The sequence below is a fragment of the Megalobrama amblycephala genome, linkage group LG2 (genome assembly GCF_018812025.1).
Source record: "Megalobrama amblycephala isolate DHTTF-2021 linkage group LG2, ASM1881202v1, whole genome shotgun sequence".
In the NCBI taxonomy this organism is placed as follows: domain Eukaryota; kingdom Metazoa; phylum Chordata; class Actinopteri; order Cypriniformes; family Xenocyprididae; genus Megalobrama; species Megalobrama amblycephala.
In genome coordinates this window covers 21,823,827-21,884,774 of record NC_063045.1, presented here as the reverse complement: position 1 = coordinate 21,884,774, position 60,948 = coordinate 21,823,827, and the positions used below count along the sequence as shown (strand labels likewise).

The 60,948-nt window shown below is 37.4% G+C and overlaps 1 protein-coding gene and 1 long non-coding RNA gene across 5 annotated transcripts in view; one reads left to right on the top strand and one right to left on the bottom strand.

Moving 5' to 3' along the window:
• Positions 1–20,774: 20,774 nt before the first annotated feature.
• On the bottom strand, positions 20,775–33,898 carry LOC125253089 (CD209 antigen-like protein C). The gene is made up of 5 exons (XM_048166869.1): positions 33,583–33,898; positions 26,026–26,373; positions 21,410–21,537; positions 21,236–21,336; positions 20,775–21,120 (listed from the first exon to the last, which is right to left on the bottom strand). Exons 1-5 carry the CDS (start codon positions 33,740–33,742, stop codon positions 20,988–20,990), a joined length of 870 nt encoding a protein of 289 aa, XP_048022826.1. The 5' UTR covers positions 33,743–33,898; the 3' UTR covers positions 20,775–20,987.
• Positions 33,899–58,586: 24,688 nt separating this feature from the next.
• Positions 58,587–60,948, top strand: part of LOC125253082 — a 7,754-nt gene continuing 5,392 nt past the window's right edge. Inside the window, exon 1 of one of the 4 annotated variants that reach the window (XR_007181358.1) lies at positions 58,587–60,350. This is a non-coding gene — a long non-coding RNA (uncharacterized LOC125253082). The remainder of the gene's footprint in view (positions 60,351–60,948) is intronic. The other 3 variants (XR_007181360.1, XR_007181359.1, XR_007181357.1) reach the window with 3 other exon arrangements.

Below are 60,948 nucleotides of genomic sequence, written 5' to 3'. Positions count from 1 at the left end.
GGCTGATCCTTCAGATTCTTACAATCGTCTAAAACATTTTATATAAAGGCCATAAAGTAGACATTGTAATAATTCATCAACTTGAGTTCATTAGCAATCGCTTGGCATAAATCTGCGCTTTTCATTGATTGAGAATCACTTTGAAGCAGTCTCTGTTGCGCGAGCTTGTAGAACGTGCAACAGCGCCCCCTTGTGACTTTGCAAAATGCAGCACCCGTTTGAATGTTAGCGGGAGTAAACAGTTCTGCCGCACACATAACGAGAAGGTACGAAACGACTAGTTAAAGCTGCAGTAGGGAGTTTTTAGAAAACGTTGACTTAGCCTGAGAATTTGAACAAGCACAACTCACAGGTCACTCCCCCTTGCTCTCTGCTGCGCTACAGCCCTCCCTCCACAGCTCCTCCCCCATCACAACGGAGCCTGCCGTGAACGCGCAGGCTAGTAAGCAAGCAGGACCGATGACGGCGGATAAACAGTTATAGCACATTCACTGTTAATTATCTGCAATGTCTGCTTATATTTATAACAAAACGAAATATTAAACAACCCTGCCTCTTTTCGTTTACATTTCAAACATATTAAATGTAATACTATTTGTGCATACTCTGATTATCTTCACTGTAATGAAATGAAATAGGCTTTAACATAAAACACAACCTTCTCTTTTTGTTAAATGTCAGTTTTAATGTTCAGTAATAGCCATTATAAAAGGTATAAAAATATACAATAAGAAATAAAGCAAACAATTCAGTCAAACGTACAAAATCAGCGCTTTAGTATGATACAAAAGTTAAATAGCCATATATAAATTTATGAAACGTCACGTTGCCCTCAGCCAAAACGGAGCCAGCGGGAAACGTCAGAAGGATTAGTCGAGGTAAGGCTGCTCTCGGCTGGGCACATGAGCGCTGAGAGTCCGGTGATCGTCTGGATCTCAAAACTCCGACAACGTCAGATCAAATTTTCAGAAAGGCGCTATCTTTCTCAATTAACCACAAATTTGAGCTTTAAACCAGCACATTCGCGCCTGAAGAAATCTTAAAACTGCATATCATGACATAATAGAGCCCGATCACACGAAAATGCGTATCAATAGTACGAGTTTGTAATCTCGTAGAATATATACGCCAAAATGAGTTTTTCGCGTGCATATGATACGCACTTTATGGGGTATTATACGTACGAAACTGGATTGTTTGTCCGTCATAAGCAAAGCTGCTGCACACTGGTAATTAGGGCCCAAGCGAATTAGCGCGCAGGGCCCTCTTGTTCTTCTAAGGATTATTAGGGCCCAAGCGAAAATTCGCGCAGGGACCTCTTGTTCTTCTAAGGATTATTANGGGGCCTGTACCATGAAGCTGGATTAGCTGGCTAGCCAGGTAAGTTTCAGATTAGTTTGTGCCAATCCTGGGTTTTAGGTACCATGAAAGTGACTTGGCTTTTAGCGGTGTTCATCGCCATAGTAACTTACGCTCCATGGCTAACCTGCTCCGGGGCAGGTTATGTTCTAGGTTAGAGATCTCAAACTGAAATTGGACCAATCAGACGTAAGCTAAGTGACACTGACACACCCAACACAATAAAGTCCATCCCTCAGTTTCTCTTCCTCCAAATTAAATGTCACAATATAGTAAAAACAAATATTTAATGATAAAATTGTCTGGTTTTAATGATAATTACTTAGAATTATTTTATGATTTATATATGATTTGTATAATTATCTATATTTTTATTAATCCATTACATGCACACAAGTTTAGTTTAACAGTTGTTAGTAAGCATTTAGTTTCAATGAATATTAATATATATATAGATCTTATGTAATATAAATAAGTAAATATACTCTTTAAATATGACTACATGTGAACTTGTATATTTGAGTCTCTATTGCTATATATGATCAACTATATAAACTAACTTCACAACTTTCACTTGCACTGATAGAGAAAGATCATTTCTTTTATTTGTCCTCTTTCACAGACAAGTATTTTCCATTAGTGTAAATGCGTTTAAATTCTTCATTTTCAGCAAAAGAGTTTTGAATCACGCTGGCTCTCTCGCGAGAAGTGAATCACAGTTTATCTCTGTTGCAAGGCATGTGATTGGCTGTTTGGCACTGATGTCACAGATTCATGTGCACGCGCTCCACAAACTCAGGATCAAAGCCTGAGTTGACAGAGAAAGTTGATGATCAGCATCATGGTACCAACAAAGCCAGATAGGAGTGGTTTGGTTTTGTCAACTCGAAACTAATCCTATAACCCTGAGTTTGTTCAACTACCATCATGGTACAGGCCCCTGGTCATGGAAATGATAGCTTTGTGTGTTTCTACTCTGTAGTCCTCTGCTATTTGAGACTCTACTTTTAGTAGTTGAGGCCAATAAGTGGAAAAGTGTGTCACAGTACAAGATCATGTGACATCCTGTCTGTTTAATTTGTATGACTTTTAATTTGTATGACAAAAGCTCTTCCTAAAGGACACTTTTGTGGTAGTGTGGTTAGATGTAGCAGCCGGGTTCAAATTAGCACTGTACAGTTATACATGATAGAAAAGTCACTTTACTTCAGTGAAATCAAAATTGATGAGAAAATGTATCTTAATTGTGCTTGAACATGAATGAACCCCAGATCATATGGTCATATTTTATGATACTTTCAATAGTGCTTTTGTGTTCTTTTAAGCTTTTTCCTCAAGTTCCTATGTGAAATCTTCAAAACATCTTCATTTGTTTGCCACAAAACGATTGAAGCTAACAGCACTAAGCCTGTAAAATCAAGCCTGTGGTTTCTCTGTTTCTACACCAACACAAAGATAGAGCAGCATTCTCATCAACATTATTATGAAGGACTCAGGTACGGTGTACAAACTTGATTGCAATAAAGTTGGGACACTGTACAAAATTGTGAACAAAAACAGAATGCAATGATGTGGAAGTTTCAAATTTCAATATTTTATTCAGAATACAACATAGATGACATATCAAATGTTTAAACTGAGAAAATGTATAATTTTTAGGGAAAAATAAGTTGATTTTAAGTTTCATGGGATCAACACATCTCAAAAAAGTTGGGACAAGGCCATGTTTACCACTGTGTGGCATCCCCTCTTCTTTTTTATAACAGTCTGCAAACGTCTGGGGACTGAGGAGACAAGTTGCTCAAGTTTAGAAATAGGAATGTTGTCCCATTCTTGTCTAATACAGGCTTTTAGTTGTTCAACTATCTTAGGTCTTGTTTGTCGCATCTTCCTTTTTATGATGCACCAAATGTTTTCAATGGGTGAAAGATCTGGACTGCAGGCTGGCCATTTCAGTACCCGGATCCTTTTTCTACGCAGCCATGATGTTGTAATTGATGCAGTATGTGGTCTGGCATTGTCATGTTGGAAAATGCAAGGTCTTCCCTGAAAGAGACGACGTCTGGATGGGAGCGTATGTTGTTCTAGAACTTGGATATACCTTTCAGCATTGATGGTGCCTTTCCAGATGTGTAAGCTGCCCATGCCACATGCACTCATGCAACCTCATACCATCAGAGATGCAGGCTTCTGAACTGTGCGCTGATAACAACTTGGGTTGTCCTTGTCCTCTTTAGTCTGGATGACATAGCGTCCCAGTTTTCCAAAAAGAACTTCAAATTTTGACTCATCTGACCACAGGACAGTTTTCCACTTTGCCACAGTCCATTTTAAATGAGCCTTGGCCCAGAGAAAATGTCTGCGCTTATGGATCATGTTTAGATATGGCTTCTTTTTTGACCTATAGAGTTTTAGCTGGCAACGGCGAATGCATGGTGGATTGTGTTCACCAACAATGTTTTCTGGAAGTATTCCTGAGCCCATGTTGTGATTTCCATTACAGTAGCATTCCTGTATGTGATGCAGTGCCGTCTTAGGGCCCGAAGATCAGGCATCCAGTATGGTATTCCGGCCTTGACCCTTACGCACAGAGATTGTTGCAGATTCTCTGAATATTTGGATGATATTATGCACTGTAGATGATGATAACTTCAAACTCTTTGCAATTTTTCTCTGAGAAACTCCTTTATGATATTGCTCCACTATTTTTTGCCGCAGCATTGGGGGAATTGGTGATCCTCTGCCCATCTTGACTTCTGAGAGACACTGCCACTCTGAGAGGCTCTTTTTATACCCAATCATGTTGCCAATTGACCTAATAAGTTGCAAATTGGTCCTCCAGCTGTTCCTTATATGTAAATTTAACTTTTCCGGCCTCTTATTGCTACCTGTCCCAACTTTTTTGGAATGTGTAGCTCTCATGAAATCCAAAATGAGCCAATATTTGGCATGACATTTGGCAAATGTCTCACTTTCAACATTAGATATGTTATCTATATTCTATTGTGAATAAAATATAAGTTTATGAGATTTGTAAATTATTGCATTCCTTTTTTATTCACAATTTATACAGTGTCCCAACTTTTTTGGAATCACAGGAAAAACAACATCAGTGTCAGATCTCGTACAATTAGGCATCAGACAAAAAAGGCAACAGACGAAACTAACTGAAACACTCAGGTTCAGTAAACATTTTAGTCAGTTTTTTCTCTCTCTCCAAAATCATATACAAATGGTTAGTTATTAAATCCTACAACAGCATCAGAAGAACACAAAGCTGAACCAAACACACTGTAGCTTCTTCTGATCTTCACACAATCACTTCTGAACACCACAGGTCTGACATTAGATGACTGAACATGTGCAGACTCTGATGATTTGATCAAAGTAATGAATGTGATTACCTGTACGCTGAAGTGGTTGGTGTGTGTTTGTCTCTGTCCTGAAGTCATGATCTCTCACACATTCTGCACTCTCATAGATTTCTACTATCATCTCCATTCTGTCTGTGTTCATTCCCTCAGACTCAGTCCTGATCATATCTTCATAAATACCATCAGACATTTCTGCTCTTTAACTGTCAAACATTAAATGATCTTGTTCCTTGTTGTAGATGTAGTCAGCACTCATCTTCTTTTAAAGCTAGTGGCAAACAGACTTCAATGTGTGAAAACAAAAACATGACATCAGTCCCTTAAAGTTGACATGAAACAGAAGTTGTGAAAGTCTTTATTCCCTTTTGTGATGTATATCCAAAAAAAAACTCTGCCATTGTTGTAATATCATGTGATTGACAGGTTGTGCTGCTCTTGCTCCAGTAAACACATCAGAGAAGAGAAGAGAAGAGAAGAGAAGAGAAGAGAAGAGAAGAGAAGAGAAGAGAAGAGAAGAGAAGAGAAGAGAAGTCATTGCAAGAGGGAGGGGAAGTTATTTTAATTAAAGATTATGGGGGCACATGAATTTAAAATGTGATGTGCATTGATAAATCATTAATAAATACTGCAATATTCCATAAAAAAAATAAAAATTGTTGATTTTGATTTCATAGTGACTTGTTGGTTGTTGTGGAAAAATTATTTATTCCTTCAGTGGTGAGAATGTAATGAAACAAACACTCAGGAAATGTCTTTGTTGATTTTATTCTTGCAAGAAGGTTGTTTAAAGAAGATTTCTACACAGTTCTACAGAGAAGAACACCCTCACCCAGAGCGACTGTCTTACATATCATAACACGTTACCATATTAGGTTCATAAAAACTGAAAAAAAGAGAGGGGTCTAAAACTGAGCAGATGCCCTATTGAAGTCCAAGCTGTCTAGACAAACACATTTGCACCTTTGCCTCACTTCCTTTGTTAGTTTCAGAAGTGTTTCTTAAAAGAGAACAGCATTAGCAGTAATTTTCCACTGAACAAGCTGTTTTAAATGATACACAAGACAGAGAGAAAACAAGTATCAATGCATCCATTCATAAATCAGGAGAATAAATGATAAGCAATAAAAAATCCTCTACAACATTTGGAACAAGCACTGGACTGTGGCAGGTTACTGGGGAAATGCACATTCGGAAAGGAAATATATTTACACGAACATTTCAGCAGGTTCAAGATGAGATGAGATGTTTACATCCTCAGTTTGTTAATGCTGTGCCGCGTCACCCCCTGGGTGGTTTCTGCCGCGACCACGTAACACTATCTTGGTCACGAGCCACTTCCTCTATTCATATTACTCAACTCCTGTAAAAGGTTTACCTTTATAGATTCAGGAGGAGTCAGGTAGGCATATAATATTTTCTTCTTAGATTATATTATCTCAGGGTCTACTTCTGATCACTACCGTACCTCCTAGGCCTACGGTTCAGATATCAACCAAGCCTACCTGGGTGGGGTGGGTTAGCCTTCCGTTCAGTGCACCACAGCTGGCTCTTCGCCCTCAGAGGACAGCTATGCCTATCTTTTTCAAACAATCAACTTCTGATACCCCAAATGGATTTTCACTCTACAACAATAAACAGACTGAGACAATACTATCAGAGTTTGAGGGCAGTCCCCATTCTCATTTTATTATTTCTTGCAAAGGCAAAAGCTAAATACACAACTCTATGCCAGCTAAGCGGGAAGTTCCATGGGCCAGATAAATAATTACATTTTTAAAGCTTACCCTTTTTTTTTTTTTCAGAGTTTGAGGGCAGTCCCCATTCTCATTTTATTATTTCTTGCAAAGGCAAAAGCTAAATACACCACTCTATGCCAGCTAAACTGGAAGTTCCATGGGCCAGATAAATAATTACATTTTTAAAGCTTACCCTCTTCTCTATTCAGTATATGTTCTTCTCTAAGAAAATCAGGTGTCTTCTTTGATCTTCTGAGGGTTGTAGTCTGGCGATGGCTTCCGCTTGCTGCTTGCTTGTATGCTCTTTGTTTCTTCAGCAAAAACTACACAATATTCTACTACTACTCCAATTACACAGAGAGCTATAAAGGCCCCTGTATTTATATTCTCTTTTTACGCACTTTATCTTTTCATTTTCATTCATTTTCATTTTCTACTTACGTCAATTGCTAGGTTACTTGTCTGTCACCTTTTTTACTTGCGTCAATGCATTTCCTATTTGCGTCAATGGCTTAAGCAATACACACATTTTTTTATTATACATTTTTATCAGATTTCTACCTTGCTAGACATTTATTTCCTAACTGTCTTCATTCCTATCAGTTACACACAACAATGCTTCTATCCCCCAGAACCCATGTTCACCTGCACACATAATGCAACAGTTTTCACCTTTACAGGATGTGGTATACATTTCACTCGAGCTCACAGCATGTGCTTTTGTCTCATTTATGAAAACTTCACAGACCCCAGAGATTCTTCAAGTTTAGCAATTTTCTGCTTTTTATTATATCTTTTATCAAATTGTTTGGAAGAGAACACTCCATTTCTCTTGACAATGCATACTGCACACAAACGTATCAGTCTCACCCATGCTTTCATGATTTATTTTTGTTTTTTTTGTGTGTGTTGGGAAATCGTGAAATCTGAGCTAAGGCAACAAAGAGGCAAAACAAATCAATTTTGTAACACAGGATGGGGTTGAAAACTTTTGAACTTTTTCTTTTGTTTTTTAGTACTGCCTTTTGGAAGCAACAAAAGATACTTACATGTTTCCATGAAGTCAAATTAAGTACAATATTTCTTGATCTTCAAATTCAAAAAGTTTTCACCCCCAGCTCTTAATGCATGGTGTTTCCTTCTGGAGCATCAGTGAATGTTTGAATGCTCACATTCAATGGTGTCTGGCACTTTGGAGAAGTGTTCTCTTTCAAATGACAGTGGAAACAAAGGTGTAGAATAAAAGTAAAGTAACATCATGGTTTCTTTTTCAGATTTCAGAGAATCAAAAGAAAAGAGGCAGTAGTCTGATGAAAACCATATCTTGAATCATTGGACCACTTGTAATTATGACATTAGACTTCTGAAATTAATGTTTTTTTATTTCATTCCCGGACTACATTTCCCATCATCCTCCCTGGCTATCACCTGCACTCACTCCACCAATCACTGATCACCACACCCAGCTGCAGCACATTATCTGGACTATTTAAACCATTCACACCCTCACATACTTTGCAAAGTCTTGTTTACCACGGTACCAATTCTGAGTGTTATTTATCTTGTCTGTCTGTCTGTCTGTCTGTCTGTCTGTCTGTCTGTCTGTCTGCCTGCCTGCCTGCCTGCCTGCCTGCCTGCCTGCCTGTTACTGACCCTGTCTGTTCCCCGTGTATGATTCTCTGCTGCCTGCCCTTTGAACTATTAGCTCTGTTTTGGATTTACGATTGTTATCTGCCAGCACTGACCCTTTGCCTGTTCCTCGACTACGATTCTGCCTGCTCACTGCCATACCTGTCTGCTGTTGTTCCACCATTGGGTGGTCCACCCCCCCTCCCCGGTTGTTTCATCCACAGCGCAAGGACGCGCTCGTGGTGGCAGTGGGGTTATGGTATGGGCAGGCGTATGTTATGGACAACGAACACAGGTGCATTTTATTGATGTCATTTTGAATGCACAGAGATACCGTGACGAGATCCTGAGGTCCATTGTTGTGCCATTCATCCACGACCATCACCTCATGTTGCAGCATGATAATGCACGGCCCCATGTTGCAAGGATCTGTACACAATTCCTGGAAGCTGAAAACATCCCAGTTCTTGCATGGCCAGCATACTCACCAGACATGTCACCCATTGAGCATGTTTGGGATGCTCTGGATTGGCGTATACGACCGTGTGTTCCAGTTCCTGCCAATATCCAGCAACTTCGCACAGCCATTGAAGAGCAGTGGACCAACATTCCACAGGCCACGATCAACAGACTGATCAACTTAGGGTTGCCACCTATGTCTGATAAAAAGCCTGGACATATCGATGACCTGACCAACCACTCACAAGTGAAAATGTCCATTAGACATTAGACCCCTAAGACAAAATTGGCCTTTGTGCAGTACGACTGTGCATAGTCGTGACTCGTAAATATTTTAAACATCTCAAGTATTCTCACTTATTTTACTTAACTTATAGCTTACCTGATTGCTTAGATACTGGTGCTTGTGTGGTGCTTCCTCTTTGCTAAAGAAATAAGTAGAGGGATGACCTGATTAGATTTGCATTTACCATACCTTAGCCACATCTATAGCCACTTTTATTTAGTATGTCTCAATCAGACATTGGAATAACAAAATCATACATAAATAGGCCTTAGCTTACCTAGTCTTCCATCTATACTTGGTGTTTCCCTTTGCTGCAGCTATCAGTGGTTTCTGTTCTTCAATGAATGTCTTGAATTCAGTGCATGACAATTTGAAATTCAATCTGACCTGAAGCTCAGACTTCACCATTTCAACTGACAGTCTGTTTCTTTTATCTTTCTTTTTAGTAAATTCACAGAAGTCCTTAAGCAATTCCACTTTTTTAGCAGAACAACTGAATTCACTATACACCTTCAGCACAAAGGCCTCCACGTCACACCCTCCAGCACTAAAGACACGATTAGCTGCTTTGACAGAGTTGTTTATGATGTGACACTTGCAATTGCCCTTCGCAATTTGTGGGTTAGCTTCTCTGAGTTTCTGAAAAACTGAGTTGTACCGACCATAAATAACTGATGCGTTATCTGCACCATAGGCACTGATCTGGCTGACTGAAAGTCCATTGTTCTCAGTAATAGACACTATTTTTTTGAATATGGCTTCACTAGATTCATTGGAGTTGTCGTAAAAGTCTAACAATCCATACTTTACACCCTCGGATGCACAGAAATACTGGACTGTGTAGGGAAACAATTTTGTGTGCGCAGAATTGGATGCATCAGAACATACTGCAAAATAGTGCGCTTTCTGCAACTCTGCTGCTAATCTTTGCTGACTAAATGGTGCCAACACATTTTCCACTAAGGCCTCACTTTTAGTTCTGCCACAAGACATTTTAGTTGCAATATCAGAGTCACTGAATATTTTTGCACTGACCTTGTTCCCACAGTCAGTTGACAGGTACCTATGGCCATGTCGCACACCGTGATAGGTAGCTGTTAATTCGGTGACAGTAATTTTGTCCTCTGAGTTTTTTGTAATCATGAATGATGAAATTGCCTTTGTCTAGTTATTTGAACGCGACTCTGATGTTTCTTCGTTTTAGCATGGTCATCCAAAGCAGTTTTGCCTTCATGTTTAACCAGAATTTTAACTGAGCATACGGAGCAAGTAGCATATAGTTGATCGCCTGGTGTTTGCTTTAGCCATGTGGAGTAATTGTCATTTTTCATCCAGTCATTATTAAAGTAGGTCAAACGTTTCATTTTCTTTTTTACTGGCCTTTGTTGACACAGTCAACTTCGTCCTCCATCTCGCCACCCATGTTAACACTAACAACAAACAATGTTGACGACGTACAATCTTCTTCACTGCTTCAATTTGCCGCCTGTAGTAACTGGCTAGCTGCCAAGACAGATGCGCTAGATGACGTAGCCTACGTCACGTCACACGACACACCCGTCCCTGAGCCAATGATAGCGCATTCTACACACAAGAGACACCCTGTGAGAGACACCGACCACTCTGTGCACAATGCATAGGCTATTTCAAGTGAGAAAATAGTAAATTGAACATACATATTCACACAGCCTTCCGAAAACCGGGACATTCAGTGTCCCGATTTTCGAAAGGATAAATTTCCCGGGACAGGTTATTAAAAAGAAGGACAATCCCGGTAAAACTGGGTGAGGTGGCAACCCTAAACTCTATGAGAGGGAGATGTGTTGCACTGTGTGAGACAAATGGTGGTCACACCAGAGACTGACTGGTTTTCGGACCCCTGAAAAAAATACTGGCAAGAGAATATCACTGTTTTTATGTTTTAAGTTATTAGTAATGTCATACTCATAACATTATGTGCAGTTATTACATTTTGCTTTATTACATTATTATGAGTTTCTTGTGTGTTCATAATGCATTATGCTCACATATTTATTGAAATGTGTCATTTAAAAATAGTCTTTTCACAGATCCATCTAAATGTTCTATTACATGGATAATCATTCCATCATGGTGAAGACTTCAAAGTCTTCATCACCTCTGTAATTATTAGGCTGTCCAGTCTCCCAAAACCTGCATTAACACATCAGAACAGAACAGAAGCTCGAGTCTTAGATCTTTTTAATGATGTATAGTTTGTCAGGGTAATTACATTACATCTAACAGTAAATTTGAGGTCATTTAAACAAAGAAGCTTCGGTGCGTCAGCATCCCAGTGACGGTTAACAGGTTAATTCAGTGATTTCTCACCCAGAGGTCAGTGTGCTGCCATCAATCCATTTCCATCTGCCCTCCACATCACTGTCAGACCAATCCAGAAACTATCAAAATGTTTCCTGAAAAAATTCCTTAGAACAACACAAACAGTTGTGTGAAAAAGAGTTTGATCCTGATTTTTTTTTTTTTTGTTTTTTTTTTTTTGCATGTTTGTCTCACTTTAATGTTTCAGATCATCAAACACAGGGCTCAACGCTAAGGATTTTTCCTACTGGCCCGGCTGGGCCAGTGGTTCAAATTTTTACTTACCCCGCCAGAATTTTCACTTGCCCCAGAACAAAAAATTAATAAAAGTAAAAGACAAGAAAATGGGCCTATAAAATAAGCATAGTTATTGTTTTCGTTGTCTTTGTTACATTTAACCTCAATAATAGGTTTATGACACCAAAAGCTATTAGATTAACTCACTTATATTTTAAATATTGTTAGACAAATAAACAGTAAGTAATAAAATAGTAACAAATAACCAAATTACGAGTAATAGCACAAATAAATACAACAGAAAAACATATAAATTAAATAAATGGTGCTTTTCAAGTATTTCATGTAGGTTTAAACTAGATTTTCAGGTACAGAAATTGTAATCTAATGTATAGCTAACTATATAACTATAGAATAGATTAAACTTTATTAAAGTTAATGTGTTAGAGATGCATAAAAATGTTTTTAATGTTGAAAATATAAAACGTTAAATACTGTTACTTGGTATAATTAAAAAAATGACTTTGCCAGTAGGTGGCAGCGAACGACTGTTAATGAGCGAATCAGATTCAAACGAATCAGATTCAACCGATTCATTCAAAGGCTGATTCATTCAGGAAGTGTTGCTCAGCGACGCAAAACAATTCTGTGGACTTTGGAACTATTTTCGTTGGCGAAATAGAGCAAAACAGACGATTTGGTGACTTAAATGTAAGTCACTTGATATTAAGTTCTTGTTCATCAAACTACGCTGAATAAAATAAATATCACATTTGTAATCATGCTAATATTTGGAGAAAAACTGCGCTCTTTATGTAATATTGGTTAACTATATTAAATTATATAAATATGAAATATATACAGGGGCATTTTCGCCCCTTATCTTGAATTCTGGAGACTAAGTCACGCAGTGAAATCGTGCAATCTAAGTATGCATGCGCACTAGTCTAACCTACTAGACTACATCACATAGTGCATGCGTGCACTCAATGAGTGTTTTTTGTTAGTTTTTTTAAAAAGTGAGGGACATACTCAATAATATCAGATTGTTAAATAAACAATTACGATATCATAGACGATATATATCGCACACCAGGGCTGGACTGGGACAAAAAAATGGCCCTGGCATTTTTGCTCAGACCGGCCCACCACAATCGGTCGGACACCACCCACAAGTACACCATCCTTGCGGTCCCTGTAAATATGCATACCTACTGTTCCATTCCCCAAAGCCCCTACAAAGCTGATTAGTAACTGCAAGTGGACCAGTGTACTCACTCTCTCTTGACTGACTTCCTGGTGATCAGAGGTGGCAGTGGAGTAGGGCCTACACACCAATGGACAGCAAAGATCAGAAAAAAAATCTTATTTTAAGTGTTTAACTTTGCATTATAATCTTAAATCAAGAAATCTTGTCAAGTGAAATTATCTTGCTACATTGACAGATAATTTCACTTATTTTGAGTATCTTTTCCCTTAGATTTTAGTGTTTTTATCTTGTTTTTAGACACCCCTTTTTGGCAGTGCATATTTTATACTTACAGTGGAAATTGCATGGCCCTCTGAACACCCTCAAAAACTATGAACAATGAACCACAATAATGAGGGCATCCTGAGAGAGAGAAAGAGAGAGAGGGAAGAGAATGATAACTGAATGAGTTAAATGATCACCATACCAGTATCTTTAATCTATAACAATGTAGAGATAGATGCACATATTTTATTCTTACTCAGTGGAAATGGCTGCATGGCCCTCTGAACACCCCCCAAAAACAATGAACTACAGGAGTGAGGGCATCCTGAGAGAGAGAGAGAGAGAGAGAAAGAGAGAGAGGTGGTAAAGGGAATAATGAGTCACATTTTCAGTGTACAATATTATATGTTTATAATAATATCAATAATCTCATCTCACCTTACAATAACAGCAGTTTCCTCAGTAGCTGGCTCTTCTCTGTAACTCTGTCTATTACAGTGTCAGTGTCCAAAGCCACAAGGACGTCCTTTTCAGTGGCCATCAACATAAAGGCTTCCAATTTGCTGGTAGACAGGCTGCTCCTCAGTCTGCTTTTGATATATTTTAGGGTTGAAAATGATCGTTCACAGGCCACCTGGGTTATTGAAAGAGTCAGCAAAAACTTGTACGCAAGTCCAAGCAGGGGATATGCATCAGTGAGCATGTTGAATCTCTGGAGAATCTGATAGCAGCACAGTGGGCACTCTTTGCAGGAGGCACAGCTTTTGTTGATGATTTCCATGTCCTCTTCCTTTCCATCACGTCCATCCTCCACTGTCCTGGTCACACATTCATCCAGTGGTGACTCTTTCAGCTTGTCCCACTGTCCTGCTAAGCTTTTCAGCTCATACTGCAGGTTGTCAACTGTTGCCCTGCAATCAAATTTAACCAGGCACTTGCTGAGGTCTTCAGGTGCAGATTTAGGGAGAGCACTGTTTCTGATCAGGGAGAAGTTTTTGGGATCCAGAAATGACAAATCTGCATAAAGAGTGCCATGTGTCAGAAATCTTTGGTGGATGGCCTCAATAGCTGTATCAACAATTTGGTTATGGATCTTTACCTCGTAGGCTCTCTCAGCATGGCTTTCTTCTTCTTCCTCCTTTTCTGTGGCAGTGCAGCCTGCACTTCCATGTCTGTCTCCTCATCTTGCTGCTCGAGTTTTTCATTTGCCCATTTAACAAAGTCATCAGCAGCAGCATTGACAGCCTGGAAATCTCTCGCCATCTTTTTTAGGGCATCTTGTGTTGACACGACCATCCTATGGGCAGAGAGGATGTCCATCCCTTCCGTCTCCAGGTACTTTGACAATGGTGATGTATGCTCAAATATCCTAAGGAATAATTGAGCTGTCAGTATTGTCTCATACCTGAGTAGGCCCTCTTTGTATCCTCTGGCTTTGGTGCGTACATTTCCTTTCACAGTCTTCAGTTCCTGTATGGCTGTGAGTGTGGACAACACATCAATGTACAAACTGTCTTGAGGCTTTCTAAATGATCCAAATACTTTGTTCAGAGCATCGTGCTTAGCCCACCAACGTGTCTCTCCAATTGGAGCAATGTGTCTGTGTCGCTTGTCATCGCTCTCCTTCTCCCAAATGTTCACTCTCTGATATGACTCCCTGATGAACACTGCGGTGTCACTGAGGAGATCAAACAGTGATCCACTCTCTATCACTATTTGAGTAGTATCAGACAGCACGAGATTGAGGACATGTGCATAGCACCATACGTGTACATGGTTGGGGGACTGTGATGCCAGCAGGGCAGAGAAGCCTCTGTACTGCCCCTGCATATTTGAAGCTCAATCTGTAGCATTTCCAATGCACAGACTTGTGTCCAGTTTCAGACGCTCAAGGACCTCTGTTAGCAACTTGACAAAGGACTGACCAGTGGATGCGCTGCACTGAACCACTGCGACAAGCCTCTCATTGACAACATCAGTCACATACCTCAAAATGACTGAGCATTGGTCTTGCGCTGTTATATACTGTGTTGTATCCAGCTGGACAGAAAACATTCCAGCTTTCTGTATTTCAGTGGAGATGTTTTGCTGAATTAAGTTCCGGATGGTATCAATCACAGAGTTGACGGTCGTTTTAGACAGTAGAGAGACGAGGGAACCTCTGCCTTTTGATCCTGGTGACACATGCAATTTTTGCTCTTCTCAATCACATTGCTTAGATGCTCTTTTAAACACACATCATATTTTCCCAATAAAATTACCAGCTCCAAAAAATTTCCATGGTCGATGCTATCGTTGTCCAGGGTATACGCAGCCTCATTCTGCTCCTCTCTGTAGCTTAGGCCCCTCTTTCCTATCACTTTTACGACCTCCACTACCTGTTCCAAAACCTGACGCCTCTTCTTGACCTGATTTCTGTGATCTGTCAGCTGTCTGCCCCCCAGTAGGTTTTTGATGTCAGCTTTTAAGCAGTTTAAAAAATAAGCTTCGGCACAATTTCTGTGTGCCATGCTTTTTTTCATGCTCTTCCGCTCTCTGGTGCCCATGTCTCCAGTCTGACATTCCATTTATGAAAATGGTGGAGTCAGTTGGCTTGCTGAAAGCCAGACATAAAAAAACAAAACAAAGCATGACGTTCATTACAATATGTCAGCCACTTTCTGCTTTTTCCATCTCTACTGGGGAACACCTTCTTCACTACAGGGTTTTTAGCATCCTGTTTGGGGTGATGATTTAAAAACACCTGCATCATAGCAGGCTCAGGACGGGCAAAGTAGTCTTACAGCCTGTTCCTCCCCGTCTCTCTCTTCCACTGCTAACTTAACCTGGCTTGACTAGACATAAGAACAGAGAGAGAGGATTACAATTAATTGGTAGAGTTATTAAAAGTACACTTAGTAAGGATACATTTTGGTTATATAGTCCTGTATTCTTGAAGAGTAGGATTTCTAGATGGACAATGTGCTCCATGTTATAAAAGCTAGTTAACCCTTAGAACGTGGATGTAGAATACTGATAATTCTATAAAGAAATTTTTTTTAAAAATTTTTTTCAATGAAACAGACAGCAGAAAAACTATAATTTACAATTACAAATATACTTTGTTTTAAAGAGCACAAACCCCTCTTTAAGTGTCAAACATTTACCTCTCATTGTTTAGATACTCCCCATTAAAAACAATGAAAAAGAAAACTATACTACCAAATTACTCACAAAAAACGTCCTAATAAAATTATATTCATGTTATTCACTTGCCATAAACAACCAAGTTCATACCAGAGTAGGGTACAAGAGCTACAAAACATAACTTTTTATAGCTGAAAAGTGAGATCTAGTAGATCATCATCACGACTAACGGCTATAAATAGACACCTATAGTCTCGTTGTGAAATAAACACATCATCAGTAATATTACATTATAATAATAACCTGAATTTTTTTTTGAAAAATCAAATTGCATCATTTCAGGTTTTTCTAGTTAATGAGAAGGGCCGTTACTGCATAAGTGAACTCTGATAGCTACAAGGGCACACTGCTAGCTACAAAAAAACAGTGCAAAATAGCTTTTGCTGTGCTATTTGACTTTAGCTGACTGAGTGACCAGTGCAGTAGGTGACAGTCTGACTTTATAATAACGACGACGATTATGTTGTCTTATAATATTCATTAATTTAGGTAAAGCATCATCATCGTTGTTGCATCGTGAGTCCCTCGCTCCCTCCCTCCCTGTTAATCATGTAACTACCCTGCTTACCGCTTCTGTTATACTCTCCTGCTTACTCTGTCCCTCATTGGCTTCACTGTCAGACACCTGCTGCTCCTCTGCCTGACAGGTGTCTCCTCCATGTTCTTCTATGTTCACCTGTTTTTGCCCGTCATCAGGTACTGTAGGTTTGGAAACTGAAGCTACAGTAACCGCACTAAACATGTCAGTAATTTTTGCACATGTTTAGGCAATCACTTCTACATTTACACGAAACAGAGGGGACGGGGTGGAGTCTGTTAAGAGATGTGATTGGGCCAGCCCAGTGTCAGTATGGAAAATGAACCAATTGGCCGCTGTCCCTGCTTTATGGGCCGGTCGTTGGCCAATTTTATGTTTATTAAAAAAAAAAACATATATCGCGGCCCGCCCCCAAGTGCGTCGGCCCACCGGGCATTTGCCTGGTATGCCAGATTACCAGTCCAGGCCTGCTTGTATATCTCCATATTAATAACAGTCTGAGTAATTCTGGGTTTTGAACTGTAAACTGTCAAGTGTTGGCTTTCTAAATATATGTTGGTTATGTGTCTATCAGAATGACTTATGAGCAGCAACCTTTTTATTTTGGGTATGTCATTTATGCACCACTTGCCAAAATGGGGGATGTCTAGTAAGGGGTTAAGTAAGTGCTTGTATAAAATAAGCTTCATGTATCCATTCACATTAGTTATAAATTATTTATAAGTGCCTCAGTGGTAGCACTTTTGATTTGAGAGCTATAGGAGAGGGGGGATTTTCAGTGAATAATGACTTAAAATCAAAATTAGTTAAAGGGGTGGTTGATTATGATTTTAACTTTAGTTAGTGTGTAATGTTACTGTTTGATCATAAACAACATCTGCAAAGTTACGACGCTCAAAGTTGAATGCAAACAGAGATATTTCCCAGCAAGCAATTTTATGTCTATTAGACGTCTAATAGCCGTCAAAACATAGCCCGGCCGTCTAGGCTAAACAAGGCAAAATTTGGGCTGTCAGTGAAAATCTAATAGACGTCTAACCATAACCAAAAAATAGACTAGTCATCAATTAGACGACTATTAGACGACTACATATGTCTAATAGACGGTGAATATCGATCTAGGCTAAAATAAGGCTGAATTTGGGCTGTCGGTGAAAATCTAATAGACGTCTAACCATAACCCAAGAGTAGACTAGTCATCAATTAGACGACTATTAGACAACTACATATTTATTATGTCTAATAGACGGTTAATATGGGTCTAGGCTAAAATAAGGCAAAATTGGGGCTGTCAGTGAAAATCTATAGACGTCTAACTATAACCTAAAAATAGACTATCAATTACACTACTAATGAATGATTACATCTATACATGCAATAGACAACTAAATAATGACTAAAGGATTCTTTTCACTTAAATATAACAGGCTCTCATAAATGACAATCCGTCCAAACAAATTAAATACAAAGGTTTTCTTTAGAAAAAGAACTCAAGATAATGCACAATGATAAAAAAAAAAAAAAAAATTACAAATACAATACAAATAAACATTAAAAGAAAATTACAACGTGTAACAAAAAATATAAAACACTGACAAAAAAAAGTTAAATAAAAAATGTTAACAATATTTTTTTGGTTTATAAAACAAGCTGATTAATTTTCAGTTCCATAAATTCCATGTTTTATGTAAAGCACTTTGAATTACCTTGAACATTGTTGTTGAAATGTGCTATACAAAATAAACTTGCCTTGCCAAATCAAAAACTCATATTTTTATTTCATAATGATCAAAAGATTAAAAGATATACAAGGCTTCCATAACAAATAATAGTAGGGTGCACAGGTTTCATGTTTACCCCCTTGTATTTAGATAATTACAGAGTTTTAGGGCACAAGGAAACACTACAGTACATGTGCATGTACATGTGCAGTACATAACCACGTTTTACTCTGAGTCTGCACTGTTACCCGCTAAAATGTCACATAATGTACATAAATAATAAACACATGTCAAAATGAAAAACACAGATACTTACATGACCAAAAGCAGGAAAGAATTTGCTTTAACATTTGCTGTTGCTTGCTCTCCGTCTCCAACAGTTGTAAAATGCGGAAATGTTTATCGCGAGATCTGGCAACAGTGATCGAGAGTCAACGTTCAAGTCTCGCGTTGCCAGTGGTCATGTCTCAGTAGAGCCACAGTTGCCATCTAGCTGTTGAGAATTGTAAATTTTTATTTAACTTAAAATTAAATACAGAGTCATGTGTGTGGGGTATATAATTATAATTAATATATGGCTTGGCTATACCCTGATATATATATATATATATATGATATCGTAGAATGTAGGATTGTGTGACAGCAAAAATATGTTGTTTCAAATATATACTTGCATATAAATGTATAAATGCAAGTATATCAAGAATCCCACAAGCTTTGTGGTCGAAAATGACTTAACACTATTTTGGTTACACTCATTGCTGGTCTGAATCAGGGCTATAGCCAAGCCGTAAAAAACTAGACTATAAATTGCCTCGATTTCGCCGGGTGGACTAAAAGCAGACTACACATAGCCTATCCAATTCAGAGCTAAATCGTGACTACATACAGACCATGTCATGAAATGCCACTTAAATCTTGTAGAAATCATTGACATTGCGAACATGATGAGATATCAACCATCTCAAGCACTTCCTGTCCAAAAACTACAATAAATCAGGATTGACTATAGGTGGGCTACAAATAGCCGGTCTGACTACGAGCTAAATTGTGGCTACGCACAGCCTACACAATATAACATGTCAAAGATGTGAAACCAAACACCTTGTAATCACTGTTGACTTCACTTACATGATGCAATATCATACAACTCGCAAGTTATTTTGGCAAAAACGACATGTAACCAAAGGAAAGATTATTTTGGCTAAAAGTGGGTTACACATAGCCAGACTATATCGGGTCTATAGTTAACCGAGACGGTGAAATGACGGCTATTGCTTGCTGGGTTTCTTTTAAAGAATTCTCTGTTTAAGGACTACAACCGACAGATGGTAGGAACTACAACGAGCTTCTTCCCTTCTTCCCGGGTTGGTGACATCACTAACCCTAAAATTTATGTAACCCATACATCCCAAGAACACACAACAAAGGGGGTGAGGCCAAATACAGTACATAACACAAATGCAATAGCATGTCATAAAAGCAAGATGCCAACATAATTTTAATTAAACAGTTCCCACATGAGTGATTTATAGATTATCATGACAGAATATGCTAATAAATGACTTTAAGATAGTTAACTCCACATCAGCTACATAAATTCATCAACTAACCATTCAGAAATGTCCTGTTGCATTCTACATGTTGTCATTTCTTCTTGAGTCTCTCCATCATTGTCTTCGGTTTGAACATAAAAGGCTGAACAGTTTCTGACATTTTCAGTGAGTCTTTGTGAGGTAATCGGCATTGCTAACACTTTGTGCCAACATGAAAGCCTGCCCCTCTGCTTATGAGCAGCAGCTCATTTGCATTTAAAGGGACACACAAAAACAGAGCGTTTGTGCTTACCCTCAAAAAGTGGCAATTTTAACATGCTATAAAAATTATCTGTAGGGTATTTTGAGCTAAAACTTCACATACAGACTCTGGGGACATCAGAGACTTATTTTACATCTTGTAAAAATGGCAGTATATCACCCATTTAATAATACATTTCAGCACAATTGTAATAATAGTTTAATGTAAAACTAGCACTTTATTTTACAGTACTATAACAGTAAATTATGCATAATTAAACTATACATGCAGCTAACCCTAAACCAAACTCTATTCCTAACCATAGTACATGTTATTGATATTTCTCAATACTTAAATTTATAATTTTATCTTAATAATTTATGTATAAATACATCTTAAAATAAAGAGTAATCAGACTATTACACTTTTGTATTTCCCTACAACACTATTTATAATTTTAGTGATGATCCTCTATAGAGATGCTTTTTATCCTCTCTCTCTCTCTCTCTCTCTCTCTCTCTCTCTCTCTCTCTATTGTAGATAACTACTGAACTAGTCATTATTGGCCAAATTTTCCTGAGGTAAACATAATGTTAGTTCTTCACAGGTTATTATACAGATGATTTGGATTATGTTTAAGTAGTAATGTACAGTAGAATTAGTAATTATTTCATGAATATTTAAATCTGAGGCATTTTGTAGCTGGTTTAAAATTTAGTAGAAAAAAAATTTAAGCTATTAGTAATGTCATACTCATAACATTAAGTGCAGTTATTACATTTTGCTTTATTGAATTATTATGAGTTGCTTGTGTTCATAATGCATTATGCTCACATATTTATTGAAATGTGTCATTTAAAAACATTCTTCTCACAGATCCATCTTAATGTTCTTTTACATTGATAATCATTCCATCCTGGTGAAGAAGTCAAAGCACAGTCTTCATCATCATTGTTATTATCAGGCTCTCCAGTCGCCCAGAACCTGAAAGAACAGATCAGCATTAGATGTTCAGTGCTGCTTTCTGTGTGATATGATACTGACTGTGAGATATGATCATTTATTTGATAATAATCAATTTAATTCAGTGATTTCTTACCCAGAGGTCATGTTGGTGCCATCAACCCATTTCCATCTACCCTCCACATCACTGTCAGTCAGACCAATCCAGAAACCAAAAAAACGTTTCTTGACAAATTCCTAAGAATAATAACACAGATACATTTCATCATTTACAGGTAGAAGCTAAACACACTTTCACTCTTTCACTCACGTGTTCCTCTCTGTTGTTTATGATGATTAGATCTGCTCCTCTCTCTGTACAGTATCTTCTGCTCTCAGTCCAGTTCCTCTGCTCAGAGGAAATGAAGTAAAGACTGGATTGATAACAAACCCATCCATCTGTAAACACAACCAGTTTTTCAGTCTTTTTAACTTGTCTCATTTATCTGTGAGCTTTAGTGTTAGTGGGTTGTAACTATCTCTTTTGAGATCACTTGGTTTGTTCACATATACACACTGAACTAGGTGTGAAAACACCGTTAAAATAAGTCACGTAACCCTAACACATCACTTAACAAGTTAGTTGTCAGTTGTCAGTTATGAACACAGTCTCAATAGTATTCATAAGGATTGTACCTACACCCCAAATCTAGGAATTCCATAAATTATAATTATCCTTAAAAGAGGAAACAATTGTAATTCCTTTACAATTTACACTGTAAATAGGTATTACATTTTGAATTTATGGTTCACTTTAGACATTGACTATCTATAATAACTTTGCAACTGCAGTGTAATGAATCGTCACTCAGGCTGGGATCCATTTGCATGCTTTTATTAAAGAAGAGAGTGGTATAACAGGCAAGGTCAAACAGGGGCAAACAGGAATGGTAAAGGGCAGGCAGAATCATGGTCAGGATACAGGCAGTAGATCAGGGCAGGCAGATATCCCTCACAGGTCAGGAAACAATACACAGTCCAAAGGTAGGCGGCAGAGAATCGTAAACGGATGGCAAACAGGATCAGTAACAGGCAGACAGTCAGACAGAATAATAATGCTCAGAAACGTACACCGTGGCAATACAAGACTTTGCGATGATGTGGTGTGTATGAGAGTCTTAAATAGTCCAGTTAATGATCTTCAGCTGGGTGTGGTAATTAGTCCAAGGTACGGGCTGATGGGAAATGTAGTGTATGTGTGTAAGTGTTAGTATTCGGGCGAGAGCTCCCTCCGGTGATCAGAGGAGGGAATCACGGAGTTCGTCTCTGTGATAGAGCCCCCAGCCTGCGAGCGCCTCCTGGCGCGAGGAGGTAGCTGTCGCGGGGGTCTCCCACGTGGTCGAGGGGCTGGTCTCTCAGGGTGGTTTAGGTGGAACTCCTCCACAAGGTTGGGGTCTAGGATATCATTCACTCCGATTCATCCAGTCGTTGACAGCAGGTACGTTGGTGGGTTCCCCGGACCAGGGGAATAGCGGAGGCTGAAACCCCAGAATACACTGGAATGGGGTCAATCCGGTTGCTGGTTTGCCGATAGAATTTTGAGCATACTCTGCCAACAGTAGGTATCAGGACCAGTCATTTGGTGGCGGTTGCAGTATGAGCGGAGGAAACGAGTGTGTTCTTGGTATAGGCATTCAATTTGGCCGTTGGACTGTGGGTGGTAGCCGGAGGTGAGACTGACATTGATATTCAAAGCTTGACAGAATGTGGACCAGAGACGTGAAGTGAACTGTGAGCCACGGTCGGACACTATATCTTCTGGTAAACTGTAGATACGGAAGACCCAATTGCACAGGTGTTCTGCTGTCTGCATGGCTGTGGGTAATTTTGGCAGAGGAATGAGGTGGCAGGCTTTGGAAAAAGTGGTCGATGACGATGAGAATGGTGGTAATAGTTGTTGGATGCTGGAAGGTCAGTCACAAAGTCGATTGCAATATGGGACCAGGGGCATTGAGGCAGAGGTAACGGTTGTAGGAGACCAGCAGGCAGTTGATGTGAGGGTTTGTTCATGTTACAGGTGGGGCATTGCCGGTCCCCGACGTCATAGTTCCTCTCTGCTGCTGTGAGTTTTCTGGAATGGTAAGCACATGGATAAAGTTTAGATGGATTAACTTGCCTTTGAGAGAGTACTGCCCCAAGACTGGTACTGGATGCGTCCACTTCAACAATGAACGGGAGTGACGGATCGGGATGATGCAAGATGGGAGCTGTGGTAAAGCGATCTTTGAGTTGTTGGAAAGCCTGGCTGGTAGCAGGGGTCCACCTGAGATGATTGTTTCCTTTCTTTACCATGCTTGTGAGAGGGCAGGCTATGGAGCTGAAATTACGGATGCAGCGTCGGTAGAAATTCGGGAAACCCAGGAAACGCTGCAGTTCTTTGAGGGTAGTGGGTTGTGGCCAGTTGAGAATGGTTGAAACTTTCTTTTCGTCCATTGCTACTCCGTCGGGACTGAATATATAGGCCAGGAACGAGGTAGAGTTCTGATGGAATTCGCATTTCTTAGCCTTGGCATACAACTTGTACTGGATCAAACGTTCAAGGACCTTTCTGACCTGTTCCTCCATGCTCCTCCAAGGTGTCGGAGTAAACCAGGATGTCGTCGATATATACAATTACAAATCTGTTTAGCATGTCTCTGAAGACGTCATTGATGAAGGCCTGGAAGACAGAAGGACTATTGACTAGCCCGAAGGGCATAACAAGATATTTATAGTGTCCAGTTGCAGTTGAGAAGGCAGTTTTCCATTCGTCCCCTTCTCTAATGCAGATCAGATTGTAGGTGCTGCGGAGATCTAGCTTGGTGAAATACTTGGCAGTACAAAGTTGTTCCAATGCTGCTGGAACCAGGGGTAATGGATATCTAAACTTTACAGTAATTTCGTTCAGTCCTCGATAATGGATGCAAGGACGAAGGCCGCCATCCTTCTTGCTCACGAAGAAGAACCCTGCTGAGGCAGGAGAGGTGGAAGGACATATGAAACCTTTAGCCAGTTCCTCCTCTATGTATTTTCTCATAGCCTCCGACTCCGGTTATGATAGCGGGAAGATGCGGCCTTTGGGTGGAGTGGTTCCTGGAATAAGAGCAATGGCACAGTCATATGCACGGTGAGGCGGCAGCTGAGAGACACACACCTTGCTAAAGGCTATGACCAGGTCTCTGTACGCGCTGGGTAGGTTGAAGTCCGAAGTGGGCTCAGTGGATTGTGAGTGAGACAGGCATTTAGTCTGACAGTGTTCATTCCAGTGTGTGATTTGACCTTCTCTCCAGCAGATTTGGGGGTTATGGGTGCGCAGATGATGGAAGAGGTGGAAGTGGGTAGAATGTGGAATTGAATGGTCTCAGTATGGAACAAACCAGTCTGCATGGTGAGTTGTTGTGATATGGCGTTAACACGTCCGGAGCCCAGCGGCCGACTGTCTATTGCTTCCACTGTGATAGAAGAAGAGCATTCAATTAACGGATTTTGGTTTTGTTGAGCATAACTTTCAGACATGAAGTTTCCCGCTGCCCTGGAATCCAGCAATGCAGATGTGGTTAAACATTGATCGTTAAACAGCTGAGTAATGGGCACAGACAAACACATGTCAGAGCTGTAATGAGGGTTAGTATCACTCACCGACCGTGGATTTTCAGGACGAGAACGTACTGGGCAGTTGTTTCTCACATGACTGGGGTTACCACAGTACAAACAGAGACGGTGAGTCAGTCTGCAACTTCTCTCCTCTTCGGGTAAATGGTAGGAATTAATCTGCATGGGTTCTGAATACTCTGGGTCCACGGGAGGAGAGGAATGAATGTTGCGTTTCTGACCAGATTTACGAGAACATTGAGGTTGTTTATTTGAATAGTGAGTTCAATGAATTGGTCTAGACTCCTGCCCTCGTCACGTCAGGTGAGCTCCGCTTGTAATTCATGAGACAATCCTCTACGTAAACATACTTTCAGTGTGTCACTCACCCAATTTGTTTGTGCAGCAAGCGTGCGGAAGGCAGCACTTTTACCAATTCCTCGGTGAGTGTCGTGAGGCGATTGAGCTGATGTTGGTGTGCAGTGAGCTGGCTGGCTTGGGCTGACATGGTTGCACATAGGTGAGAGAAAGCAGATGGATCTTGTGCTGGCGAAGTCTTCTGTAATGAATCGTCACTCAGGCTGGGATCCATTTGCATGCTTTTATTAAAGAAGAGAGTGGTATAACAGGCAGGGGCAAACAGGAATGGTAAGGGACAGGCAGAATTGTGGTCAGGATACAGGCAGTAGATCGGGGCAGGCAGATATCACTCACAGGTCAGGAAACAATACACAGTCCAAAAGTAGGCAGCAGAGAATTGTAAACGGATGGCAAACAGGATCAGTAACAGGCAGACAGTCAGACAGAATAATAACGCTCAGAAATGTACACCGTGGCAATACGAGACTTCAAAATGATGTGGTGTGTATGAGAGTCTTAAATAGTCCAGTTAATGATCTTCAGCTGGGTGTGGTAATTAGCCCAAGGTATGGGCTGAGGGGAAATGTAGTGTATGCATGTAAGTGTCAGTATTCGGGCGAGAGCTCCCTCCGATGGTCAGAGGAGAGAATCACGAAGTTCGTCTCTGTGACATGCAGTCAGTGAACTCTCAGTAGTGTATTAGTAGACTGTTAGAGTAGGGTTAGGGTCTGGATTAGGAGAATAAACTGACATGTAGTTGTAAAGTTACTTGTAGTCAGTGGACTGTAAAAGTGGACAACTGAAATAAAGTGTTACTGAATTTATTTTGTACTATAGACTCTTTCCATGCTGTGAATATGTGCACTAGAATTACACTTGACATTCAAACACCTATGAATACTGACCAGATTATATTCCTGCTCTGTAGAAACTACTAAAATGACAAAAGAAACTCACCCGTTTTACCAAGAAGATCATTTTTCTCCAATTTTAGCTGATCTCTCTCATTGGTCAGATTTTTGTTCTTTATTTTCAGCCCATCTCTCTCTTCTGTGAGGTTGGTGATGTTAGTTAGTAGCTGGTCTCTCTCAATGGTCAGGTTTTTGTTCTTTATTTTCAGCCAATCTCTCTCTTCTGTGAGGTTGGTGATGTTAATTAGTAGCTGGTGTGTCTCTGCTGTGTAGTTTGAGCTCTTTGTATGAATGTGGACACACAGCACTATGACTGCAGTCAGCAGAAGAACACACAGCAGCACCAAACACACTGCAGCTGCCCTGGAGCTTCTGATCTTCACATAATCACTTCCTGAAAATGACAGACATCAAGATAAATGTTTTTTTTTTTTTTTTAAATTCCTAATTGTATGTTTGTGTTTTATAAAATGGCTAGTTACCAGTGATGGGAATAACGGCGTTATAAATAAACGGCGTTACTAACGCAGTTACTTTTTTCAGTAACGAGTAATCAAACGAATTACTTTTCTCCCGTTACAACGCCGTTACCGTTACTGACAAAAAAAATGCCGCGTTACTATAATTGAGCTCACTGAAGCGGTTTTCATCCGAGTAAGCTCTCTCTCAGCCATAGGACCTGCAAAGTTTTTTTCTCTGGTGTGTGCTGCGGTTAGTCATACACAGAGTAGCCTCTTTCTTTTCGTTTTTAATAACTTCATTTTCGTTAAAGTAGATATTTCAAGCATTCTATAGATATATTTCTCAGGTCTGCGAGGCAAGCAGCCTCTGAGTTTCGGTTCATTTAGCCTATGAGACGCGCTCCAGTTCACGCGCCAGTGATCGCGCCCGCGCCTCCATGTCATGATTTTAGTGTCTGCTATATTTGCTTGTTATATATTAAATCAAAGCAATTGGTAGATGAAACATTGATTAAAATTAAGATACAATTTTTACAAAACGAAATTCACTTTAAAGAAAGGCTATACAAAGCAAAACTTAATGATGTGGTCAAAATCTTATCTGACCCACTCCATGTCTCCCGATATATGTGCGCATCTTATGATGCATCTTACTCATGCTGTTCACTAACTTTTCATAATCGAATAAATGAATTTAAAACCTAACATAGGACTATTTAAACATAAATATGAAACTACGTTTTCTTTAATGGCTACCAACACAGTACAGAGAAATTTCATGTCGTGAGCAAGAGCGGATCATGAGTCAGGAGTCGCATCAAGAATAATTTATTCTTAGACTTACATGTAATATTGGGGGCATTCAATTTATTTGGCATATTTTTATTTTTATTTTATTTTTTTAAAGTAACGCAATAGTTACTTTCCCTGGTAATTAGTTACTTTTATAATGATGTAACTCAGTTACTAACTCCGTTACTATTTGTGAGAAGTAACTAGTAACTATAACTAATTACTTTTTTAAAGCAACGTGACCAACACTGCTAGTTACTGTCCTTGATTCTGCTATTACCGCTTCATCCAATGGTTCTGTGTATCACTACACAACACCCTTAGCAACCTCTCTTAGCGATGTAAACTGTATGTTCCCAATTTATATTGTTCATTGATGTTTAATGTATTATGTATAAGAGTATTGTGAGAAAGAGATCGAGTGAGCAACTTCATTACCTGCATTCCGATTCAGCATTTTCTTTCAGGTCAGTCCTATGTTCTTAATAAAAAATCTGTTTAAATGTCCAATGTATTATCTTGTTCTTTGAACAGTTAAGGGTTTTTCCTGTGACTGACAGTGCTAGTCAAAGCATCTTGTTCCATGTTCAATCTTTTCAATGTAAGTCTTCGCTACTGTGATGGAACTTTTAAATTAATCATAACTAACATTTCTTTTTCTTGCAGGAATAACATTTATATGCTTTTGAAACCCAAATGTCCTCAAACTTTGGGCCTAAATCAGTGTGTGTCTGAATCATGTCCAAATATAAGAAAAGGAGAAATTAAACTTAGGGACAGCTAGACAACTAAATCTAAATATAATATAATACTCATGATATTGAGTAACCAATAAACTAATAAACACATGATTTGAGCAGATCTTGCTTTAACTAGTAACATGAGGGTTTGACATATGAGGAACAAATCATATTGTAGAATGCTTTGCCATGCTCCTATCCTATATAAACTGTTGTATTCTTCTTGCTGGTGGGATTCTCTGTGATTGATACGAGGTCCTCCGGCTGTAAAGCATATTATAGTATATAATAAAGCATATTCTAAGGCATAGTCTAGAGTCTGTCTGGTTATTGCTGTGCAGTAAGTTAGGGAACACTAATGTATTGATTTTACTTTCGGCCATCCAAGGACACTAAGTAAAATTGGGATTGGTACTACGGTCACCATTGATTAACCTTGTTGCAGATGTCGTTACTGTCTCACTGGATGGAAACTCTGAACGTAGTGTTTGTTAATGTCTCTTTCCTCACAGGATGGAGGCTCAGAATGTGGTGATCTGTTGTTGTCTCTGTTGATGAAACTCAGAATGTTATGGTTTATCTGTTACAGTCTCACCTTCGCAGGCTAGAGATTCAGAACGGTGAATCTGTTATGTCTCATCCAATGGGAGACTCAGAACGAGGAGTGTCTGTTGAAAGGGTACCTTTATCCCTTTCCGATGAGGAGGAGATTGCAATTTGGCACTTCTCCATTCCAGTGCTGTGATTGGCTGCTGTCATCAGAGGACACACACAGTGTGGCCCACCATTCTTTCCCCTGTGGAACTCATTTTCACAAAGTCTCTAGATGGTTGAAGGGCAGAAACTGCATGTGGACCAATGAGAAGTCCTGTCCTTCCTGGTACAAGAGGTCTTCTTCTTGCCCTCTAATAGGTGTCTAGATTTTGTCCTGACATCTTTATCTGATGGCGTTGGACAGTTTGTTTGTGTTATTCCACCCAGATCCAATCAAAATGTAACAAACCTTTGTCTGCTGTTACAGACAGAGAGGGGCCCCGGCCGTAAACTGGGCCCTGGAATGTGTTGTTCCCTACACTAGAAACCTTATTCCCAAGTGATAGTGTTCAAAAGGGTCAAGACGTTACCAACTCAGCCGACATCGATTAGGAGACGTGTATAAATTATTAAAACATCGATTAGGAGACGACCCAGGTAAACTTAAGTCAGGTGTGTAGGGGAAAAATATCTTCCACACTACTGACTGACACACTCATAAAGACAGTCTTTGCCGCCTAATGGTGTAATAATGTAATAATGGCGTAATAACTTCTGTTGCTGTTCATGGTCAGGGACTATTTTTTTTCGGTGGAAGGAAGACTTTTAGTGAAAGTTTACTTCATGAAAGTTTCATTGATACATAGCACAGCCTCTCGTACCTTATTGCTTACATATGTGTACCTGTATGGTTTCCCTGTGTTTATATTGCCATAAACAAGCTGAGGCATTTTTGTTCACCTGGTCATGGAAATGATAGAAGCTATATGTGTTTCTACTCTGTAGTCCTCTGCTATTTGAGACTCTACTTTTAGAAGTTGAGGCCAATAAGTGGAAAAGTACATCACAGTACAAGAGCATGTGACATCCTGTCTGTGAAAATTAATCTTTTCTAACAAGATTCTGTCCAAATGTAAACCTATTAAACGAAAGGAAAAACAATGGTTTATAAATGAGTATTTTTTCGAGATATTTTAATGTTTGCTGCATGGTTAAAAATACCGACGCTATTCACGAGAGAAAAAAAGAAAAGTCGCATAGGCCTATACGTCGCATTTTTATTATTACATTCAGAAATAATGTTAATAAAGTTATCGGTAAATAAAGTAAAATGTTTACAAATAGCCTAGCCTACATAGCTGTTACAACAGAGATGGCACGGAGGCAGATTTAAAAGCAAACAGTGATGTTTATTGATATTGTCGTGGCAGCTTTGATGTTTCTTTGTCCCTTCAGATCTGGTCTCGAAGAAAAACTCGCAGAGTCGAAGTTTCAGGTCTCAGAAGTATTTAACTTTATTGTCAAGCAACAAAGTGAGATGCCAGCTCCGCATCTCAGGCTCCCTTAGCCGGGGCACAGTTTTATACATTTTTCTTATCTCTTAAAAACACACCAAAGTAACATCATTGGCTGGTAATATTCACCCTAACAGTTATTTTCCATGATATCATCTACGGGGGCTCTTCTCCCACACCTCCTTCCCATGTACTCCCCGACCTTTCTGCCATAGTCATTGCAGGTGTTTCTTATGTAAGAGAATTTTCTTAGTAAGGGTGACCAGCTTCCAGCTACTGTACATCTTTTGACTTCATTTCTCATGGGCCTTCTGCCAATTTGATGGTCAACCCTTTTCCCATTGGCCAAATGAAACATTGTATCAAAACAGTCAACACTCCCCAGAGGCAAGAAGTCTTCACGTGACACCCATAATAATGGTCTTGTTCATTTCGCAGCCACCTGTTGTCTGGTGGAAAATTACCAACAAAATATGCTCAAGTAAACTTGTTTGACCCTTACAGTTACAAAGGCCAAGAGGGCCTCACAACACTTCTAGCTTTTATAGTAAGCAAACAAATTCTACAATTGTTTTCCATTGCATGGATAAAATACTCCATCAATATCAGCAGAGATGCAGGTGAGTATATAGAGATGATAATAGTTGTCAGAGAAGCAGATAGGTAATACTGTCCTTTTGATGATTGTAGGAATGGAGTATGGAGTTGACGCTGGAGACTGGAGACAGGGAACACTCACACACAGATGGGATTGCACACAAGGAACACAGGAGACGCCGTAGACAGGTAAGTAGAGAGCTGGAGTCCTTGAGGTAAGCATTCAGGTAAGTGAAGTGCAAACAAGACCGGACAGTGAGTGTGTGTGAGTGAGTGTGAGTCTTTTATGGTGCGGGTGATTGCAGTGCTGATGATGTGCAGGTGGCGGTGATTAGTATTCCGGTGATTGAGTGCGCTGGTATTGGTGGATGGTGGAACCTGACGTGTTTGTGACAATAGCTTTGTTTATAATGTTTGCAAACATAAATTATGAACAAAACAGTCCTATTTTATTTTACCTACCCACTTAGCTTATGTACTCCACAACAAAACCTCTAAAGTTAACAGCCTGTTCAGGCTTTATAAACGTCAAGCTAAAACAAATACAATTTTTTTTTTTTTTTTAACGCCATTCCAGCTTCTATTGCTATATTTAAGACAAGAAACAGGTTTATTTATTGGAAATAAAACTAAATAAGATGCAAAACTAATTAATTTAAAGTGAACCTGTAGGCTACCTTTCTCATTCGGCACAAATCAAACTGTTTTCATTTTCGAGACAAATGCTAAACTATTACTTATTACATGACCTTTGTACTTCACTCGCATTATCAACGTAAAACATCATCCTTCACATATAACAGCACAGTCATGCGGTGGTCATGGGTGGTAAACAGCAGATTGTATTACAGAATTGAATTGAGCAGGCTGCGATATCAAGTAACAATGCAGTTTTTCATATCAGTTTTTTTTTGTCCTTCTAAGACAGTAAACTGTCTCCGTAATTTATGGTCATACAGGTAAAAGCAAGACATAATTCATACATTTACAAAAGATACTCAAATATAGAAAACAAGCAGAATGTCTGTTTCCTTTCCTAGATCTCTGGACTGCGCCACAATGAACCACTTTCGTTTTGTTAATCTGTACACCTATTTTTTTAAGCCTATAGGCCTAAATATTCCCTTTTATTTTATATGTGTTATGTAGGTAGGCCTGGTTTTCTCTGTTCACAGAAGTGCTGCATTTGATGTTGAAAATTTTACTGTCCTGCAATTTCTGCTGGTTTCAAAATGCACAACCAGCTGCATATTACTTGGCATTCATTTTCACTTAAATGTAGGCCTATTACTTGACGGTTGATGACATATATCATCGGAAAAACTAATGCCAGGGCATTGCCATTGTGACTTACCTAACCTATGATGACTTGACAGCTGAGCCTGAGCGTGGGCATTTCACTCACGATGGATGCATCAGCGTCACATTTGCATAGGCTGTACTATTTGAATTCGTGATTGTTTGAGTGCCAAATCAAAATATTAAATGGAATGATAAAATAACGTTATTAACCGGTTAATGGCCATTTCAAATTAACATTTCTCTTCAGAACGATTAAAATTGTTTTTGTTTCCGTTTCTGGTTACGTTCTGGTCAAAATTGCGTTTTCGTTCTTTGAACCGGTTCAGAACCATAACTAACAACACCATGCCTGTAAAGTCAAGCCTGTGGTTTCTGTTTCTACACCAACACAAAGATAGAGCAGCATTCTCATGAACATTATTATGAAGACCTCAGGTATGGTGTACGTTTTAGGACATCCTCAGACTTCAGTCATATTATGAAAAGGCATCATGCCTCAGATTAAAACGCTTCAGTCATTGGACAAAAATGGCATCATGCCTTAGACTGTAAGGCTTCAAGTCTCAGGAAAAACAACGTCATTCATAGGACGAAATGGACTGACCATCCTAACTGAAACACAGGCTGAGTAAACATTTTAGTCAGTTTTTTCTCTCTCTCCAAAATCATATATAAATGGCTAGTTATTGATGGATCCGAGATGGTCAATATTCATATTCATGCATTTTTTATTAATATTTATTTTTAATCATTTATGGCTTATGATTTATCAGTTTCACTTTTGATTTCCTATATTTATGTACTCATACTTTATATATTAATTCTTATCATATTTTCAAGGATTTACTTGTTACTGTACCTTTATGGTTATTTTATATTTGAGAGTATGATTGTTATGTTCAGTTGTTCTTCAAGTGTTCCAGTGTGACAGGTCACGCTGACACGTTTGTGGTTAGACTTTGGACGCCTGCCAAGTACTGCAGAAGTAATGTTTTTTCAGAATTAATGTATGCTTACATTTAATAGTGCAAGATTTGCAAAACTCCCTAAGGGGGTCAAAACAACTCATATCTATTTTTGACACTGGACCAAAAACCATTAACCTTTTCTTTTAATATAAAAACATCCGTTTGTGTGGGATGTAAATTTCCCTATATGCTCATGGTATAAAGCTGACCGAGTCATTGATAATTCAGCTTTTTCTCTCCTTTGCTCTCCTTGGCTTCTGCTTTTTTGTCTCTTATCTGCAAATGTCTTAATTATTGCTCTTTTTGATTTTCATTTATTAGATACAATACTCTGGATTTTACAATACTCTAAATTTATTATTAACTATTGACTGCTTCTTTATGGTTGTTATTTTACCTTTTGGTTTTATTAAGTATTTTCATTATCGATTAAAGTTTGCGTGTGAGGCTAAATTTAATTGTAATGAATAAATAATCTTTCATCAACTTTATCTACTGCCTGGATCTCATTTTCCCAAGTTTTTGCATCAGTTATTAAATCCTACAATTGCATCCGAAGAACACAAAGCTGAACCAAACACACTGTAGCTTCTTCTGATCTTCACACAATCACTTCTGAACAGCACAGGTCTGACATTAGATGACTGAACATGTGCAGACTCTGATGATTTGATCAAAGTAATGAATGTGATTACCTGTACGCTGAAGTGGTTGGTGTGTGTTTGTCTCTGTCCTGAAGTCATGATCTCTCACACATTCTGCACTCTCATAGATTTCTACTATCATCTCCATTCTGTCTGTGTTCATTCCCTCAGACTCAGTCCTGATCACATCTTCATAAATACCATCAGCCATTTCTGCTCTTTAACCTTCAAACATTAAATGATCTTGTTCGTTGTAGATGTAGTCAGCACTCGTTTTCTATTTAAAGCTAGTGGCAAAAAAACTTGTGGTCAATGTGTGAAAACAAAAACATGACATCAGACTCTTAAAGTTGACATGAAACAGAAGAAAGTCTTTTTCTTCCTTTTTGTGATGTATATTTGAGTAAAACTCGCCTATTGCTGTGATGTCATGTGATTGACAGGTTGTCCCACTCAGTAAACACGTCATCAGAGAAGAGAAGAGAAGAGAAGAGAAGAGAAGAGAAGTCATTGAAAGAGGGAGGGGAAGTTATTTTAATTAAAGATTATGGGGGCACAAGAATATTAAATATTACATAAAAAATAAGAATTGTTGATTTTACTTTCATAGTGACTTGTTAATTGTTGTAGAAAAGGTCTTTATTCCTTCAGTGGTGAGAATATAATGAAACAAACACTCAGGAAATGTCTGTGTTAATTTTATTCATGCAAGAAGGTTGTTTAATGCAGATTTCTACACAGTTCTAGAGAGAAGAACACCCTCACCCAGAGCGACTGTCTTATATACGCCTCTTATTGTTCCTTGTTACCCCCAAACCAATCAGAACACGTTACCATATTAGGATCATAAAAACTGAAAAAAAGAGAGGGGTCTAAAACTGAGCAGATGCCCTATTGAAGTCCAAGCTGTCAAGACAAACACATTTGCACCTTTGCCTCACTTCCTTTGTTAGTTTCAGAAGTGTTTCTTAAAAGAGAACAGCATTAGCAGTAATTTTCCACTGAACAATTGGAAAATGCATACTGCACACAAACATATCAACCTCACTCATGCTTTCCTGAATTTTTTTTGTGTGTGTGTGTGTGTGTTGGGAAATCGTGAAATCTGGGGTAAAGCAACAAAGAAGCAAAACAAACCAATTTAGTAACACAGAACGGAAGAAAAGAAAAGAAACTTTTGAACAGGATGAAGATGTCCAAATTGTTCTTATTTTGTTGAAATATATATATATATATATATTTTAGTACTGCCCTTTGGAAGCACAAATTAAGTACAATATTCCTTGATCTTCAAATTCAAAAAGTTTTCACCCTCCTGCTCTTAATGCATCATGTTTCCTTCTGGAGCATCAGTGAATGTTTGAATGCTCACATTCGATGGCGTGTGGCACTTTGGAGAGGTGTTCTCCTCACGGATGAATCCGGTTTTCACTGTACAGAGCAGATGGCAGACTGTGTGTATGGCGTTGTGTGGGTGAGCGGTTTGCTGATGTCAGCGTTGTGGATCTAGTGCCCCATGGTGGCAGTGGGGTTATGGTATGGGCAGGCGTATGTTATGGACAACGAACACAGGTGCATTTTATTGATGTCATTTTGAATGCACAGAGATACCGTGACGAGATCCTGAGGCCCATTGTTGTGCCGTTCATCCACGACCATCACCTCATGTTGCAGCATGATAATGCACGGCCCCATGTTGCAAGGATCTGTACACAATTCCTGGAAGCTGAAAACATCCCAGTTCTTGCATGGCCAGCATACTCACCGGACATGTCACCCATTGAGCATGTTTGGGATGCTCTGGATCAGCGTATATGACAGCATGTTCCAGTTCCTGCCAATATCCAGCAACTTCACACAGCCATTGAAGAGGAGTGGACCAACATTCCACAGGCCACAATCAACAACCTGATCAACTCTATGCCAACCCAGGTGAAAAAAAAAGTACATTGCTATAATATACTTAAAGTGCTCTATTTGCGTGCACTAATTTTGTACTTAATATACTAAAAATTCTTCTTTAGCACTTCTTAAGATCATCTTAAGAACATCTAAGTGTACTCAACTGTGCTATTTTGAGACTGCATGAAATATGAACTTAAATGTGTTTTTAATATACTATCTCTGTATTTAAAAAATGTATTTAGATACCACTTATAGTACATTTGAACCCATACTGTGCTTTGATCTTAAGTAGAATTAAAGAAGAATTTTTAGTATATTAAGTACACTGTAGAAGTAGGGCTGTGACGGTATGGGATTTTTCTTACCGCGGTGAAGACGCAACATATCAACGCGGTTTGGCGGTTAATCGCAACCCCCCTCCCCCGACCTCCGTGGAAATATAATGACTTAAAGGGTTACTTCAGGATTTAGCATTAAGCTTTGTATTAGTAGAATACCACTAGTATTTTCGAATTACCGTGCTTTCCCCCTTCATATCAGCCCGAGATGAGAGATTTATGCATTTTTATTCTGTAAAAAAGCCTCCGATGACGCAAAAATCGTCATTTTGCGTCATCGGAGGCTTTTTTGGCCAGAGGCTTAAAACTACAACCAGTAATAGCAGGTAGTTCCGCATTTTTTCACCACGCCCATAACATATGCGCGTTTGAGGTTACTCACGGACATAGATAAAAGATTTTATCAAAAGTGGGTGTCAATTATATTTTTAAGCTTACAGTAATTAACATTATTTTGTTATAGTCTGCACTACATCAGTGGTTCATCTCGCAAATTTATCGGTCTCTGCAGTTATCTCAACCAATACAGCAACAGGCTTTTGTGGTAACGTTAGCATAAATACTTTGATAACAGTCAACTTATATGCAACTTATATGTAATTGTCTATCTAACATTACTTTGCTAAGTTTGCAGTTTCACTGCTACCTACAACACTACATATAGGCTACTGTGTTATCAGAAATAGAGGCTAGTATCAGCGAGTCTTACCTCTAGGCGAATACACTTAGGCCGTGTGTCCACCAGAGCGTTTTTTATGAGGTGTCGTTTCTCTATTTACGATGCTAACTAAGCAATCAGTCGTGTTGATCGTCGCGTACCTTGCCGTGAGCAGAAGCCGTGACCAATGACGTGTGATAAGAAGCGTGACACTTTCGTCGCCCCCCTTCTCGCCTGAGAAACCGTGTGAGAAGCTACGTGAGAAGCTACGTGACGTCTGCGCCGTGACGTCTGAAGTAAGTTTTGCCAGTTGTTATTTTGTAAATTGTCTGAAGTTCTGTAAATTGGTGTTTTTGCTTTGTTTTGAGCAAAAAGAAAACACATTTAACGCACCTCAAAATCGCTGAATATTTCTCTATTCCTAATTTTGTTTAAATATGTTGATGAAAACATGACCTAACGTACACTATTAGCCAATCAACTGACATTAAAAGATGTGCTATTGCTTAACTTGAAAATGCCTGGGTCCTAAAATGACAACCAGAGACAACTAATCAACACATTTCTCCTGTCATAAACACTACTGCTAAGATAATGACAGCATTATCCAAGTAAAACATATTGTTACAGAGTTTTGTCCCCCATAGAAATCCTTTATAAAACAAAACAAAACAAACAAACAAAAAAAAATGCATGATGCATTAAAGACAGTTAAATTAAAAGACCAAATTAGAAATTAAAAGATTAATTCAGAGTGCAAGCTATGGCCTATTATCAAACACTTTAATCATGTATTTTAATAGAAATTATAATATTGTAAGCTATATACTGGAAAAAAGAAATGTCATGCAGAACAAACTGTCATAGGCTATTAGTTAAGACAGCATATAAAAATAATTATTCTTGGGATAAGCATTTCTCATATGTCAATGTACAGTAAAACTATATTGTCAGAACATGGTTAAAGAAATTTAATGGTTATAGTTCAAAAGTATAAGTATGGAAACAGATAAGCTTAAAAATAAGGAAAATAAGCTTAAAATATTCCTTATCCTGTGGCTCCCTCTATTGGACAACATTTTCAGGCGAACCTCTTTCAGATGAAATGCTGATCGTTAAGAAATTGCTTAGCTTCCCGAGCATCAATAACTGTATTTGGCTTCGATGAGTCTGAGACTCCCGGCCTGAGATTGTGTCCCAGACGACAATAATTAGTTCGTGAATTTGTAAATATTCATGGCTTAAACAGCTGGAAAATTGACTGTACTGCAGTTGTGGATGTTTTTCCCAGGCAGGGTTATTATAGTTAACTAAGAAAAAATAAAACTAGCTATTAAACATTTATGCTAATCGAAATAAACCTGAATATAAGAAAAAAAATATTAGTTAAAAAAAACTTAAACTAAACGAAAACTAAATGTTGCCTTTGTCATTTCGTTTCCTCCCCTGACTTTCAACCGACGAGATCATTATCTTTTCATTAACCGACAAGGTAAAATAAAATTAGAATTAAACGAAATTACAATGAATACGTGTCTGTGACCCATTAATAAAATCCCAGGGGTTTAATTAGTTTTAGAGTACATGAACAAATAGCAGAATAAACAACAGAACATGAGGATTCATCATCATCATCGGGCAGCAGCACTTCTGAATGGAGAAATCCTATAAAAGGAATAAATAACCTCTGCGCGAAATTTATTTCACCTAAATAATAAACATATTATCAAAATGAAAGGAACAAACTGCGACAAGTAAGTTATTTGAGTTTCGGTTCATTTTTGAGAAGTCCACAGAAAGGAAATTCTTTTTGCTTTCTTTATTTTACAGGCATTTTTTTTCTTTTCTTATGAAATAATAGGCCTATTTAACCCTTCACAGATTCGAAATGTTACATAAATGTGACCATAAATGTCTGAGTATTTTATTTTTTTTCCCGCTTTTATAAGAAAATGTAAGTGATCGCGTCGGCGCCTCACGCACACACAACATTATTTATTTTTTTATGACTGAGCACTGTTCTTAATTCACTTACCCAGCAACATCACCTAAAATATAACTAAAGCTTAAATATAATAATTCAATTTATTGCATTAGACAAATCGAATGCAAGCACATGAGAACAAATAAATAAGTCTAGGCCTACTAATAATAATTAATGCAACACATCTCAAACGAGCGTGTATAACCATGCAATATATTTGTTTATTTCGTTGTGCTAACCTTAATGTTTTTTATGCCATTGCAGCACTTTTACATTATTTTCTACGTAAACATGCGCTTAAAAAACAAAAAAACAAAAACCTGTTTGACCGTTGAGTCGTCTCTGCTGTTTTATTTGTTTAGCTGCTTCAAGCCAAGCGCGCACTTGCAGTGTTACCATGGCCACTTATATGCATTTTTGGGCTTGTTATTATTATTATTATTATTAGCCTATTATTATTATTATTTTCCATATTAAGAGGTGAAAGCCTATAGTTCAGCTGGAATGGCCGGTGTGTCCTTTAACGGAGAAAAGTCAGCAAATGCGGTGCTTGCGCAACAGAGGTGGCCGGAGGAATGGCCAAGCTTCATTCAGAGAGACAGATTTGTAATGCTTCCTACATTTATGAACATTTACACCTTAATTAAAGCTTCCTTTGGACAAAATAAGAATAAAGCTAAAATATTATTATCAATGTTATCCACACATAGGCTACATTATCCAGACGCTAGTCCACACGTACGTTATCCAGACGTTTATCCACACGTACGTTATCCAGACGTTTATCCACACGTAGCAATCATCACATTTTGTTGAAGTCTATGGCGTTCCGATATGAGGGGTGAATTCAACAAAATTTGATGATTGCTAAGCAAACTGAGAGGAGAACTAACGTGTATACGCACGCCAGCCGTCTGGCCAAAATCCCATAGTATTCAGGCGTCAGACGTAAGATATGAGACGTTAGACGTCACGGTCACGTGTTGGAGCTGCGCTCAAAGTGCGCGGCGGCGACGTAGTTGAGAAAGTATATTTTTTTACTTTGCGTCTGGATAACGTACGTGTGGATAAACGCCTGGATAACGTACGTGTGGATAAACGCCTGGATAACGTACGTGTGGATAAACGTCTGGACAACGTACGTGTGGACTAACGTCTGGATTTGTATGTGTGGATAACACTAATGATATTTTAGCTTTATTCCTATTTTGCCCAAAGGAAGCTTTAAGGTGTAAATGTTCATAACTTGGAGGAAGCATTAAATCTGTCTCCCTGATTGAAGCTTGGCCATTCCTCCGGCCACCTCTGTTGAGCAAGCACCCAGGGTCGGCGCCAGGACATACGGAACGAGGGGGCCTCGTTGTGTCACTGGGGGGGGCATACCTCCACAATACACCCACTTTTAATTGAAACAACAACCATCAAGTCACCATTTAGGCTACCAGACGCAACGATACAGAGCACGAACGCTGCCTACAGCAGTCTCATAAATAATAAACGGACCAGCACTGGCTATAATCAATATCAGACAAAAAAGCAAAAAACACATCTTACCTTTAGAAAAGCTGCAGTCGACGAGTGGAGGAGTTAAACTTTCTCAGAACGAGGTCTTTCCATTCGTTGCGCATTTTCTTTGTAAGGTCCCGCTCAAACGCAAGTTGCACGAGCTGAGACTTACGTGTGTGGTTCATTGCTCGTCTGTTGTCCGTGAAAACGTTCTTGAGCACAGAAAACGAGTTCTCACACATAGCGGTAGAGGCCCCGAATGTGACAGCGAGTTTAAGTGCGGACAAAACACTAGGCATTGCTTCGAGAACTTTGTGATGTTCAGAGAGAAGTCTTCTAGTAGTCATCATCTGCTGGCTTTCCTCCTCTTTGATTCTGGAGATATATTGCTTTGCAACAATGCACTCCGTTTCCACAATGGTAGAATTAGTTAAATCCATGATGGGCTTTATGGACTTTACATCCAAAAAGGTCTCATTTTCTGGGTCAAGAGCGGCAAGTGCTGCGGCAAACTTTGAATTACGTTCACTGAAACGCACCTCAATTTCACCTAGAATATGATCCAAAGCACTGAAGTACAGCCTGCGTAGCTCCACTTTATCAATGATGTTGGCTCCAGTTGTTTCTTCAACTACATATTCAGTCAGGTTCTTGTTTACCTGTCGCCTCCGTTTTGCTGAGACAGGTGTATCTTTTGTGCTCGCTGTAACTGTGTCACAGAGAATGCAGAATTCATCTTCGCTGCGGAGATTGCGCACACATTCGGCAGCTGAAGATACAAGTTTCATCCCAGTTAAAAGGTCTGTATCCTCTCCTTGCAGAATGATATTGGCAGGATTGAGCAACAAAAGAACCTATGGCAACGATTTAATTAAAGGTTGTGTTAACTGAAATTGAACATTGAAGGATCTCAAAATGCTGTTTGTCTTTTTTTTTTTTTTTTTTTTTGTAATGCTAAAAATCAGGCTATTTAAACCCATATTACGACTATCTTTAGTCGAACTGTTTTAACTGAAAAAATCCCTTTTCAAGTTTAAAGATGTCGATTATGGCTATAGTAAAATGTTATCAAATTGAATTGAATAATCCTTACACATTATTCATATTATGAAATAATTAGTAAAAACTTGAGCATTATAAAGCATTTTTAGATTAAGCAAAAAGGGAATGGACCATTTAGTTTATGGGAGTCGTATTCATAAATTAAAATAGTTTTAAAATAAATAAAATAAAAAGTTTAAATGTAGGCTATAATTTAAGATTTATACAAAATATTTTATTAAGCTCTAGTGTGCTTCTCATTTTAAATTCTTGATTCATATGTAAGCATTATTCAATTAATTTTGATGGAATTGTACTATTAATTGAAGCGCATAAATCTTGAAAAGGCTTTTAAAAACTAAAAAAGTATTTAGTCCATTCGTGCATTTAAAATTCATAAAATTCTATCGAATTGAAATGAGAATTGATTTATCAATTTTAAATGATTGAAATTAAAATAGCCTATATGCAAATTTTATTTTACATTTTTTAAAGAAAACTTTGAGTTGACTTGTTGAATTTTGTTATTTAATAAAATAAAATAATATTTACACACACACACACACAATTAAAATAGCCTAAATGTCTTAGGCCTACCTTGTGAATGAAATGGCAGATGAAAATGAAGCTTTCATCTGACACTTCCCTTAACAGTCCAACCGCCTCCATGCGAACTTCAGCTCCATAAGTCCTTGCAGAGCTGACATGCTCAAGAACTGATGTAATGTCCTCGAATGAACTGACGATGACGGCAACAGTAGCCAGATGGCCTGTCCACCTCTGGTCAAGTAAACGTTTGAGTCTGTCACCTCTATATTGCAGAGCAACCGTGGGTTTACGGCAAAAGTTATAAAGCGCGTTGCATATGCTGAAAAAATCTTGAATGGCTTTCTCAGCAGATAACGCATGCACAACAACTAAGTGCAGCTGGTGATTTAGACAGTGTACATACGGTATCTCCCGGCCAACTTTTTCCTGCAGAAGTCGCTGCACTCCACCATATTTCCCCGACATCACCGCGGCTCCATCGTACACTTGACTCAGAATCTTAGACGCATTCAAGCCTGCCTTGGACAGCTCTGAAAGTATCATGTTTGTGATGGTTTGTGCATCACCCGAATTTGCGATGGTCATCACAAGCAATCGTTCTGTAATTTCCAGTGTTTTTTCATTGAAGTAGCGAATTACAATAGAAATGTTTTCCATTCCAGTAGGGTCCCTGGTTCCGTCTACTTTCACAGTAAACCACGAATCGCCGATTTCTTTCACTATTGCGTCGGTCACAATGCTGCTCATTACAGCAACGAGTTCATTTTGAATTTCATGGCTTGTGTAAGTTGCATTTTTTGGAATTGTTTTCACAATTTCAGCCAACTGGGGGTCCTTCCTGATGCTGAATTCCAGTAATGACATGAACAGTCCACTCCCACCTTCATCCATATGATCAAAGGCCTCAATTTTACCCCTCAAGGGTAATTGGTTGGACACCAGAAACTCCACAACATCAATAAGAGACGACATGTAGTATCGATTTCTCTGTATTTGTTCTGCATAGAGTAGCGTCGAGATTTCTTTACCTTTATCAATTCGGCTTACTTTTTCTTTCCACATACTATAACAAGTCAAATGTTCTTTGGACATTTCATGTCTGCTGAATCCTTTATTTGTTTCCACAGCGTGTTTCCAGTCACGGAAGCCTTTGGTTGTAAAAGCTGGGTCAAGCCTAGTCCCGCTCTGCGGCTGCCCGATCTTGATCTGCGTAGCACTTCTAGCGCTAAATTTTCTGCAAGGGTAGCAGAAGGCCGCATCTGCTTTAACCGAATACTCGAGCCAATCTCTTTTCTGAAACCACGCGTGTAAAAATGATCTGGTTCTGGTGCCAAATAAGCGTGTGGGATACGAATTTAGTCTTATTTGCAAAGGCTCATCTTTTCCCAAATCATCTGGGCAAGTATCATCATCATGACTGGAAGCAGTCACGCTAGCTCGCCTACCGTCGCTCGGATGGGCCTCTGTCACTGGCCTGTCGACATCACTGGTGGTGCTAGTGCTAGTGCTAGGCATGACAGTTTTCACTGTTGTCGTCGAGGTGGTGGTAAACCATTTCCTTAAATCCATGATTGCTTGAATGATCAAGCGCGTTAGGTGTTTTAGACGAATACAGATTATTATGAATTGAATAAAGAGTAGAAGTTGACTGAAAAAAGAATACTTAAGGTCATGACGTATACAGTCATATTTCAACCAATTACATACAAGCTGCTAGTGACATAATTTAGTTAATCGCCTGTCACGAGTTTTTCATGCAAAGTTGCAAAGTTGATTTGATTCTAGTAAAACTAAATTAATTTACAAAAAATATATATATTTTTTAAATATATATAATTATATGTCAGGAATAAGAGGGCACAGTGGAACCGTCACCGTGCCTGTTGCTGAGTCTCAACGGCTGAAATCGCGCTCCGAGGCAGGGTGGTGTGCTGACTAGAGGTGAGGGGGCACAGTAACCTAGGTGGCTGGGCCAGGCCCCCTGGGGCCCCCCTGTGGCGCCGACCCTGCAAGCACCGAAATAACAGCTGACTTTTCTCCGTTCAAAGGACACACCGGCCATTCCAGCTGAACTAAGGCATTCACCTCTTAATATGGAAATAATAATAACAAGCCCAAAAATGTATATAAGTGGCCATGGTAACACTGCAAGTGCGCTTGGCTTGAAGCAGCCAAACAACACAACAGAGTCGAGCTCGACGGTCAAACGTGTTTATTTTATTTTTTTTAAAGCGCATGTTTACTTAGAAAAATAATGGAAAAGTGCTGCAATGGCATAAACAACCTTAAGGTTAGAACAACGAAATAAACAAATATATATTGCATGGTTATACACGCTCGTTTGAGATGTGTTGCATTAATTATTATTAGAAGACTTATTTATTTGTTCTCATGTGCTTGTATTCGATTTGTCTAATAAATTGAATTACTATATTTAAGCTTTAGTTATATTTTAGGTGATGTTGCTGGCAAGTGAATTAAGAACAGTGCTCAGTCATAAAAAAAAAATAATGTGTGTGCGTGTGAGGCGCCGGCGCGATCACTTATATTTTCTTATAAAAGCGGGAAAAAAATAAAATACTCAGACATTTATGGTCACCTTTATGTAACACATTTCGAATCTGTGAAGGGTTAAATGGGCCAATTATTTTTGTACACTCACAATAAAAATAAAAAATTGCCTGTAAAACAAAGAATATAAAAAGAATTATATTTTGTTAATATGTTTATTAGGTAAAATAAATTTGCGCATAGGTTATTTATTCCTTTAGGATTTAATCCTGTTTTCTCCATTCAGAAGCGCTGCAGGTGCCTGAAGATGATGATGATGATGATGATGATGATGATGAATCCTCACATTCTGTTGTTTATTCTGCTATTCCTTCATGTAGGCTAAAACGAATTAAACCCCTGGGATTTTATTAATGGGTCACAGACAGGTATCCATTGTAATTTCGTTGAATTCTAATTTTATTTTACTTTGTCGGTTAATGAAAAGATAATGATCTCGTCGGTTGAAAGTCAGAGGGGAAAAACGAAATGACATCCACAAGGCAACATTTCTAGTTTTTCGTTTAGTTTAAGTTTGTTTTACTAATATATATAGGCCTATATTTTTTTCTTATATTCAGGTTTATTTCGATTAGCATAAATGTTTTAATAGTTTTAGTTTTTGTTAGTTTATAACCCTGCCTGGGAAAAAAACATCCACAGAACTGCAGTCAATTTTCCAGCTGTTTAAGCCATGAATATTTACAAATATTCACAAACGATTTATTGCCGTCTGGGACACAATCTCAGGCCGGGAGTCTCAGACTTGTCGAAGCCAAATACAGTTATTGATGCTTGGGAAGCTAACCGCAATTTCTTAACGATCAGCATTTTATCTGAAAGAGGTTCACCTGAAAATGTTGTCCAATAGAGGGAGCCACAGGATAAGGAATATTTTAAGCTTATATTCCTTATTTTTAAGCTTATTTGTTTCCATACTTTTGAATGTATAACCATTAAATTTCTTTAACCATGTTCTGACAATATAGTTTTACTGTTCATTTACATATGTGAAATGCTTATCCCATGAATAATTATTTTTATTTATTCTAATATGCTGCCTTAACTAATATGACAGTTTGTTCAGCATGTGTATTTATTTTTTCCAGTATTATATAGGCTATAGCTTAAATTAAAACTTCTATTAAAATATTACATGATTGAAGTGTTTGATAATAGGCCATAGCTTGCTCTCTGAATTAATCTTTTAATTTCGAATTTGGTCTTTTAATTTAACTGTCTTTAATGCTTCATGCATTTTTTATAAAGGATTTCTATGGGGGACAAAACTCTGAAACAACATGTTTTACTTAGATAATGCAGTAATGTCATTATCTTAGCAGTAGTGTTTATGACAGGAGAAATGTGTTGATTAGTTGTCTCTGGTTGTCATTGACATTAAGCGCGGGCATTTTCAAGTTAAGCAATAGCACATCTTTTAATGTCAGTTATTGATTGGCTAATAGTGTCGGTCATGTTTTCGTCAACATATTTAAACAAAATTAGGAATGGAGAAATATTCAGTGATTTTGAGGTGCTTAAATGTTAAATGTGTTTTTTCTTTTTTCTCAAAACAAACCAAAAACACTAATTTACAGAACTTCAGACAATTTACAAAATAACAACTGGCAAAAGTTACTTCAGACGTCACGGCGCAGACGTCACGTAGCTTCTCACGCGGCTTCTCAGGCGAGAAGGGGGGCGACGAAAGTGTCACGTTACTTATCACACGTCATTGGTCGCGGCTTCTGCTCACGGCAAGGTACGCGACGATCGACACGACTGATTGCTTAGTTAGCATCGTAAATAGCAAAACGACACCCTATATTCCGAATGGCTCAAATATATGACTTTGCAACATGCACTCGTCTCACTGAACGTGACGTCTGCGTCTGCCGAACGTGACGTCTGCGTCTGCCGAACGTTACGTTTGCGTCTGCCACATTACAGTTCGACTGCCTGGACGTGACGTCTGCGTTTGCTGCAAGGGTTTCCCTTTGCACATTCCATACACTAATTTGAGCTTTATTATACCTATTCATTCTCTATTATTGTTTACACTTATCCTCATTGGAAATAATATTTAACGTTTTCAAGGCCATTCATTTTTTTTCGCATGCAAGCCACCCATGCAGCTTTGTTACTACAAAGTACCTACTTTCAATTTTATGATAAAATATATAGGCCTAGAATAAAAGTGTTTTTACGCTCTTTAATTTGAGACAATTCGCCAGGATGAATCAATGACGTTTTCCTCTAATATTTGCAGCAAGAAATAAACATGAATATTTGAATGCATGTTAAAAAAATTAGAACAATTTAATACGAACCACTGTCTTGTGCAATTGATCAGTCGGTTTCAAAAAACGTGGCACTAATGCCGCTGTGTGATATTCGTACTGAATGAAAACAATTTTCGCACAGCGGCCAAAAGAAAAAAATGAATAAAAAATAAATAAATAATAAAAAAATTGTGAGGGGATATTTGAATTATTTGTTAATAAACTAGTGTTTTCTGATTGTCACAAAGATGTAGGCTATTTGACGATCTTGACTCATCTCCTCAACTGGACGCCCTTTAGATAAAAATGCTTCTTTACGGATTACATAGGCTAATAAGAGTTTGTTTTCGATTTGAATTACTTCGTTTTAAAGTAGTAATTTAAAGCATTTTATAAATATTTTATCATCTATGAGGCAACTATTCACTTAGTCTCGGTTCATTTTTGTGAAGCCTTCCTTCTTAAGCCAGAGACGCGAAATGCGCATTCTGTTTTTTTTTTTTTAATATTTATTTATTTATTTATTTTAATGAATAGCGCACATTTATCTAGGGTATTTTTTTTTTTTTAATTAGTATGGTCAAATTCATGACATTTTTTTTTTTTTTTTTTTTCCTCATCCATAAATATTATTTTATGCAAGTCGTGTTGATGGAAGAAGTTTATTAAAGTGAAGAAGGCTAAATTGATCAAACATATGCTCATTGCGCTTCCTGCGGCTGGCCGCTCGGTTGTTCCTTAAAAAAACAAAACTTGATTTTAACAAACATAGAATGTTCCCAAAATATTTCTAAATTAACTAAAGAAACGAAAAGAAATTGACCACCTTACCATTAAAAAACAAAACTGAAATATTTTAATGGCTGCACATCAGCTATGTTTGGGAGAGAGAAAGACAGACTCAGCTAAAATATAGTCTGATTATGGTTATGGCTAAAAATCCCAGAAAATATGGAGATATCATTTTTGTCTCTATCGCACACCTTTATATAGCCTATTTAATTAATCTTTGCTTGTTTGGTACACAATCCACTGATCATAAAGCTTAAAAAAACCTATCTTAGGTTTTCTCAACGATATCTGGTTGTCCTGCATCTTCAATAAACAAGTTAAAGTTAGTCCATAATGCAGCTGCTAGAATTCTTGCCAGTAGTTTTTACTTCTATTCATGACTTCTTTGTTAACTTATCTATTTTCTTTTCTTCTTGTGGCTACTGAAACTATTTATTTATTTACATACTTGTATAAGCACCCAATCATTTATTTTTGTTGTCGGATAAAATGAAGTAAACATGGGCCAACGACGCCATCTATTGGTGAGCGAGTGCCAGCGTCGTTGTTTAGCTCTATTTTCATTTCACGCATCCATTAATGATTCATTTCATGCAACGATAAGGATCGAGGACACGACAAATAAATGAACAAACAAATAAAATTGGTGAATCATTTATATAAGGTTTTATTTATTTATATATTGAAGGGGCGGGTCTGGTTAATATTGTTATTATAATATTGTTACAATTTAAAATAATGGTTTTCTATTTTAATATACTTTATATTTATTTCTGAGATGCAAAGCTGAGTTCTCAGCATCATTACTCCAGTCTTCTTTGACGCATGATCCTTCAATGTCAACGTCGGAAAAAATCGTGCTGCTTAATATTTTTCTGTGATATTTTTACAGGATTGATTGATGAATACTGGCAGATTATTATTCAAAATATAGAAATCTTATCAATTTAACATTAGGCTATTGCTGAATAAAAGTTAACATTTTCTTTTTATAAAAGATAAAAAGAATAGTATTAGAATCCTAATTTATATTTTAAATGTAAAATATAAGAAGAGAGGTGCTTGAAAAACTGAACATTAATCAGGCATAATGCATTTTTCCATGTATTTTATTATTATTTTACAGCAACAGTCTCAGATCTAGCAGCTGATTGCGATCGATGGGTTGGCCATCAAGCATGTAGGCTACATTAAAAATGTAAAAAGATAAAAAAAAAAAAAACAATAACCCCCAAATGTAAAAATTTTCAAAACGGATTTCATAAAACTAAACGACATGAGTATACCTATAAGCAACACAAACTTCGCTAAAACATTGCTTTTAGGCCTTATACTTTTTATGTTATCTTTATACTTTTACAATTTAAAAAGTAAAAAATATATTAATGTTATATATTAATATATGTATATTTAATATGCACATAATTAATGTATATTGAGTTTGCCGGGAAAAGTTGCACTAAAAACTGAAGAAAAAAAAAAAAAAAAAAAAAAAGGCAGACGCAGACGTCACGTTACAAGTCAGACGGAGATGTCACGTCCATTGAGAGCAGTGAATGAAGTGCAGGTAAATTGTGCATTATGGCGCGGGATCAGTGCCAAAATCAAGCTTCCGAACGACCGACCGACCGATGGAACGTCAACCGAACGTCTATCCGAACGTCTTGTACTTTGAGCGTCTAACTGAGCGTGACGACCTGACGTGACGCCAGCGTCTTGAAATTAACTGGTTTTTAACCATGTAAGGTGCCAAGCTGATGTGTAAAGACTATAAATGTACATTACAGGCATGAAAGTATGTGTTTTACTAGCATATAACTGTAAAAAACATCCTAGTCTTAATTTGATCCGTACAATCATGTTAACTGTTAGTCCATAAGACCTCTTTATCCTACTTCCCAGGAAATCTACAGAATACCAATCAGGTAATGTGCTCCAGGACAGCCTTTAGTGTGGGCTGTTAAACTAAACTCTGCTGGTCGTGTCCCTGCAGGAACTAAATTGTATAGCCTTGCTTTATACACCTTTTTCCACCAGTTACTTTAAAAAATAATAATTAGTTATAGTAGTTACTTCTCACAAATAGTAGCTGAGTTAGTAACTAAGTTACTTCATTCTCAATTACCAGGGAAAGTAACTATTGGGTTACTTTTTAATTTTCTTTTTTCAAATATGTCAAATAACTTATGTTAAATGAATGAAATGGACACTAAATAGAATAAAATATTTTTATAAAACATTGTACCTAATCTACACTATTTTAATGTTGCTGTGGGGCAACGTGAGAGACAACTATCAAATTCAATATATTATTGTAAATATTATCATTACTATGGAACAATAAAACACAATAGATGGTTTAGAACTTTTAATATTTATTGCACAGGCTACAACTGGCCAACAAATAAGTCTAAAAATAAATTATGCTTGATCCTTCTTGACTTATGATCCGCTCTTATTCACGACATGAAATTTATCTGTACTGTAGGTACTGTTGGTAGCCATTAAAGAAAACGTATTTCACATTTATGTTTAAATAGGCCTATTATAATGTTATTTTTTAATTTCATCTATTTGATAATAAAGACTATAAATGGACATTATAGGCACTAAATAAAGATATTTTATACCTAAATACTAAATCCTGGACATTACAGGCAATACACATCTAAAACAACACTAACACAAAACATATTTCTTTCCTGAATCCATGTGCTCCTCCATTGTTTTAGTTTCAAAAAGCAGACTGTCCACAGATATTCTATATTCTTAATTTGACCTATATTATCATTCTAACTTGTTGTTATTGTTAATTTTATTTCCTGCTGCAATGTTCACAGTCCATGCAAGACACTCTAAATTAATAAATTGTTAATTATTGTAATTGCCTATATAGTATATCATCAGAATCTCTTTATCCTTTTTCCCATGAAATCAACAGAATATTCAGTTGATATCATGTGAAGCCTCAGGAGAGCCTTTAAAATGTTTTTGAATGAAAGTTTAACATTACAGTTCCTTTAGTGGACAGTTGCTCTTACCCTCTTTCCTTCATCTCAGTTGAATGAGATTTGGTGACAAAATTATCTTTGATTATCTGTAAAATTATCTGTCTACACACACAAATAAAAACTAGGATTGATTTGGTTGATTAAAGGTAGGCTATGTAGCCTACCCGAGCTCAAAAGTCAATATTGAGGCATGCCTTTTAGAAAATATATTGTCTATATAACTTATACTTTACATTCTGTAGAAGTGTGTTGCTGTGTTTTTATTTTATTATCAGACATGAAAATACATACTAGGCTATCATAAAAGCAATTTCTCATTCTCTTGAAAAAAAAAATGAAAATTCTTTGGTACAGTCATGCAATTGATTGTGTGTCTGCTGTTTCCTAATTCATCAATTGTCATTTAGATTAAATATGATATTTGTTCCTGATGAATAGTTTTACTCCTTAAAACATTAGTTCCTTGCATGAGTCATTTAATGCAAAATGGTTGAACTAGTTGCCATAAACTGTCAAGTGTCAAGCATATTTTCTATACATTTCTATTAGACTTTTTTTTAATGTGTCATGAATTGAAGAATTGCAGAGGTGAATTTTGAATTTTACAAATGAAGGGAAATGTAAGGGGCTAGATCTGAACACGATAGACAGTCACTTTTTAAAATGAAATATCAAAAGGATAAACAACAGACTTTATTTCCACAGCCTTGAGTTTTTGAACTGATCTCTTGAATAAATGATACAATGATACATAAAATACATTTTATCAGACACTTGTCGCCACCTAGCGAAATATCATATATTTATTTCATGTAACACGTTCCTACACGTGCTTACGTGTTGTTAACGCGTTCCTATGGCGATCGGTCGGAAGTGCGAGTAACCGATCGTCTTCCCCACGTGTTGTTTACGTGTAAAGACACGTTGTAACACGTTTGTGCTTTTCTTACCTTAATTTAACTCATGATTCGATTGTATCCTTTTCCACACGCTTGGACGGCTAATTTGGAAAAGAACGAGACATTCCACGAACATTTTCTCCATCTCCCATTAAAAGTTTTAGGAACAGACTTCTATTTTCGAAATGCTAAAGCTACGCCTAAATTAAATAAGCTATTGATATATTGCATAAAATATCCTGACCATTTAAATCAGATATATACTTATACTTACATCTACTTCTTACATCTACACACATCGGAATTCGACCTCGTCTTTTGTAAACAGTAGCCTAAAGTTTGATTTGATTGGCCAAAAACTTTTACAATTAATTTTTTTTTCATTCTAATTTGTTACAGAGCAGTGACTTGATCATATTATTTAACTTATAGAAATAGAATAGCTGCAAGATTCCTTAATGCTTATTATCAAATTATTGAGACCCTAACCCTATTTATTTATAATTAGGCCTATAAAACAATTATAAATTAATTATAAAATACTGCCCCTGCAACAACAACAATTTCTTCTTTCTTTTATTTTTAATCAGTAGGCCTATTTGATGTGACCATACTTTGTTTTTAGAACCACACCAATTTGACTACATAAAAATAGACATGTCAAGCTTTCTATAGATATATTTCTCATGTCTGTGAGTCAAGCAGACTATACTGAGTCTCGGTTCATTTAGCCTATAAGTCGCGCTCCAGTTCATGCACCAGTGATCGCGCCCGCGCCTGCCATGATTATATTGTCTACTTTATTTGCTTCTTATTTATTAAATCTAGGCAATTGGTTGATGAAACATTGATTTAAATTAAGATACATTTTTTACAAAACGAAATTCACTTTAAGAAAGGCTTTCTACAAAACAAAACTTAAAGAAGTGGTCAAAATCATGTCTGACCCACTTCATGACTCCCGATATATTGGCATCATATGATGCATCTTACGCATGCTGTTCACTTTTCATTATCAAATAGATGAAATTAAAAAATAACATTATAATAGGCCTATTTAAACATAAATGTGAAATACGTTTTCTTTAATGGCTACCAACAGTAGCCTACAGTACAGATAAATTTCATGTCGTGAATAAGAGCGGATCATAAGTCAAGAAGGATCAAGCATAATTTATTTTTAGACTTATTTGTTGGCCAGTTGTAGCCTGTGCAATAAATATTAAAAGTTCTAAACCATCTATTGTGTTTTATTGTTCCATAGTAATGATAATATTTACAATAATATATTGAATTTGATAGTTGTCTCTCACGTTGCCCCACAGCAACATTAAAATAGTGTAGATTAGGTACAATGTTTTATAAAATATTTTATTCTATTTAGTGTCCATTTCATTCATTTAACATATTTAATATTAGGGCATCCAAGTTATTTGACATATTTGAAAAAAGAAAATTAAAAAGTAACCCAATAGTTACTTTCCCTGGTAATTGAGAATGAAGTAACTTAGTTACTAACTCAGCTACTATTTGTGAGAAGTAACTACTATAACTAATTATTATTTTTTAAAGTAACTGGTGGAAAAAGGTGTATAAAGCAAGGCTATACAATTTAGTTCCTGCAGGGACACGACCAGCAGAGTTTAGTTTAACAGCCCACACTAAAGGCTGTCCTGGAGCACATTACCTGATTGGTATTCTGTAGATTTCCTGAGAAGTAGGATAAAGAGGTCTTATGGACTAACAGTTAACATGATTGTACGGATCAAATTAAGACTAGGATGTTTTTTACAGTTATATGCTAGTAAAACACATACTTTCATGCCTGTAATGTACATTTATAGTCTTTACACATCAGCTTGGCACCTTACATGGTTAAAAACCAGTTAATTTCAAGACGCTGGCGTCACGTCAGGTCGTCACGCTCAGTTAGACGCTCAAAGTACAAGACGTTCGGATAGACGTTCGGTTTGACGTTCGATCGGTCGGTCGGTCGTTCGGAAGCTTGATTTTGGCACTGATCCCGCGCCATATTGAGAAAGTATATTTTTTACTTTGCGTCTGGATAACGTACGTGTGGATAAACGTCTGGATAACGTACGTGTGGATAAACGTCTGGATAATGTACGTGTGGATAAACGCCTGGATAACGTACGTGTGGATAAACGTCTGGATAACGTACGTGTGGACTAGCGTCTGGATAATGTAGCCTATGTGTGGATAACATTGATAATAATATTTTAGCTTTATTCTTATTTTGTCCAAAGGAAGCTTTAATTAAGGTGTAAATGTTCATAAATGTAGGAAGCATTACAAATCTGTCTCTCTGAATGAAGCTTGGCCATTCCTCCGGCCACCTCTGTTGCGCAAGCACCGCATTTGCTGACTTTTCTCCGTTTAAAGGACACACCGGCCATTCCAGCTGAACTATAGGCTTTCACCTCTTAATATGGAAAATAATCATAATAATAGGCTAATAATAATAATAATAACAAGCCCAAAAATGCATATAAGTGGCCATGGTAACACTGCAAGTGCGCGCTTGGCTTGAAGCAGCTAAACAAATAAAACAGCAGAGACGACTCAACTGTCAAACAGGTTTTTGTTTTTTTGTTTTTTAAGCGCATGTTTACGTAGAAAAATAATGTAAAAGTGCTGCAATGGCATAAAAAACATTAAGGTTAGCACAACGAAATAAACAAATATATTGCATGGTTATACACGCTCGTTTGAGATGTGTTGCATTAATTATTAATAGTAGGCCTAGACTTATTTATTTGTTCTCATGTGCTTGCATTCGATTTGTCTAATGCAATAAATTGAATTATTATATTTAAGCTTTAGTTATATTTTAGGTGATGTTGCTGGGTAAGTGAATTAAGAACAGTGCTCAGTCATAAAAAAATAAATAATGTTGTGTGTGCGTGAGGCGCCGACACGATCACTTACATTTTCTTATAAAAGCGGGAAAAAAATAAAATACTCAGACATTTATGGTCACATTTATGTAACATTTCGAATCTGTGAAGGGTTAAATAGGCCTATTATTTCACAAGAAAAAAAAAATGCCTGTAAAATAAAGAAAGCAAAAAGAATTTCCTTTCTGTGGACTTCTCAAAAATGAACCGAAACTTAAATAACTTACTTGTCGCAGTTTGTTCCTTTCATTTTGTTAATATGTTTATTATTTAGGTGAAATAAATTTCGCGCAGAGGTTATTTATTCCTTTTATAGGATTTCTCCATTCAGAAGTGCTGCTGCCCGATGATGATGATGAATCCTCATGTTCTGTTGTTTATTCTGCTATTTGTTCATGTAGGCTAAAACTAATTAAACCCCTGGGATTTTATTAATGGGTCACAGACACGTATTTATTGTAATTTCGTTTAATTCTAATTTTATTTTACCTTGTCGGTTAATGAAAAGATAATGATCTCGTCGGTTGAAAGGCAGGGGAGGAAACGAAATGACAAAGGCAACATTTAGTTTTCGTTTAGTTTAAGTTTTTTTTAACTAATATTTTTTTTTTCTTATATTCAGGTTTATTTCGATTAGCATAAATGTTTAATAGCTAGTTTTATTTTTTCTTAGTTAACTATAATAACCCTGCCTGGGAAAAACATCCACAACTGCAGTACAGTCAATTTTCCAGCTGTTTAAGCCATGAATATTTACAAATTCACGAACTAATTATTGTCGTCTGGGACACAATCTCAGGCCGGGAGTCTCAGACTCATCGAAGCCAAATACAGTTATTGATGCTCGGGAAGCTAAGCAATTTCTTAACGATCAGCATTTCATCTGAAAGAGGTTCGCCTGAAAATGTTGTCCAATAGAGGGAGCCACAGGATAAGGAATATTTTAAGCTTATTTTCCTTATTTTTAAGCTTATCTGTTTCCATACTTATACTTTTGAACTATAACCATTAAATTTCTTTAACCATGTTCTGACAATATAGTTTTACTGTACATTGACATATGAGAAATGCTTATCCCAAGAATAATTATTTTTATATGTTGTCTTAACTAATAGCCTATGACAATTTGTTCTGCATGTGCATTTCTTTTTTCCGGTATATAGCTTACAATATTATAAGTTCTATTAAAATACATGATTAAAGTGTTTGATAATAGGCCATAGCTTGCACTCTGAATTAATCTTTTAATTTCGAATTTGGTCTTTTAATTTAACTGTCTTTAATGCATCATGCATTTTTTTTTTGTTTGTTTGTTTTGTTTTGTTTTAAGGATTTCTATGGGGGACAAAACTCTGTAACAATATGTTTTACTTGGATAATGCTGTCATTATCTTAGCAGTAGTGTTTATGACAGGAGAAATGTGTTGATTAGTTGTCTCTGGTTGTCATTTTAGGACATTAAGCCCAGGCATTTTCAAGTTAAGCAATAGCACATCTTTTAATGTCAGTTGATTGGCTAATAGTGTACGTTAGGTCATGTTTTCGTCAACATATTTAAACAAAATTAGGAATAGAGAAATATTCAGCGATTTTGAGGTGCGTTAAATGTGTTTTCTTTTTGTTCAAAACAAAGCAAAAACACTAATTTACAGAACTTCAGACAATTTACAAAATAACAACTGGCAAAACTTACTTCAGACGTCACGTAGCTTCTCACGTAGCTTCTCACACGGTTTCTCAGGCGAGAAGGGGGGCGACGAAAGTGTCACGCTTCTTATCACACGTCATTGGTCACGGCTTCTGCTCACGGCAAGGTACGCGACGATCGACACGACTGATTGCTTAGTTAGCATCGTAAATAGAGAAACGACACCTCATATGCTTAGCAATCATCACATTTTGTTGAAGTCACCCCTCATAGCGTTTTTAGCCAGCTGAAAACGCTTGGCGCTCTGCTTAAAACGCCCGTCTGTGAGCGCTTGAGAGCGCTTCTGCAGCGCAGCGTTTTTTTCGGTTGAGACGCTTTGTTGCTATGATACGGAATATCCACGGCACTGTTTACTTGTAAATGATTTTGCAGGAATTTGTTTCAGCCTTAGGCCGTGTGTCAATTTAGCACCATTTCGCTGTAAATGTATGAACTAACTCACGATTTATAGAATTAATATGTAACAAAGCAAGCCTAGTTGTTTGAATTTTCCTGGGTAATGCCGCCTGTAACCGATAGGCGTGGTTTGGGCGTGGCCTCGCAAGGGCAGCAAAACAAGTGCATTCTGGGAGTTGTTGTCTTTCATCCACATTAGTCAAAAATACATTTTCTGCCTTTTCTCAGTCTAGAAAGCTCCAAATTCAAAAATAATTTCACATTTCTACTACATAAATGACCAATTTTAAATACACATTCATCTTTCCAGGGGTGAAGTACCCCTTTAAGAATACATGCAGCTTGTAAATGAACATGGAAATAAAGCAGTCGGTCTTCTTTATTATTTAAACGGCAAATTATATTAACAATAATAAAATAAAATTACATTTATTTCAACTTTGTTTTTTCGATGTATTTTGAGTTTAATAGGAAATATGGAACAGCTTTTCACCATTTAACAGCAAATTACCATTACTATTATTTAACTTAACAAGGCTACATTTACAACAACATTTTAAAGTGGAACATTTAAAAAAAAATTCTTATTTGGAGTTTTTCAAAGTGCAACATAAGGGAACATCAGGAACATCATTCTTAAACTACTGGGCCGCTTAAGTGAATCGGCAAGTCCTGCTGCTTTATTTTTCGGTCTTGAAGACCAAAAATATCTTATCAATTAATTAAGTAATAAAGACATGTAATAAAGTAATAAAGAAATTTAATAAAAACAGAAAGACGTCTATTGCTTCAGCTTCATTCAAAGGCCGCAGAAACATGGATTCATTTGTTACGGACTTCAATCCATTCCACAACCGACGTTCTTGGTTTTCTTCCTATTTATTAAATATAGGCAATTGGTTGATGAAACATTGATTGAAATTAAGATACAATTTCTACAAAACGAAATTCACTTTAAAGAAAGACTTACTATAAAACAAAACTTAATGAAGTGGTCAAACTTATGTCTGACCCGCTGCATGTCTCCCCACATTGCGCATCCGTCGTGCTATTCACTTTTCATAATCAACATAGGTGACATTTAAAAAAAAATAATATATATTAGGCTATAGCCCAATATTTAAATATAAATATGAAACTAAATTGGCTACATTTTTATCCCTCTGGCCGACGAATGCGCCGGCGCGTTCTGATGGATTTTTTCCTCATGACAGCTGAAACAACTTAAAATAAGCCTTCCGTCATTTTTGGCGATAGCCTACAGATTAGTGCAAGACTACAAATAGACTACTTTTTTTTAAAATTGTATTTTATATTTACGCTCACAATAACAACAACACCTTGTAGGCTACTTTTGTAAAATAGATTAAATAAAAACGGGGTGCGCTTTCAGCTGTCTCTCTGCGAGAATCTTTCTGAAACGTCTCAAAAATTAATTTAAACTCTGCGAATAACTGTACCTAAAAGAAAGAAACATCTCCATTTGATAAGAAATTTGTAGGTCTGTGTTAAATAAGAGGCGATCTATCCGCTGGAATGTGTTGTTTCTGAAATCATGGCCAGTGCTCGTTGCGGCTGTTATCCGTTCTCTTGGCGCTCCTTTGGTTTAATGAGTAAATCAGCCTCCTGCCGGTATTTTAGTCTGCGATATCAAAATCACTAAACATTATATAGGCCTATCATATAGGCTAGGCTATAATATTATTCGATAATAATAATATTATATATAATATATATATAATAAAAGCTGTTTTAAAGCATTTGCTGTATGGATTAAAAAATAGGCTAGTAAATATATTCATATATCAGACGAAATTGCGTTGCAGCAAATCCTTTAAATTTGAAGGTAGGCCTATTCAGAACAGAGCAACATAAAAATCAGAATATATAAGCAGCTATACGATTATAGGATAAAGTTTTACATATATGCCAATAATTTGTGTTTTATTTTTTTAATTGTATCGAATTATAAAATAAAACGGAAATTTTAATCGGGCCTGTTTTAGGCCTTTCCTTATTTTTATATTTTAGACATCCATCAATTATGGTTATGAAAAAAAAAAAATGACTGGCCATCTCCTCATTGAATGTGCCTTTAGAGAGAAATGCACGGATTACATAATGAAAGAGTTTCTATTTTCGATTTGAATTATTTCGTTGTAAAGTAGTAATTTAGCTTTCTATATATATTCGTCATGCCTGCGTGAAGCGCCCCTGTTCAAGCCAGAGACGGCAGAAAAGCACAACGTTTTGTTGATATTGTGAGTGTACACAAACAAAAGTAGACCTTTACAGTTTGGAATGATCGTATTACTCTTACCTTTATGAGCAAAAATGAACGCCTATTTTAAGATGTTTTCACTGTTAAAAAAAATGCAAGAGATCTCGCTAACGCCTCCATGTCCTGCAGAGCCCGCTTCAGCTTCACTCCGTACAAACGATTGGATATGCGTCGAAGAGTGCACATTTATTTAGGTTAAACATTTAAACTAACATTGTGATATGCTTGAACTGTTTTATATCTATAGATTATATTTTAGACAAGTCCTTGTGATTTGAGAAGGCTAAATTTATTAAAACATAGGCTATGATCAACTCATTGTCTGCCGCTGGCCGCTTGGCCATTAGCCTACTTAAAAAAAAAACTTACATTTAACTAACAAAAAAATGCTCCAAACGTTTTTGTAAATTAATTTTATAAAGAAAAGAAACGAAATATAACTTTTACGTTACATACAAAACTGAACTATTTTAATAGCTGAAACAGTAGTATATAAGCTGTTTTGGGAGAAGGGGAAAAAAAGACTGGATAGGGCCTATATTTGAGGTCCGTGCAGGGCGCTAATCTACTGTTGTTTTGTTCTCTGTTATTTTCATCTGTGAGCATGCTCTTGATGTATGCATTTCACAATTTTGTTGAGTTTAAAACGTTTGACAAATTCGTTCTGCTCTTGCTGTTCGTTCGGCAGACACCCCCACCACCTTGCAAAAAAAAAAAAAAAAAAAAAAAAAACACAGAGGAAATACTGCAGACGCTGCCGGGACGGAAGACAGTAAATTGGCAAACAATGACAAATTGTTTATACTTCATATAACACACCATATGCATTCCTGTAACTTTCACTAGCAAATAATAAAAAGAAAGAAAAAAAAAGAGTGCGGTGATGACCTAAACACCGCGGTCGACATCTTCCCAGCAAACACAGTACGTTGTGACGACGTCGTCAGTTAGTCGTCATTTGGTCAGCGTTACATTACTTTATGACAATGTTGTGAGGACGTCGTGGTAATGTTCCATTTTTTAGAATCTTGGCTAACGTTCCAGAAACGTCGCGGGCACGTCCTCAAAAGACGTCGCTGGTTAATACCACGGAGAACGTTGTAGCGACGTGGTCCACAGGTCTCCTGATAACTTTCCAGATATTGCATTAAGCCAACATTATGTTTGTTAATATGGCATTTGGATATTATGAGTAAATTTAATTGATTCAGCTTTTTAAACGAATCGACATAGTTTTATTTATATTTGAGATACCTAATAGCCTACTACATATTCATAAAATATTTGCCAGCAAAACTACCTAACATTTACTTAATAAATTGTGATTATTCATATGTTTGTGAACAAGAGGTTTACTGAATGACAACGTTGTGAGGACGTCGTGGTAAAGTTCCATTTTTCTTTTTTAAGAATCTTGGCTAACGTTCCAGAAACGTCGCGGGCACGTCCTCAAAAGACGTCGCTGGTTAATCCCACGGAGAACGTTGTAGCGACGTGGTCCATTGGTCTCCTGATAACTTTCCAGATATGTAACTTTTTGTGTTCAAAATTTACAAAAATTATACAATTGGAATGTACAACATGAATACATTTTCCAAACCGTGTTTTTGTTGTACCCTGAATCATTATGGTACACCTAGATAAGTGTTTATATTCGGACTATTTTAGACCAGTCTGGTAGGAACCGCTGCGGAGTAGCACAAATACCTGCGTGATTCGTCATAGACATAAACAGAGAGAAGTAGCTCCGGCTACAATGTTCTTCCGCAAGATGCATGCCGTTCTGTTTAACCGTTAGAGCGCCAAAAGTTATGGACATGTTTATATATTATATGTTGTGTTTGTGAATGAAGGAGATTTATTGGATGTGGCACGCGCGAGACAAATTCGAAATTTTAAATGAGCAAGTCTAACGGACTTTCGGAGAATCTTGAGTACTGCGCATGCGCATCATTTTGTTCTGTAACGGTCGACTTCCAGCAGACGGACACGGAGTAAAAGGTAAGCCCTACAAATCTGCTTTTATTCATCGTTTTTGCCCATGTGACACTAAATATCACTTGTGATGAGTAATATTAGTGCAGTGTTTTTGGTTTTCTAAATGTATTTCATAAATAAATTATGTTTAGTTAATGTGCGCACGAGCGCTGTCCCCGTGAGGCGGTCTGAGGTAGCGTTAACGTTAAAATTATCTGAGACGCAGTTTTATATTTTTATTTTAGTTATTTTAAGTGTAACGTTCACTGTTTAATGCTATAAACGGCAGAATAATCACTTATATTCGTTAAACGGCAACTGTAGTAAAGTGTTTTTTTTAATTTTAGACCCTGCCTGGCTTCCTTGAAGCTCATATGAACCATATTGAAAATTCAATATGTAGCGAAAATTAACTCAAAGGGGAAATATTAATAATTATTCATAACTCATTATGATTATTAATTATGATTAATTATGAATATGCAAATCCGTTAATCAGATTAACTGGACGTAGCTACATTAAAATTAACATTACAATCAGTTAACCTGTTCGTCCAGTGAACGCTCAGTGTTGATTGTTTATTAATTCTAAGAAATGTCAATTTCCAAGTTATGGAAAAAT

What these genes read in the sequence shown, in the direction of transcription:
- LOC125253089 (XM_048166869.1), bottom strand. Translation starts at nt 33,742, where the DNA reads ATGGCTGATGGTATTTATGAAGATGTGATCAGGACTGAGTCTGAGGGA. An exon ending in TGATCTTCTTGGTAAAACGG is followed by an intron (nt 21,538 to 26,025) that starts GTGAGTTTCTTT and finishes TTGTGTTTACAG; the next exon opens with ATGGATGGGTTTGTTATCAA. An exon ending in TAAACAACAGAGAGGAACAC is followed by an intron (nt 21,337 to 21,409) that starts GTGAGTGAAAGA and finishes TATTATTCTTAG; the next exon opens with GAATTTGTCAAGAAACGTTT.